The sequence below is a fragment of the Oncorhynchus nerka genome, linkage group LG26 (genome assembly GCF_034236695.1).
Source record: "Oncorhynchus nerka isolate Pitt River linkage group LG26, Oner_Uvic_2.0, whole genome shotgun sequence".
Taxonomy (NCBI): domain Eukaryota; kingdom Metazoa; phylum Chordata; class Actinopteri; order Salmoniformes; family Salmonidae; genus Oncorhynchus; species Oncorhynchus nerka.
The window spans coordinates 19619248-19690461 of NC_088421.1; the positions used below are offsets into that span (position 1 = coordinate 19619248).

General features: G+C 41.7%; 4 protein-coding genes and 2 long non-coding RNA genes across 14 annotated transcripts; 1 reads left to right on the plus strand and 5 right to left on the minus strand.

Moving 5' to 3' along the window:
• Window positions 1–1307: 1307 nt before the first annotated feature.
• Window positions 1308–7204, minus strand: LOC115110651 (uncharacterized). Of its 5 annotated transcripts, none has more exons than XR_010461195.1 (4): window positions 7116–7204; window positions 5375–5483; window positions 4783–4826; window positions 1308–2411 (listed from the first exon to the last, which is right to left on the minus strand). It is a non-coding gene; the product is annotated as an uncharacterized LOC115110651 (long non-coding RNA). The 5 variants fall into 5 exon arrangements; XR_010461198.1 differs by having other exon boundaries at window positions 1308–2467; XR_010461197.1 differs by having other exon boundaries at window positions 4928–5483.
• Window positions 7205–8196: 992 nt separating this feature from the next.
• Window positions 8197–15639, minus strand: LOC115110650 (cytoglobin-1-like). Of its 2 annotated transcripts, XM_029636474.2 has the most exons (3): window positions 15294–15627; window positions 9245–9476; window positions 8197–9157 (listed from the first exon to the last, which is right to left on the minus strand). In XM_029636474.2, the coding sequence occupies exons 1-3, from the start codon at window positions 15434–15436 to the stop codon at window positions 8999–9001; spliced, it is 534 nt and encodes a 177-aa protein (XP_029492334.1). In that variant the 5' UTR covers window positions 15437–15627; the 3' UTR covers window positions 8197–8998. The 2 variants fall into 2 exon arrangements, with proteins under 2 accessions (XP_029492334.1, XP_029492333.1); XM_029636473.2 differs by having other exon boundaries at window positions 8197–9476; window positions 15294–15639.
• Window positions 15640–18714: 3075 nt separating this feature from the next.
• Window positions 18715–29843, plus strand: LOC115110652 (phosphoribosyl pyrophosphate synthase-associated protein 1). Of its 2 annotated transcripts, XM_029636475.2 has the most exons (11): window positions 18715–19094; window positions 19662–19714; window positions 22035–22101; window positions 22510–22682; window positions 23185–23300; window positions 23415–23470; window positions 23576–23721; window positions 24727–24771; window positions 26731–26801; window positions 26998–27144; window positions 27809–29843. In XM_029636475.2, exons 1-11 carry the CDS (start codon window positions 19012–19014, stop codon window positions 27965–27967), a joined length of 1116 nt encoding a protein of 371 aa, XP_029492335.1. In that variant the 5' UTR covers window positions 18715–19011; the 3' UTR covers window positions 27968–29843. The 2 variants fall into 2 exon arrangements, with proteins under 2 accessions (XP_029492335.1, XP_029492336.1); XM_029636476.2 differs by lacking the exon at window positions 24727–24771.
• On the minus strand, window positions 26883–30761 carry LOC115110653 (uncharacterized). The gene is made up of 2 exons (XR_003860658.2): window positions 30608–30761; window positions 26883–27203 (listed from the first exon to the last, which is right to left on the minus strand). It is a non-coding gene; the product is annotated as an uncharacterized LOC115110653 (long non-coding RNA).
• A 1924-nt stretch (window positions 30762–32685) lies between these two features.
• LOC115109922 (ras-related protein Rap-2a-like) lies at window positions 32686–34423 on the minus strand. Its single transcript, XM_029635173.2, has one exon. It carries the CDS (start codon window positions 34173–34175, stop codon window positions 33549–33551), a length of 627 nt encoding a protein of 208 aa, XP_029491033.1. The 5' UTR covers window positions 34176–34423; the 3' UTR covers window positions 32686–33548.
• A 31473-nt stretch (window positions 34424–65896) lies between these two features.
• On the minus strand, window positions 65897–70148 carry LOC115110654 (uncharacterized). Of its 3 annotated transcripts, XR_010461200.1 has the most exons (5): window positions 69926–70148; window positions 69134–69212; window positions 67864–68331; window positions 66883–67650; window positions 65897–66675 (listed from the first exon to the last, which is right to left on the minus strand). XR_010461200.1 is itself a non-coding variant. In XM_029636477.2 (4 exons), exons 1-4 carry the CDS (start codon window positions 70004–70006, stop codon window positions 66323–66325), a joined length of 822 nt encoding a protein of 273 aa, XP_029492337.1. In that variant the 5' UTR covers window positions 70007–70138; the 3' UTR covers window positions 65897–66322. The 3 variants fall into 3 exon arrangements, 1 of the variants encoding a protein (XP_029492337.1); XR_010461199.1 differs by having other exon boundaries at window positions 66883–68331; XM_029636477.2 differs by lacking the exon at window positions 67864–68331 and having other exon boundaries at window positions 66883–67191; window positions 69926–70138.
• Between the last annotated feature and the right edge of the window lie 1066 nt (window positions 70149–71214).

A 71214-nucleotide genomic window follows, 5' to 3' on the forward strand; every position in this document is an offset into this window, starting at 1 on the left:
ATAGCCTGTAGAAATGTTGTTCAACATGGGCTTATATGAACACAATATATTCCGCTCAAACTCTGAATGGCAGGGCTCTCATGAAGTGTTTGATTTGATTTTCAATCGCATTTGAATTGATGCCAGAGTGATTAGCGGGACAACAGAGCGCTGAGTACCAGGCCATTAACGACTGGCCGTTAGCAGGTTTGGTAGGCTGCTAATGACCATCAGCAAGCAGTTTTGGAGAAGCCTATATACCTCAACAGTCACTCGTGACTGCTGGTGTGGCGGTTGGTCGTAATTTCATTGAAGTAACATGGAAACAATGTTGATTCAACTAGAGTGTGCCTAGTGGGGCAGTAACAGCCCTACTAACAACCCCCCGCCACCACTTCCCAAGCACTCAAAGGCACTTTCAGATGTCTCCACTCCAGGCCTTACTCGGAGGAGGCTTGTAAAAGATGGAAGGACCTCTAACCACCACTTTTGGGGTTGTTCATGGTTGTTGTAACAGTGACTGTTCCATTTATCTCTAGTGGGTATTGCCATCCCTTTGTAGTTTTGACAGAGGTGGGGAGATCAGAGGTAATGAAAGTCTTCTATACCTTATTCTATACCTTATTTTCAATGCCGTCATGCCGCAAACTATTTATTCAGGAACATCTTGCCATTGTCATGAAACTGGTGTTATTATCTTTGCTAATATTGTGTTGCCTGTAACACCATAGGTGTTTTCGTTTGGCTTCTTCTTGTTTTTGTTGTTGTTTTTTTAACCTATTTTTCTCTCCAATTTTGTGGTATCTAATTGGTAGTTAGTCTTTTCCCATCGCTGCAGCTCCCGTATGGACTCGGGAGAGGCGAAGGTCGAGAGCTGTGCGTCTTCCAAAACACTTCTTTATGGACCTTTTTCAATGTCCTTCAATCAATTTGTGGGGTCATTTGCCAGTCTAATGATTTGACAGTAACCACTGTCATGTTGACGGCTGGTGAGATTGGAAGTAAATAACACAAGGCTGTTGTGTCAGCAGCAAAGTTATATTTACCTGCTCACGTTTGTGGATTAATACTGTGGAGTGGAATGATCACTGTTTTATCCTTATGAGGTCAGGTGACATCTTGCTGAGGTATCTGCTTAATTCTTCTTGTTTGGAGTGGTTAAAAAAACAAGCATGAACAGATTTAATATCTCAGACTGTGTATGTTACATGTTGAAGGGTCTCTTATAAGTGGTAATACAGTAATGGTCATCATGCAGTACATACAATGCAACATTTGGGAGTACGTATTCTACAACAAGGGAAAATTAAAAGTACGTACAAACTAAATACATTTTTCCAATCTCTTTATTTGATCAGGTGGGGAGAGCAAAGAACATACATCATTTTTGCTTTAGAGAGAAGAAGCAGGTTGTAAGATGACATGTCAAAGGAAAGTCGATTCTGTAACAAACCGTCCTACCAGTAACCACCATCATCACCATGCTCTGACTCAAGGCAGACGTTTACTAAGGTGACACCTAGCTGCTTTTAAAAATGTAAAGTTGGAGCTGTGTTTTGAACACAGGCAGACTAGTAACACACCTCTTTCTGACTGTTGCTCCTTTAATGGGACCAACGGGATGCTAAAGGTGTAGGGGAAGAGGTGATTCATTGCATGCTTTCTTTCATCACATAGCAATGCATTGTGACTGGAGAGGGTTGACAGAGAGGTACAAAACTGATGCCTCTCTCCATTGCTCTTTAGATTGAGTAGCCATGGCACACACATCTTCACGACAAGACATTTATGTTCTCTGACATTTGGTCAAATATTTATGGGTTCAAGCGATTCATTTGAAATATATTGCTTATCCAAAGCTCCTTGTTTCAGTCAAAACAAGATTTAGGTCACTTTAGGAATGTGAAAGATTACCAAAAACATCCTACCATTTAAAGTGCATCATTTTAAAGTTCTGCCTCTTCTTTAAAAGCCATTATAATTTACTCAATGGACACAAATCTGTACAGCCCTATTTGCTCAAAGACAAAAAATGACAATTTAAAAAAAAAAACTGTTTGTTGAGGCACGGAACACTTTCCAACAGTTTTACATTGACCATTGGCCTACTTTAAGCCTTAAGAAAACGTCCAACTGTACAAAACAAGAATCCCACAATAAACCAAGATGTTGGACTGTAGATTCAGCTCCACCAAGATGTTATTGGTTGAGGTTTCATTCCCAGAAATGGAATTCTCCTGCCTCAAGAAGGAGGAGGGAGGCTTCCTGGGACTCCTCTAACATTAGAGGGATCTGCAGGACAGATGGGGGATTGAAGATGTGATAAATTCCAGATGCTTTTCACATGGCAATGCACAGTCTCTGAACACTGGAGAGGCAATGGCGCCAGCTGCATCAATTCCAGATGACTGAGATGGAGCTGCTGCTGTTGTCTGAAACATACCCATTTTGGGGTTTAGGTTATAGGATGTTTGCCTGTCAAACTAGACTGGAAAAATACCCAAAGCACAAGAGTTAACATGTTAGCAAGGAGCTTCAATCAGCAGTGGTATGTTCAGAGGTGGAAAACTATTCAATTATCATACTTGAGTAAAAGTAAAGATACCTTCATTGAAATTGACTCAAGTAAAAGTGAGACACTCAGTAAAATACTTCTTGAGAGTAAAAGTCTAAAAGTATCTGGGTTTAAATGTACTTAAGTACATTGATGCAAAAAGTATACTTGTCATACTTGAATAAAAGTAAAAATACATCAAATTCCTTACATTAAGCAAACCAGACGACACGATTTCCTTATTATCAGTATTCTTTTTTGACAGCCAGAGGCACACTCCGCCACTCAGACATCATTTACAAACTAAGCATTTGTGTTTAGTCAGTCTGCCAGATCAGAGGCAGTAGGAATGACCAGGTACGTTCTCTTGATAAGTCTGTGAATTGAACCATTTTCTTGTACCGCTAAGCATTCAAATTGTAACGAGACATTTTGGGTGTCAAGGAAAATGTATGGAGCAAAAAGTATATTATTTTCTTTAGGAATGTAGTGAAGTAAAAGTAAATGTTGTCAAAAATATAAATAGTAAAGTAAAGTACAGATACCCCAAAACTTTAAAGTATTTTTTACTTACTGTAAATACTTTACACCACTGGTTAAATTAGCCCTCATGAAAAAGTACTACTGAATTATTACACAAAACCTATTCGTGCAGTAGTGACTTGTAAGGATTGTGTAGATTATGCACGACTCAAGATACACAAGTAGAGTTTTGTAGTGTTCAGCATGAAAACAGTAGTTATTACAGTAATAATCAGGTAGAGCTTTTTACTACATGATTGCAGGTTGTAAATATGTAGTCAAAATTCTACAGCTTTTCCACACAGGGTTTTCAATAGTAATCAGGTATAGTTTTTACTATTTGATGTTGGTAGGAAATAAGTAATTTCAAAACTATTGCCAGATTACACAGGCTTTTCGCAACCGCAGATGAAGGCAAAACAGGAAGTAGTTGGATGTTGTTGGCTAGCTACTGTTTTTGACAATTCCCGAATGTAATCATCTTCCATCCTTCTCCATCCTGTCTTTCATAGCCTTTATGCTGGCACCATCTGTAAGTTTAACTCTTGTTTATGTTTTCTGAATAGTTTCATGTTGTTGTTTAGCAGTTTAAATAACTTTTTACCACATCAAAAAGAATGCTAGCCAAAACAGTGTTGTGTTTAGCCTAGTTGTTTGCTAGCCCCATTGGAATGTAGCTATGTAGCCTCTGTTTTCGTCATGCTAGCTAATAAGTATGTGTGTTTGTATGCAAATGTTTTTCTGTGTTGTCTTATGATCTCTGACAGCAAATTATTGATAATGGCTTATATTTTGTTGTCTCTGTTGCTTGTCTTTATTTTCTAAAAGATTACGTGGTGGAGAAACGTGGCTGCCACAAAAAAAGAGGATCTGAAAAATGTTCACCTTAAATGACATACCCAAATCTAACTGCCTGTAGTTCAGGCCCTGAAGCAAGGATATGCATATTCTTGAAAGGAAACACTTTGAAGTTTGTGGAAATGTGAAAGGAATATAGGAGAATGTAACACATTAGATCTGGTACCATCATCTTTGAAATGCAAGAGAAAGGCAATAATGTATTATTCCATCCCAGGTGCAATTTCAATTTTGGCCACTAGGTGGCAGCAGTGTATGCTCAAAGTTTTAGACGAATCCAATGAACCATTGTATTTATGTAAAGTTTTGGGATCAAGACTGCCCAAATGTGCCTAAATTGTTTATTAATAAATAATAAAACTGTGCACTCTCCTCAAACAATAGTGTGGCACTATTTCACTGTAATAGCTACTGTAAATTGGACAGTGCAGTTAGATTAACAAGAATTTAAGATTTCTGACAATATCAGATATGTCTATGTCCTGGGAAATGTTCTTGATACTTACAACCTCATGCTAATTGCATTAGCCTATGTTAGCTCAACTGTCCTGTGGACACCGATCCCGAAGAAGTTTAAGTAGCAGATACCCAAAAGCTCAGTAGTCATCAAGGAAGAATTATATATTGACTTGAATAGGAAATATGTAGTGTTCTCCAGTAGTGAAATGTCTCAATGGATCACTCATTACTACTTAAATTACTACATAAATCACTACTGGTTTACTACACATCTCAATAGCAATCAGGTAGTAAAACCAGTAGGTTTTGTGTAGATCTCAGGTAGTAGTAATGAGTAGTAATTCAGTAGTACTTTTCCATTTCTGGTGTTTAAGTTTGAGACATAGAATGCAGCCATTGAGAGAACTCACCAGATGTGTAGCCATCAAGGTGAAGACCTTTCTTCAGTTCGTGTCTGGAAGAAAAGAGAGAAAAGAGGGTGCATAAAAGCGTACATGCGGGGGGACATTAATCATTTAGGGAGATATCATGCTATGAATAAATGAATAAACTCACGTCTCTTCATTTGAAAAGACCCGCCTCAGATCTGAGAGCTTCTACGCACAGGTAGGGTGAAAGTTCACACTAAAACAATAAAGCCTATTTCATTCATCCTGAGTCTTTTGTGTGTGTCCCTTTATTGACCCATATTTATGAGGCCCTGCACGACTCTATTGAACTGGTAGGCTTGGGGAGGTAATGCATTTATAATAACCTTCCACAGAGCTGATGGATTGTTGTTCTGCCACTAAATCATTTAGTGGGAGCAGCATAGTGGGGAGTACTTGAAAGCTAAATGTGGAACGGGCATACATCTTCTCACTTCATGCATCTCTACTTCTGCCACATGTTCCATTTTCCCTCCCTCTCTCTTCCCCTCCTCCTCTTGCATTCCTTTCCACATCTTGAAATATCAGACAGCATTCACTTCTGTAGGCTACTTGTTATTTTACTTTTATGTACCATGTAGACTGTAGACTAGAGCTACATCTGCTGTGAGGGTTGTTATTTCTTAGGGTCGACTCCATTGCTCTTCATGTAGGGCACCTCATTGGCATCATCAACATTGTGCCTGAAATGGGAGATGATGTTAGCACATATTGAAGCTTCATTATAATTCTTGACTTGCCAGTAAGACTGATAAAATGTGTTAATATATAGTCACTCTGTCTGAGACATTCAAATTAGTATAATACTGTATGTTATGTTTGGTATGGTTACATAATACAGCAGGTTACTGAAGGCAAAAAAATTAAAGGAGGGCTGTATAATGCGAACGTCTAGCAACTCAAAGGTTGCCTGTTTGAATCTCATCATGGACAATTTTAGCATTTTAGCTAACTACTTACTACTTTTTAGCTACTTTGCAACTACTTAGCATATTAGCTAACCTCAACCATAATCCTTTAACCCAACTCCTAACCCTAAGATTAACCCTAACAGTAACCAAAACCTGATCCCTAACCTTAACCCCTAGCCTAGCTAACATTAGGTTAGCCACCTAGCTAACATTAGGTTAGCCACCTAGCTAACATTCACCACAACAAATTGGAATTCGTAACAAATCCAGTGTTGTTGAAGTTAGCATATATTGCAGCTTCATTACAATCCTTGACTTGTCAGTAAGACTGATAAAACTCTGAATCCTAATTTGATGTAATCAGATAATGAATATGTGTCCATACTTTTGAGCTTGATATGTTGCTGCAGCCACATGACATTATTTGCCGTTGCCGTGTGAGTGGTCATGCAGAGCCAAGGGGGCTGAGAGTCAACTAGCAGCCCTCTGCTCAAGAGCTCAGATGCATTTTTCTTTATTCATCCTTACATTAGATGCTATTTTGTTAAAATATAGTCACTCTGTCCGGGACACTCAAATTAGTATGATATGTTGCGTTTTGTGTGGTTACATAAGACAGAAGATTATTTAAGGAGGGAGGTATAACATGAACGTCTACCAACCCAAAGGTTGCGTGTTCGAATTTCATCATGGACAACTTTAGCATTTTAGGTAATCAACTTTGCAACTACTTAGCACCACAAATTAATACATACCATACCAAACGTGCATATCATTCTAATGTGAGTGTCAAAGATTTTTGTTTACTATCTTACGCCTACCCCTGAGTCCAGGTTGCAGCCGCAGCGCTAACCTGGAAACTTTCCACTTGATGTTAGATCAAGATTGTGTATTATTTGAGGAAGACAAGCTATGACTTTCAGGATAGTTTCAGTGATATAGCATAATTTATTTAGCATTTAGATGATTGCCCCTTAGAGTAATCACATTTTGATCAATGTTTGATTTCATGTTTGATTGGTAATTAGATATCTGTTCAAATAATTAACATTCAGTGCTATTGAGACATTTGCTGTAATGTTCTATGAAGGGCATGAGAACACTTACAAACAGTACACAAATCCCATGAGAGAATTCCATGGCAGTATCAAAATACACTACCGTTAACAGTTCTGATGCACTGTGTGACATAACACCGTGACATAAGAGGTAAGCAACCAAAAACTATAAAAAATCAAATATCGAACCAACCAAGATACATTTCACAAAATCTGTCAACCTTACCTTTACATGTGACCAGATACATGTGGCTCTGTGTATTATCAACTAGGTTTTCCCTCAAGAAGTGAACGTGACCAGAGCAAGAGGCAGAGGATGAGAAAGAGTAAAAACAAGAGTACTTACGGTTCGACTCGGTTTGAGAACTTTCTGTATAGGATGACAGCAATAGTGGTGAGGACCATCGTAGTGGTGCACATGGTCCTATCACATGTATCCCGTTTTGGGACTGCAGCTGGGTTAGAACACTGGGACTATTCCTCCCATTGAGGGAGAGTAGAATGATTCCTGTGGCTCTCAAGCTAGTGGCAAGATTAGCCTGTTGGATTAGCTCAGATCAGGGGAAGGCCCTGTTGCAGGGGCAGGAGGTGAACAGAAAGTAGTGTTTGTGGTCTGAGCTCAACCTTTTAATCCTCCATCGCCACTAGTGTAGCTTTACAGGGGCACTATGTGCTGTGGCCATTCATGTGGTGTGGGTTGAACTAGCGCTGCAAACGCTGTCATGGACCCTGATTTTGCTGTAGTAGCATACTCTCATGCTTAAAGTCATAATGAGTGTTTTGCTTTATTGTGTAATGTCTCACGGCTTTGACAGAGTAGAGTGTGTAGCTTATATTAAACAAAGAATGCATACACTTGTAGGCTACTAGAATTATTGAGTTTACTTGAACTTGATCTTGTGTAAAATAATTTATGTAATGAAAACCTAGCTGTCTTAATGTTTGTGTGTGTTCATGTTCATGTCATTGCTTTCAGTATCAGATTCGGCATTTATGTAAATAACATATCACTTGTAGTTCTATTGCACCTTCATAGAAGCCACGGAGTAATCCAGACTCATTATACTAATGTATTGTTACTGCACCTTCTATTGTGTAATGATATCTATATACAGTAGGTTGGTATGGGGGAGCACATACGGTACAGAAGTCTTTATTGATGCTGGCGTGGAAGGCCACATGTGCACTTGTGTTCCCACAACAATCAATGATGTGCAGGGAGAGGTGGTTGGATTCAGAACCGAGCAACACTCTCTCTGAGTGTCTTGTGACATGGGAGGTATAAATACCTTTAGGCCTCCTGCTAATCCACCTATCGCTAGGACTGCTGACTCACAGGGAGTAGGCCACAACAGGAGGAAAGGGAGTGCTAATACCTCACAGTGAAAAACAAGGGATTAAGAATAATATGCTTGTCATGATTTCCGTTATAGATATCATTGTTTTGGTTTATTATGTTATTATGCAGATACAGGGATTGATAAAAAAAAACATTTACATTGCTTAAATGTGGACACCACACCTCACAAGTTATTTCTCATTTTGTGAGACAGTGAAGTGGATCTGTTTCTGAAGGGTGACGGATTCTGAAATACAATATACTGTGCAGGAAACACCAACAAAGCATCACATGAAATGAACAAAGATCTTGATGTCAGTGTCAGAAATAAAGAAAGGCACAAAGCAGGTTAACAACTGAGTGATTAGCAGAAGACATTCTCTCCCCTGTATATCTGTTTTTGGTGTAAAGATAAAAATGTGTATGAGAGTGTACGTTTAGACTGTCTCTATGGCATAATACAGTTCTTATGTCTGCCAATCCTCAATCTTCAACATAATCTCATGGCAATGTAGCTGAAGAGACATCCAAGATTCTATCAGTCTGTGTAGGGCTCATTCTCTACCTCAAACATAAATGCATACACACATATGTCCATTCACACACATTCCAACCAAAGTCAGCACAAACCACCACCCCATCGTTCATAAGAGAGTCCATCAGAAGAACACACCCCACAGTGGGGGCATGGGACAGATACAGGGAGGGAGCCATGATGATACATAGGAAGATTCTATGAGCAGATTCTATGAGCTCTGGAAAGATACATTTCTTCCCTTGAATGGTCAGACATAGATCGTCCTGCTCCTAAGCCAAGGCCCAGTAGTAGTCAGTCTCCGGGAGTCCACAGTAGTCACTGATGGTTACTTTGACACAGACAGACAGATGGTTCACACGGCAGAGCTGGAGGCCCAGCCCACCTCCTCATACACACCTTTCACGTGCCAGTAGATGGCATCCAGCAGCTTGGTCCACGCCACTGCCACCTCTGGAGTGATGTAATCAGGAAAGTCTTCAACCAGCACCTCCAGAATCACCCCACACAGGATCTGAGAAAGAGAGAGAGGGAATACATTTGCTTTGGTGTGCCTGTGGGTAATGGTTATGTGTAAACATGTTGCCTGGTTCTTCCTCACCTGGAAGTAGACAGGCTCCACCTTGTGTCTGAGTGCATGGGCCTTGCCCACCAGCTTCAGAACAGATACCATCTTGTCCCCGTCATGGAGGTTCTCCACCAGGGTGTTGATGGCGTTCATCACCCTGCGGGAGTGCTTCCTGAGCTGGGCACTCCTCTCCAGTTCCTCAGGGTCCTCCACCTGTTGGAACTGTTTAAAGTACTGCTTGGAGGAGGGGAAGTTCACAAAGAGCCTGTAGAAGAAAGGAGGTGCATTACTTGGCCCAGTGAGATATTATAAGTAAACATAGTTAGAGCGTGTTGACACAGCTGCAGGGCATGTTTTCCCTTTTAATGTTTAACCACTGTCCAGGTTCTGTACAGGTTATGCTTCATTTACTCAACCATGGCCTGAGCATAAGCATGTGTTATACAAATACATGATAACAGTGTTTGTAAAAGCACACATTTCTTCTAGCTGATAAGGCAGAAGAAATGTTTGTCAGTTAACAAAAAACCTGAGTTAGAGGGCCTTCCTCTGACTCCGCCTGGTGTAGAGGTCCTGGATTGCAGGCAGCTTAGTCCCAGTGATGTCGTGGGCCGTACGCACTACCCTATATAGTGCCTCGTGGTCAGAGGCCACTGAGCTCTTGAGCAGAGGGCTGCTAGTTGACTCTCAGCCCCCTTGGCTCTGCATGACCACTCACACGGCAACGGCAAATAATGTCATTCTAGTTTGTTGTTGATGTGGACACCAAGGAACTTGAAGCTCTCAACCTGCTCCACTACTACAGCCCCGTCGATGAGAATGGGGGCGTGCTCGGTCCTCCTTTTCCTGTAGTCCACAATCATCTCCTTAGTCTTGGTTACGTTGAGGGATAGGTTGTTATTCTGGCACCACCCGGCCAGGTCTCTGACCTCCTCCCTATAGGCTGTCTCGTCATTGTCGGTGATCAAGCCTACCACTGTTGTGTCGTCTGCAAACTTAATGATGGTGTTGGAGTCGTGCCTGGCCATGCAGTTGTGGGTGAACAGGGTGTAGAGGAGGGGACTGAGCACGCACCCCTGTGGAGCTCCAGTGTTGCGGATCAGCGTGGCCGATGTGTTGCTACCTACCCTCACCACCTGGGGGCGGCCCTTCAGGAAGTCCAGGATCCAGTTGCAGAGGGAGATGTTTAGTCCCAGGATCCTTAGCTTAGTGATGAGCTTTGAGGGTACTATGGTGTTGAACGCTGAGCTGTAGTCAATGAATAGCATTCTCACATAAGTGTTCTTTTGTCCAGGTGGGAAAGGGCAGTGTGGAGTGCATCATCTGTGGATCTGTTTAGGCGGTATGCAAATTGAGTGGGTCTAGGGTTTCTGGGATAATGGTGTTGATGTGAGCCATTACCAACCTTTCAAAGTACTCCATGGCTACGGACGTGAGTGCTATGGGTCTGTAGTCATTTAGGCAGGTTGCCTTTGTGTTCTTGGGCACAGGGTCTGTGGTGGTCTGCTTGAAACATGTTGTTATTACAGACTCAATCAGGGACATGTTGAAAATGTCAGTGAAGACACCTGCCAGTTGGTCAGCACATGCCCGGAGCACACGTCCTGGTAATCCGTCTGGCCCCGCAGCCTTGTGTATGTTGACCTGTTTAAAGGTCTTACTCACATCGGCTACGGAGAGCGTGATCACACAATCGTCCAGTACAGCTGCATGCCTCAGTGTAGCTTGCCTCGAAGCGAGCATATAAATGATTTAGCTCATCTTGTAGGCTCGTGTCACTGTGCAGCTCGCGGCTGTGCTTCCCTTTGTAGTCTGTAATAGTTTGCAAGCCCTGCCACATAAGACGAGCGTCGGAGCCGGTGTAGAATGATTCAATCTTAGCCCTGTTGTCACGACTCCTACCGAAGGTGGCTCCCCTTCCTGTTCGGGTGGCGCTCGGCGGTCGTTGTCACCGGCCTACTAGCTGCCACTGATCCCTTTTCCCCCTTTCTGTTTATTGGTTTCACCTGTGTTCATTTTAGGCTGATTGGTCGGGCTTTATTTACCAGCAGGCGGGATTGATGTGCGGGATTGTTTGGTGTACGGGTGTACACGTCTGTGTGTCTCGGTTTGCCCATGTTCTTGGGTTTTGCTGGACGGTTTAAGTCCCCCGTGTTTGGGGCATTTGTTTTTCGTGTCCGCCCTGTGTTCCGTGGGGTTGGTGTATGTTCACCGGTTTTTGTGCATTAAACGATATAGCACTACCCTGTACTCTCTGCTTCCTGTGCCTGACTTCTCACCCACTACACCCCGGGCGTTACACCTGTGTTGACACTTTGCCTGTTTGATGGCTCGTCGCAGGGCATAGCAGGATTTCTTGTAAGCTTCCGGGTTAGAGTCCCGCACCTTGAAAGCGGCAGCTCTACCCTTTAGCTCAGTGCGAATGTTGCCTGTTATCCATGGCTTCTGGTTGGGGTAGGTACGTACAGTCACTGTGGGGATGACATCCGAGATGCACTTATTGATGAAGCCAGTGACTGATGTGGTGTACTCCTCAATGCCATCGGAAGAATGTTCCAGTCTGTGATAGCAAAACAGTCCTGTAGTTTAGCATCTGCTTCACCTGACCACTTTTTTATAGACCTAGTCACTGGTGCTTCCTGCTTTAATTTTTGCTTTTAAGCAGGAATCAGGAGGATAGAATTGTGGTCTATGTACATCCTGGCATTTCGGTGGCTACTGCTATGTTCTCCTGAGTCTAGGAGACATGTTGGTCCAGGTGATTTATTTATTTGGAAAAAGATGCACTGGGTACAACCCAGGCGATAACACGGTATAACGATTCCACTTGTTTCCAATGTGGTCCCTGATGTCTGGTCTCAGTGGCTGACAGTGACTGTATACAAACTGCACAGCTCTCCCCTAAAACTCACAAAGCTAGTGTTTCATCATCTCCATGTCTGGCCATAGGATTAGCAGACCAACAGTGAAGTGCGCTAATGAAATTGAGATGGTTAGTTGGTTGCTTGTGTAATTACACACTGAAATAAACGGTCAGAATGGCTGTGTGTACTCAGGCAGCAGTGAGTTCATCTGCTGCTTCCCTCTCACTGTGTTACTGTCGGGGTTGGAGACAATTAGCTCTACATCATAGGGATATACCATATGGTTGGTTTGGCCGGATGCACCTACACCCACACTCATGTTCAACATTGTTGTGCTACAGTATTTGTGTATTCATGTCAGCTCTTGTAAACACCCAAACAATGTATTAGGATAAGACATATATATATATATATATATACCTTACGTACCACACATCAAATTCTCTACCATATAAAAACAGAATAACTCCAATGATGAAATAGGTTATCTTTGTGGAATAAGCTGGTTTGAACACTGGAGAACACATTGTGAAAGAGAATAGTATTGAGCAATAAACTACAGCCTACAGTGACCAGGACAGATACAATACAGCTGTCTGTGTGTATCTTTTCCAGATGTCCCATACCTCTATCCTTTTGAAACCCATAACAGAAAATGGAAGCTTTATGGGGAAGCCATTGTGTTTCGATGAAAGCACATGGCTTTCACTACCTTCACCTGTGAAATCAAGTGTTGGGAGAAAGCAGACAAGGAAGACAGAGGAGGGGGTGTCTCATTTTCTTCTGCTTAAAATGGAGGGTCTATGCAATGACTTTCAATTGTAAAGCCAGATCCTCTGTTTCACTCATAAGTAGTGAAGACAGTGGTGTTTAATCTCTCCCTTGATCTATGGTGGCTGCATATAAATAGCCTCATTAGTGTTTTATAATCATCAGCCTGTTAATCCTACTCTGGGATAGGGCTCATTTCTGAGATAGTTGTACGGCTGTTCTAAATGTGACATACTTGCCCTGAGTGGAAATTGTATAGATATTTGATAAATGCAAACGCAACTACATATGGATACCCTGGAATGTGTTACAATGAGATGCATCCCTGATGCAACACTTTCAAAGAGCTATGGGTATTCCACATGGGATATTTTAGTTATTTAGATAGATAAATTAACCACGCATAGCTTTTAGTATTAAACTGACAGAGAGAGAGAGAGCAGTTGAGGTTTGAGGTTTAACATTATACTTGAACATGCCTTCAAATCTCCAAAGATGCCAAAGATTCAAATACCCCTTGACAGCTAAAGTGTGCTCCTTGTAAGTGTTCCATGTCACCATGTAATACTACAGGCATTTGGAATGCCTCAGAGCAATTTGAGGCTTAAGATATTTAAGTACCGGTATTAAAGTATTGCATCAAATGAAAGCATTGCAATTTATGACCAAGATGATGTCCTTTTAACTATTTAACTAACTATTTAGCAGATTTATGGCTTGGGGTGGAAGCTGTTCAGCGTCCTGCTGTGATTCCAGAATATGTGCATTGGTACCGCTTGTCGTGCGGTAGCAGAGAGAACAGTCTATGACTTCGGTGGCTAGAGTCTTAGACAATTTTTATGGACTTCCTTTGACACAGCCTAGTATAGAGGTACTTGATGGCTGGGAGCTCGGCACCAGTGATGTACTTGGCTGTCCGCACTACCCTCTGTAGTGCCTTATGGTCGGATGCCAAGTAGTTGCCATACCAAGTGGTGTGCAGCCAGTCAAGATGCTCTCAATGGTGTGACGTCGGCAAACTTAATGATGGTGTTGGAGTCATGCACGGCCACGCAGTCATGGGTGAACAAGGAGTACAGGAGGGGACTAAGCACGCAACCCTGAGGGTCCCTGTGTTGAGAGTCAGTGTGGCGGATGTGTTGTTGCCTGCCCTCACCACCTGGGGATGTCCCGGCAGGAAGTCAAGGATCCAGTTGCAAAGGTAGGTGTTCAGTCCCAGGGTCCTTAGCTTAGTGATGAGCTTGGAGGGCACTATGGTATTGAACGCTGAGCTATAGTAAATGAACAGCATTCTAACATAAGTGTTCCTTTTGTCCAAGTGGGAAAGGGCAATAGAGGTTGCGTCATCTGTGGATCTGTTGGGGAGGTATGCGGATTTGAGTCGGTCCAGGGTGTCTGGGATGATGGTGTGGATGTGAGCCATGACCAGCCTTTCAATGCATTTCAGGGCTACCGATGTGAGTGCTAGTCATTTACACAGGTTACCTTGGCATTCTTGTGCACAGGGACTATGGTGGTCTGCTTGAAACATGTAGGTATTGCAGACTGTTTCAGGGAGAGGTTCAATCGATCACTGATCTTCACGGGGCTCAATGAGGGATTAGACAGAGACGTCCCTGTGAGGGTTCAGTGAGTCAGGTCAGAAATCCCTGGTCTGCAGATATGTGAAACATGATCTGCCCTCAGAGGGAGCACCTGCAGAGCAAAATATGTCAGATTGGAATAAGCAGCAAGATGGATTGAGCTGCACGCTTTCCCCTCTGATTCTGCCAACTGATAGGAAGGGAGCCAATTTGAGATGCAATAGCTCAGATATGAGTGATGGCGCTCTCTCTAACAGATTGAGAGCATGCAAGTCAAGTCAATCGTCATGTTATAATCTTCACACGTTGTTAAAATTACTTTCAGTTCCCTTCATTTATAGTGGGGATCATGCAAGGGTCACGGAGAGATTGTAATCTAGGTTGCAAGAACATTGTTATTTATTACACTCAACTATTGCAACACAATTTGGTAAAACAACCAGTGAGCAAGATAAGGAGCCATGTGCAATTTCCATGTTGGCAATGTAATAATTAAGGAGAAGCAAACTTTAGCCTGGTTCTACAATCAGCCTTGGTTGAGGCCCTGAACATCCCTATGATAACAAGATGCTGCTGAGAGTTTTGCTCCCTGTGGTGGCAGAAGCTGTTGCCACTGGTCAGGGGACTGCAATCACCAGCTCTGTGTGTGTGTGTGTGTGTGTGTGTGTTGTTATATTGTTCAGCAATGTGTGCTGTGTGTAAACAGTCAGCATTCAGTAAGTTACAGCTCTTCTGTCATCAGCCCTCCATAACTCCCCAAATGGAAATGGGTGCACCTAGGCAAGTTTTTCAGTGTCTCTAGACTGACAATTTCAAGATGTTATAGGCAAGAAACAAGGAAAAGAGAGTATAGGTAAAGTTTACCTGATGAGAATGGCCACCCCGACATCATCACAGTTCTGGTAGACTTTGGCCCAGGTGTCCTTGATCATCTCTCTCTCTGAGTCACAGAGTGGATCTAGGCGCTCCAGGCGATCTGCCATTACCTCTCCCTGCTGCCTCTCCATCCAGGAGTCCTATAATGCTGCAGGAGTGGTGTGTTGTAGACAGGTGATAAGAGTCCCCAAGAACACAACCCAGTTCCCTTTGTTTACACAGTCTCTCTGTTCAAACAATCCCCTTTTTATTACCCTTCTCTTGCTGAGAGACCCTCTCTCAACCTTTTCTGAGTGAGTGAATGAGGAACACACTAAAAAGCGAGAGGAAGAGAGCGCACACAGAGTGAGGAGGAGCCACACACCTCTCCCCCCTCTCTCTCTTTCTGTCCCCGCTCCCTCCCCACCCAAATTGGTACTTGCCTATTTTCTATTTTTGTGTGTTCATGTTATTGTGGGTGTAGTGAAATGCTTCATGTTTGTGTGTGAGTGTGTGTGTGTGTGTATGGGAGGGGATATTGAGAGGAAAAGCATTCAGATTTTTAGGGCATTGTGAAAATGATCTGCATTAAACAAAATGTTATGTTTGCTCTCATATGAGCACAGATAAAGGGCATTGCTCAAAATATGAAGGTATGCTAGAAATGGAGCAGTCTTTTGTTGGTTTAGTTTTCCTCCATATAAAGGAAAGATCATATCAGTAACTAGAATTTCTGTTGTCCACAGGTACACTCCCTGAAGTATCAAGTTGCACATTTACAAACCTTGACAATTCATGGCTTGGTTACTGTTGGCAGTGTTATTTCCAGACATGTCTTGTTATGAATTAAGTTTGATCCTCCTTTTTCTTTTGAGATTGTGCTTTGACATTGGCGTAGAAGTTACCTTATTATCTCACAATCTCCTTCTTTCCATCCTTGTGGTTTGGTAATAATAGATACAGTAACAACAGAGCTGGTTGGGGACCTAATCAACAAGAGACTTGTGGATTGGATCTGTAAGCAGAAAGTAGGTTACATGGGAATCAAAAAATCAGCTTGAGCTGATACACCTTGCTTTGTGAGGTCCAATTCCTGTAAGAGTTCTTCTAAACTTCTCCATCAAGGAAATCTATGTAAAACATGAAAGATGTCCATAGAGAGGACAGTTTTTCATTTGTACTTTCTCATATAAGAGGGATCGATGTTTTGTCAAATATAAACTTAAAGGAATTTGTCATCTCAATAAAGTAGTGTGAACTTGAACACATACCCAAGGATTAAGGGAGGGTTTACTGGGTGTGGACGTTGTCTTGTCAATTAAAAATATATGGGGAATAGGTTAGTCAAACGGTGAGCAGTGCAAGCTGAAGCACTGTGACTCTGTAATTGATATTGTGAATTTGGTACACTGGACTGCATTCCACATTATGTTAATGATCTTCCAGGATCTTCAGTAGGCGTTACACTCACAAGACACGGCTTGAAAAGTGTTTCACATAAAAAATATCTTTGCTACAGCACTTATCTTTCTTCTTATGTCCTGGCATATTAGTGTGTAGCCCAAACTGTTTGGACGCTACAGACAGAAGTTGGCAAATCGCCCAAAATGCTTGAGAACACCATCGTGTTCATGAGAGTCTCATCTTCTCATAGAGGGGTTACAATTGTTTTCTAGGCCAAACCGTTTGGACTCTACAGACGATTTTGTGAGAATAGTCTGACAAACACCGTTCTAGCTTGGTCACCTTTCACTGCAGATGCGGAAGTGCGACATAGGCAAATGCGGTGGATTGAGACACATCCAATGAAAAATAAACAGATCTCTAGCTGACATCAACCTTAGGAGGTGACGGATTTTGATGGGCATTTTTTTATTGTGTTACTTAGATTGACTTACGGGTCTGATTACAACTTGACAGTTGTTGACCTCTTGAGGTTATTTTGAGCAATTACAAGAAGAAACCAAATGAATAGGAACCACACACACACACAGACATCACAGGTGCTAAAATGTTTCCATGCTTATTTTATACATAGCCTAAAGGAAAACATGAATGTATTGTTTTTGGGTATCCTTTGTAGGATAGATAGATCAGAGATGTCCTGTCAACACAGCAGTAGTGCATCACATCAGCACTCTCCGCATGATGATTGTTGCAAGAAGCAAATCAGATGTTCAACTAAACTCTTTGACTTCAAGCCCAAAGTTCGGCAGATGGCGATATTAAATCATTTCATTTTACCGTCCAAATGCATTGTATGCAGCCGGCAATAAATTCGTATCCGTAGTGGACATTTTTGTACCTGAAACATTCTCCATTAAGGCTGCATAGGCTTCACCTTCCTCATTAGCTTTATTTACTGGAGAGAAGGTGGAAAAAAATGGGAAAATATGCGTACTTTTCTTATAAAAAAAACTTTTTCCACCGCCCTGTTAGAGTGGCTAAATGTTAATCCCGGATGTTGTGCATCGCGTTCAGCCAATCAGGTTGCAGCAGTCTGTTTTTTCACCCCTAACCTAATAGAGCCCCCCAGTGGAGTTGTCATGATACATATAGAACGTAGTGATCAAACAGGAAAATGGTTCCAATCATTTTGACACTATTTATTTTTTCCCATAGGGGATTTTAGAAACACTTAAAATAAGGGCTGTGTTTCGTGTAGGCTTACATTGGCATGATGATTTGATAACCATGTAAATCTCTCTCTGAGTTTTATCAACATATTCAGCTATCTTTATTCTCAAATAATCAAAAAAGCTAATTAGCACCAAAGTAGACATCATACAAGACTACAAATCCCTGCAAGCTCCTGATCTTTTCAACTCATTCAGTCAAAATAACACATCTTTTGACTAATTTCATTCATTTGAGTAAGTAATGCCCAGAGCAGGCAGGACCAGCAAATGATGAACTGAATTCTCCAAAGAGTCATGCTTCTTACAAGCCTCTCATTCACGTCTAATAAATTCAGCCCAGTGGCGCAGTGGTCTAAGTGCAAGAGGTGTCACTACATTCCCTGGTTCAAATCCAGGCTGTATCACAGGCACTCACATCTGGCTGTGATTGGGAGTCCCATAGGGTGGTGGTACACAATTGGCCCAGTGTCGTCCGGGTTTGGCTGGGGTGGGCCATTATTCTAGATAAGAATTTGTTCTTAACTGACTTGCCTGGTTAAATAAAATACAACATTAGAATAAGATGGACGGTGAAATGAAACGACTTAATATCGCTGTCTGCCAGCCTTTGGTCTATTTGACTCCCAGTGCAGGAATCTATATAATTTATTGATTAAAAAACACTCCGGTTTCCAACAAAAAATACATACATTGCTAACTCAACTAAAATAAATAAAAAATACCACCCGATTGGTATTATGATTCGGTTCAGGATTCTTTTTTTGGTGTTGTTCATGTCTTGCACAGCCAGCCAACCAACCAACCACACACAGTCAGACAGACAGCAAAGCTAAAGAGGAGCTAGCCGCAAGCAATTTATTTCATTCAACGAGCATAACTATCTTGGGAGATTATATTTATACTGGATTTAATAAGGTCTAATAATAACAAAGTGCATTTTAACATCTACGTTGCACGTTTTTGTATCTTTCTTCGTATGACTACCTAACAGTTAGCTTAGCTTGCTAGCAAGCTGCAAGTGTGGTAACGTTAGTTTGAGAAGAAGCTAGTTAGCGGGTTACACAGGTGCTAGCTAACCAGCTGCCAGAATGAATGTCGCAAAAAGTGGTTATCGGGTCTTTTCTGCCAATTCTACTGCAGCATGTACAGAACTAGCCAAGAAGATAACTGAGTATGTATATTTTATTGTTCCGGCTAAATATACGTGTTATGATAGATACCTAACCAGATAATGTTGCTAGCTAGCTCGCTAAAATGTGTATGCTGGTGTTTGCAGGTGCATGGCCACAGATAAAGTCATTTGATTTTAGCCATGGGTCTTGCTTACTGTCATTAATCGATTGAGTTTATGAGTTGGTCATTTGCTAGATGTTGACAATGACATTCAGAGGCTTAAGGGAATTGATTTAATGTGAGACAATATTGGGTGTCTCCGCTGTGTGAAACTGGGAACTGTCAGTTATTAACGTTAGTGACATTGAAACAGGGAGCGAGTGCCTGTGATCTAGCTGAACTCTTCCCATGTCTACTAGATATGCAAGGTAGTGGGCCCACTGTCTCTGAATTACAATGTGACACATTACACCATGTTGCTTGTTTGCTTGGGTTTCAAATGGTAGCGGCACAGCAGGCTTAGTCAGAGTGGGATCAGTTTCCATGCAGGGCCTCTGTCCTGTCTGAATAAGACACATCACAGTGTCATACCTCTTGTACTGATTTGTCAGGTGTTTTTTCACAGACGACTAGGAGTTGAATTGGGCAAATCGGTGGTCTATCAAGAGTCCAATAGAGGTGAGTTGAAACCAATGATGTATATAACAGGGGAGGCTGCTGAGGGGAGGACAGCTCATAATAATTGGAATAATAACATGGAAACCATGTGTTTGATACCTTTTCATTGACTCAATTCCAGACATTATTAAGAGCCGTCCTCCTCTCAGCAGCCTCCACTGGTATACAGTGCATTCGGAAAGTATTCATACCCCTTCACTTTGTTAGTTACAGCCAATATTCTAAAATTTATTTTTTTAAATAAAAAAACTCCTCAATCTACACACACTATCCCATAATGACAAAGTGAAAACAGGTTTTTAGAAATGTTTGTAACTGTACTACAATTTTGAAACTGAAATCACTTATTTACAAAAGTATTCAGACCCTTTGCTATGAGACTCAAATGTATCTATAACTTGATTGGAGTCCACCTGTGGTAAGTTCAGTTGATTAGACATGCAATGGCACACACCTGTCTATATAAGGTTCCACAGTTGACAGTGCATGTCAGAGCAATAACCAAGCCATGTGGTCAAAGGAATTGTCCGTATAGCTCCGAGACAGGATTGTGTCGAGGTACAGATCTGGGGAAGGGTACCAAAACATTTCTGCAGCATTGAAGGTCCCCAAGAACACAGTGGCCTCTATCATTCTTAATTGGAAGAAGTTTGGAACCACCAAGACTTTACATAGAGCTGGCCACCCAGCCAAACTGAGCAATCAGGTTGAAGGGCCTTGGTCAAGGAGGTGACCAAGAACCCGATGGTCACTCTGACAGAGCACCAGAGTTCCTCTGTGAAGATGGAAGAACCTTCCAGAAGGACAGCCATCTCTGCAGCACTCCACCAATCAGGCCTTTATGGTAGAGTGGCCAGACGGAAGCCACTCCTCAGTAAAAGGCACATGACAGCTCGTTTGGAGTTTGCCGAAAGGCACCTAAAGACTCTCAGACCATGAGAAACAAGATTCTCTGGTCTGATGAAACCAAGATTGAACTCTTTGGCCTGAATGCCAAACGTCACGTCTGGAGGAAACCTGGAACCACAGGGGTGATGGTTCACCTTCCAACAGGACAACAACCCATAGCATAAAGCCAATACAATGCAGGAGTGGCTTCGGGACAAGTGTCCTTGAGTGGCCCAGCCAGAGCCTGGACTTGAACCTGATCGAACATCTCTGGAGAGACCTGAAAGTAGCTGTGCAGAGACGTTCCACGTCCAACCTGACAGAGCTTGAGAGGATCTGCAGAGAAGAATTGGAGAAACTGCCCAAATACAGGTGTGCCAAGCTTATAGCATCATACCCAAGAAGACTCAGGGCTGTAATTGCTGCCAAAGATGCTTCAATAAATTACTGAGTAAAGGGTCTGAATACTTATGTAAATGTGATATATCTGTTTTTTATTTGTAATATATTTGCACTAATTTGTTAACTTTTTTCCTTTGTCATTATGGGTTATTGTGTGTAGATGGGGGGGGGGGGACATGTAATCAATTTTAGATGAAGGTTGTATAACAAATGTGGAAAAAGTGAAGGGGTCTGAATACTTTCCGAATGCACTGTATAAATCATTGGTTGGAACCAAAATTATTTTCCAATCATTTCATTCTGAACAGAACCATCAATTTTATTTTTCGTTCTTTTGTGAACCGTTTCTAACCCAAAAAACAGTTTATATCATTCATTTCTGTTCCTTTTTAAACCTCCTGAAATTGAAGATTTTTTAAAACATTTAGTTCGACATTAAATCACCACCAATCACCACCACCACCAATTAGTGCAGATAGAATAGCTTGCTATGGAGCAGGCAAGCTATTTACATGGATTGGACAGACAAGTGTAGCGTGCGAGATGGGACTGAAATTGAGAGCGAGAGAGGGAGGGCTTTGCATAGGCACTTTGTTGCATTTTTTTTGTGGGACTGGAAAAGAATGCCTGGAACATAAAATAATGTTATTAACCGGTTGCCATACTTTTAAAATAACTGTTCTGTTCTGGAACAGTATAGATCACGTTTGTTCCCGATTCTGTTCCTCAAAAAAAAACATTGGTTCTGTTCCCTGAACCAGTTCCAACTCCTAGTTGAAACAGTCACTCTGCCTACTCTGCTAATACAAAGGACAGCCTATTTGTTTGGCCTGATACAAAGCATTTTTCTCTTTTGGTAAACATGACATGTTACAGATGAGTATTTACAATGACTTGATAATTATGCCTGAACTGAGTGTTATGCCCTAGTTGACATAAACAAGTCTAGGCACATTTGGGGAGCTGTAAGTGTAAAGTTAGCATTTTACCCACACTTGCTGTTGATTCAACTTTATGTGACCCTTGATAGAGACCAGAGTAGAAGTGAAGGAATCTGTTCGCGGCCAAACTATCTTCATCATCCAGACCATACCCAGGTGAGTAGACTGAAATATGTCATCTCCTCCACACTTCTGTTCTAGGACACACACACAAACCTATACTGTGTGTGTAATGTGGTGCAGCCTTTAGGACTATGCATATCAATCTATGTTGTAGGAGGGGTATTCACACAGTCATATCACGTGTTAGGTTGCATTACCCATATTCCTACCTGTTTGATTGACACACTATAAATCAGGCACAAGCTCATCTACCATAATATGAATAGCTACCAGTGTTATTAATAGCCATCCTCTTATCTGTCATCTGACTTGGCGTGCACAAGCTGTACTGAGCATATACTGTTGCCCTCTGCTGGAGAGTTGCTCAGCATGAGTTTGCACTGACCGCACCATAAATGTGACCATTATTTGTTATTGACACTTTTCCCTTGTTTTAACCAGAGATGTCAACACGGCCATCATGGAGCTGCTGGTCATGGCCTACGCCCTTAAGACCTCCTGTGCAAAGAACATAATTGGGGTCATTCCCTATTTCCCCTACAGCAAGCAGTGCAAGATGAGAAAAAGGGGTTCCATAGTGTGCAAGCTGCTGGCTTCCATGCTAGCCAAAGCAGGTAATTACAGCCTGTATGCAAGTGTTAACAGTTTACTGTTTACATTGCCCTTCACCATCTGTGTTAAAGGAAAATGTCTACATATTTCAACTTCATATTTGTAAGCAGCCCCACCCCAACATCAATATATGTGAAAATGGCGCCCTTATTTTGTTTTGTGGAAAAAATTATAGAGGAAGACAAGTGTTTCCAAAGTCGTCAGCGGTGTGCATCATGTGATTCTAACCAATAATGAGTAGGCATTGACTTCTAATGGTCTACTAATTGGTTGATGATGTCATTGGAAGCACGTATCCACCTATTTATTTTACTACAAAACAGAAACGTGCCATTTTCACGTGTTGATGTTGGGGTTGTGCTGGAGAGGAATTCAAAGTGGAAAATGTTTTACATTTCCCTTTAAACTTGCCTCTGTGGCTGATTTCTCATTCTGCACCCTCTGTTAAAAGCAGTCTGCTTTTTCTTCAGTCTCTTTTCTCATCCTCTCTCTTTCTCTTTCCAGGTTTAACTCACATCATCACCATGGACTTACATCAGAAGGAGATTCAGGGCTTCTTCAGTTTTCCAGTGGACAACCTGCGTGCCTCCCCCTTCCTGCTTCAGTACATCCAGGAGGAGGTAACCATCTCACTGTAGCTCATGTGCCATGCCTGGTAGTAAAGTTGTAAGATAGTAAACTACACTCAGCAGCCTATTCAATGTCAAATGTGGGCTCCTCTCACTTCCCTTCAGGTCCCAGATTACAGAAACGCCATTATTGTTGCAAAGTCACCGTCTGCTGCTAAGAGGTAACATATTATTTAGTTATGGAGGCCTGGAGTGTGATCATCTAATGTACATAATGTAAAAGGGTGTCTGCATTTCTCCGGTGTTTTCTTGCTGTTGTCTTTCAGAGCTCAGTCCTATGCAGAGCGACTGCGTTTGGGCCTGGCAGTGATGCATGGCGAGGCTCAGTGTTCAGAGTCTGACATGGCGGACGGACGACACTCTCCCCCCTGTGTCCGTAACACCTCAGGACACCCTGGGCTGGAGTTGCCTTGTAAGACCTCTCTAGAAGCCCTATATAGCTTATAGCTTGGTAACTAGCCAGGTGTAGTTGTCGTTAGTCTGCCATCAGATCAAATTGAAACTGTATCTTTGTCTGTAGCTTCCCCAATTCTTTAGTGTTGGTCAGGCTGTGTCTGTAAGATATAGATGGATGCATAGATGCCTGTACTCGTCAATGGTTGCATCCAAAAATATGGTAAGTGTAGTGTGAAATGTTCAAGTCTCTGAATTATTTGAATAATTATTTCAAACCCCCAAAATATCCATGGCAAAACCCTCATCATATGGATTTAATGTCAGCACTAACAGCTTCATAAGTGATGATTCTGCTATAACCATTTCAACACCTGACATTATTTTGAAAGGATCTTGAATTGTGTAGCCTATTTACTGCACGTTCTAATTCCACACATACACTGCCTCTACTAATGTTGCGACCTTAGCCTCCCTAAAATATGAAGGCATTCATACCAAATCGTTTTAGAATGATTTGCATGTTTAAAAATGACATTTTGAATAAGAGAACATACATTTTGTTTTTCATTTTGAGAGAATGACAGTAACTTGATATTGGAGATGTCTCATTTTCTCAGTACATTTGCGGTAAGGCTGTTAAAACAGTCGGGTCTGACAACATGGTCAGACTTTCTGTCTGGGCTTTGTGTCATTGGCAAATGACTCCAGAGTATTTATTATGCCAACTGGCTGTGTCCCCCTTCAGCTTTAGTGTTTGTAATAATATTTGTATTATTTACTTAATTAATTATCCTTGACTTAAAAAATCCTCTTATTGTAAGCTTGGGTCAGTTGCAAACTGTCCTACACATTTCTTGAATGAATAAGCTTAGAGGAATGGTTTTGGATTCTTCACGGGTTAGCTTTAAAGATTTTGCTTCATGTAAGAGGATTTTCCCAGTCCTGGCTTCATGTCTTCGTAGTCTGTTATGTCCAGTCTCTGTGGATGTGTGTTAACGTGGTGTTTATTTGTTGATAATAGCTGGCAGCAAACAACAAGCTCCGTTCCCAGGCATAGAGCTCCCAAGTACGACCGTAAACTTAATTCCCTTTTGACCACCAAATGGTTCCTCTCCAAATGGTTCCTAAATGCGTGCATGTAGTGATCAAGGGTTTTCGAATCATCTTGCCAACAAACAGTCTTAAGTGCAAGGTCCTCAGTTGTGATTGAGGAAAGCATAACAAAGACAATCAATGGACCAATTACAAATGATCTGGATCAGTTAGTTGATGTGGTCCAGCGCTACAGATCCATAGTGGGTGTACTGACGCCTATGTACCCTCACTGCATACTGTAGATGAGATCCTCATCAGGAATGGATCAATGTCTTCCTTGATCCAAAGTCAGGTCTCCAGCAGTGTGCTGGTGTCAGAGGCAGAGACTTCAGATTGTTCTGCAAGATGGCCTGAAAGCCCTCCGTTAGTTGCTTTGTGAGACTCTTCAATCATCTGACAAATGGAACCATTTATCCCAGATACATGTTTATATTTTCATCCGGACTCATCTTGCCAATCAACACATCATGCTTCCCTATTGAAGCCTCGCCCGAAGGAGTCTGATTAACACCTGGCCTTCAGAAATGCATGTTTTGAATACTAATTAAGCATGCCGTTGATATATAGGCCTAATACATCATGATAGGAAGAGGAAACAGGATAATCCTTTTTTTCAGAATCTAAAGCAAAGATCCAGATTTTTGGGTGGGTGGCAACATGTTGTTCTTGTGTGTGCTGCTGAACACACAGTACAGTACACCACAGTAGGTCAGGTCAGGGTTATGTTGTATTCACCCTCTTCCCTGCTGCCCATACAAACCAGTGGGCTGCTGTGTCACACACCTTGGGCCTTCCCACATTTAAATAACTGTAAATCCTAAACGTGGACCCTACATGTCAATAACAACACATCTACTGGTTTGGGTGTGAATATGCAAATCTGATTATATACCTCAAACCATGACTATCACATATTAGTTGTATTATAGCATATGTTTTCCTTAGCCCAGCAATGCTGGCTTCTAGCATCATTGAGAGGATTGCTGAGATCTTCAGGCTTTTCAACTCTTGCCTCATATATCCAAGACAAGTTTATCTCTAACATATGTGTAGGCCTAACTATAGTTTTTACTAGATCATTTTGATTAATTTCTATATTCTACCTGAATAAATTCTAGGTAGTACCTCTTTAAGACTACAGAAGGTTTTAAGACCTAGTGGTGATGTTGATGCATTTTGAAAAGCTGAAATGTTCCAGTGCTTATTATTGCTTGTGTGTGGTCCCCTGTAAGGAAGGCATGTGTTCCAGGAAGGAATGTGTTCCTGGCATGAACCTGTGTTCCCTGCTCATCTCTAGCTTCCACTCCCACAATCAGCTTCCCCACTCTGGCTGGCTGATTGTCCATCCGCTGATTGTGCGCTTCCCCCATTGACTGACAACAGTGGTGTTCAATAAGACAAACCTGGAACATTAGTAAGCGTGTGATTACCTCATCAGTGCTTGTCTGCCTCTATCGTTTTTGATGGATTAACGACAAGATTAGGTTGTGCATATTGCTATATGCAAACTGTTGCCAAATGTCTGCACTGAGCTCTGAGCAGACAGTGTGTAGTGGAGGCAATTTAATATCAGCGTCTGATTGGGTATGCTGGGCAAAAAGCCTGTCATGTTGATTATTATTATGTTGATTAAATCTATAAGGTTATAATTTGGACAATTGACAGAATTGATCTAATTTCCCAATTACATCTCATTTTGAAAAGAGAATTTTAGTCAGTTACCCAGAAGGGTATGGAACATTAACTATTAATTGAAGAATACATAATCATAACAGTGATTGAAATTGGACTTTGTAATTGTGGAAAGCTCATACTTTTGAACCCATTTTACCCAATCTACTCTGAGATGTATCCTCATTAGTTTGACTGTTTATGCCTATGGATACTGTATGTGATGACTAGCAGTGACCAGTTCGTTCTTCCTTTTCAGTAATGATGGCCAAGGAGAAGCCCCCGATCACTGTTGTAGGAGATGTGGGAGGAAGAATCGCCATCATTGTTGTAAGAAATGTGCCCATTTGTTTGGGCCATTTGTGCTTTTGTCCTGCAAGGCCTGTGCTAAAATGAGCCAATTGAAATGAATTTGCAACATTTTGCCACATTGTATTTAATAACAGAATATGACAGCCTTAGATTATGGATGAAGGAACTACAGGCGTACATCATTTCCAATCCCGTGGTTGCCGTTCTTTCCCAGGATGACATCATCGACGACGTGGAGGACTTTGTGGCAGCAGCTGAGATTCTGAAGGAGAGAGGAGCTTATAAGATCTACATCATGGCTACACATGGGCTGCTGTCTGCCGATGCCCCCCGTCTTATTGAGGAGTCCGCCATCGACGAGGTGAGATACAGATGTAGGATCTTCATTTCAGACAGTCTGCTTACAGCAGGAAAATAATCCTGCAGAACAGGAAATTTGAATTATTATGTGGATTATAATTAATAGACGTTTTTTGAGGGGTTGATACATTTTTCATGAGGGGAAAATCAAGTGGAAATGACAAACTTCAGAAGCCTTTTTAAACTTCAATTACACTACAAGTTTTAGATTTCTTGCATTACATTTCCTGCAACAGGGTGATCAAATTAAGATCCTACATCTGTAACAGCAGCCCTGTGTTCTGAATTTATCACTACATCTTGAATGGGGAAGTGCTCAGTTCCTCATCGTAAAAGCTTTTCAGTCACTTTACAAAAGAAAGGCACTGGCAACACTTCCTATGTACCACCTGTGTGCAAGATATTGCAACTTGATCCGTAGGATGTTTCATCGCCTGTATAAAGGCTGTTATAAGATATGGTAGTCAGGCACAGTTCAGTCTGGGTATGAGACTAAATAGACCACGCCGACGAACGGTTGAAAGCAGCGGGTGGCCCGGCCGTCCTATCGCCAAGCGATTCTACATGTAACATCAACACTGTTCGCGGACACCCAGCAGGTGATCTACTGCACACGGCCTTCATTATGGTGTTTCCTCCTCTGTTCCCTGTCTGTCTGCCCCCAGGTGGTGGTGACTAACACCGTCCCTCACGAGGTACAGAAGCTCCAGTGTCCCAAGATCAAGACAGTGGACGTCAGTATGATCCTGGCCGAGGCCATCCGCCGCATCCACAACGGGGAGTCCATGGCCTACCTGTTCCGCAACATCACGGTAGATGACTAAGGCCAGAGACAGGGTTGAGTTTGTGCTAGAAATGCATACTGTCCCTGTTGTCTGCACCTTCACACACAGCCTAGTTCCGATGACTAGGACGAGGGGGAGTACCGTCATCATATCCCCTCTTACAAACTAATAAAATGCATTTTCATCAGCTTTTAGTGCCCGAAACATAACATGGAGTTGCTCAATAAAAGCGATAAAAGAAACAAAAAGTTGAGCAATACTAAAAGGTTGATTTAACGTGCATATTTGTTGTCAGGTCATTTTTTTTTTTTTGCCTTACTATGCTAAGGTCTGGCAAAACCAGCAATGCATGAATTACTGTACCTCACCTCCATGGTAGTTTTGATGTATTTTTTAATTCCTCCATGCTTCAAGATATGAAGGGATTTGTTATTTTGTTGGTTCACTGTTCACTGTTTTTCCCACCTGAGTAAAAGGTGTAGGGTGAGTGTTATGATGAAAACTAGCTTTCCTTGTCTAGCCCAGGGGTGGGAAAAATATATATTATTTTGGGTCAAAAACTCCAGGCCACTCTTGAACGTCTGATGCTAGATAAAAAGTATGTAGATATTATAATAGACTGATATTATTGTTTTCAAACAGACCTTTTTCTGGCCCACAAATTGCTTTTGAAAAAAATCTGTGCGGCCTTCTGATAAATGTTGAAATCCCGATGTGGCCCTCGAGCCAAAATGATTGCTCACCCCTGGTCTAGCCACTGTCAACATATCTAATGATGGCTTTTTCTTCAGTTCTCCGTTATGAAGGAGGTTGACCCTATTTCACTCTTTAAGTATCTTCCCAATAACATCACTTATTGGTTGAATCATTTCCCCCCACACCCCTGGCCCTCCAGGCCTACCGAGCACTGTGACTGCTTTGCATTTAGATGCAGGTGTGTTAATGCAAAACCTACTGAGAACAAAGCTAAAGGAACCCTAGTACAGCAGCTCCCAACCAGTTCTGTGTGACACCTAAGCCTTGTGTATTCAGGCTGACTCACCAAATACATCTAATAAGACCACATGTATTGTCTACCACCACACATTAGGCCACAGATTAGGACATTTTGACCCACCATGTTTGAATCCCAAACACTGTCCTAGTCATTGTTTACTGTATTGGTCTAGTCAGTCAACTGTTCTCTGTGTAACTAACAAATGTCATGATGATCTGAATGGATTTAACCTTTTATATTAAAGGGGGATATGACATCCTGACTCTGAAGTAGACTTTCCTATATAGTCTTGTTGCTTCTCATTGGCATTCAGAAAGACTGACAATATATGCATTATGTGTCCATGCTGAGGTCATGGTTTTGAATATAGAAATTGTAATCGTGACCCTTTACCATTTAGTGTCCCCTATGAAAAGATGTGGACTAATAGTCAAACTGATGTTCAAGGGAAGTCGTGTCTGAACCCTCTGTTGGAGCTTTAAGCTCAGGGAGATATGTTTCTGAGGCAAATGCATAATGTATGTGAAGAAAACCCGCTCTTAATGCTTGTGCCTATGTCTCTGGTACAGCAAAGTCTGCAAATGTAAATGTGTTGCATTCCGTTCGGCAGAACTTTCTCTTTACCTTTCTTTGTTACTTTTGTTGTTGACATTCGTTCCTTTGTTATCCTGTAGGATGTGCTAATTGTAAACCGCTAACTATACCTGTGTGTGGTACAGACATGAGGAAAGGTCCTTCTTGGAGAGAAATAGCTGTTGCTATGCCAACTCATATCCATGTCTTCCGAAAGCACATTGATTTGTTACTTCACTCTCATTGTCTGATCTTGATGTAGCCTATTTTATGAGTTTATGATTTAATCAAATAATTGGTGTCTGCATCCAATTTTTTGTAAGTTAAAATAAACATTTGGCTTCATTTGTTTTTGCCAGACTTTTTATTGGTGAACAAAATTGTTATGTGTTCAATAATGTAACCAGTTACATTTTATTCTGGAGAATTGTAGTATCTCTAGTCTTAACAATCAATTTACTCTTCTGTTAAAATGAACCCTTCACATTATTCAGGTCAAACTTCATCAGATCCCAGAACTATTGATTTGTAGTTACACAATTATTTGACCATTGTACAATCTCAATATTGTCAGTTGTTATACTTGATCAGGGGAAAATACCATTGAGTTTTATCTACGCTTTGATCAGAGAACATTAACTTCTGGTTTGTGTTGTTGTAGTATAGCTACCTAATGCAGTGAGTGGACCGTACAGTGAGACAACTTCTTCAGATGAAGTCAGGGACCCTTTACTTGTTCCAAACTTCTCAGGTTTCTACTCATCACTGAGGAGCTTTGACCAAGTCGAGGGGCAGAGACGGACTAGAAAACTCTTATCCCTTGCAGTGGAGGCATTGGTAAGGATGCACATGCTAAAATTCTTCACCACCACTCCTAAGAACTGTAAAAAGGTATGATAAAGACATTATAGACTAGTAATAGAATCTCTTAACTAGAAGTGCTGACTTCTGATGTTGGCCCTTTGAAGTCTTGGATCACAGAAAATAATTAGCATGCATAATATTTAGGAGCTGTAAGTTGGCCCATCACCTATAAAATAAATTGTACATTTAAGTTGTGATAGATGGTAAACAGAAGCCCTTCCAACCCCGGAGAGAGTGGTACGCACCTGAGTGTGGGTCTCTGTCGGTGAGTGTTGTTGGTGTGAACTAGCTGGTGCATCGACAGCTGTGTGTTTAAACAGGACCCAAAGAGGAACTAGAGTGGCACAGATCATAGGTCACTTCCTCGTCTGGGCAGAGGGAAACAATGCACCATGTCTCTGTGTGTGGCTGGAAAGGGGAAACATATTTACGTGTGTGCACAGTACTATATATTAGAATGATCACTAGAGCACAGTTGTTACAGTCTTAACTTTCATTAAGTACACTTATACTGGATTCTGATTGTTACTATGGAAACATTATCTGCTGGTAATTGTTGATACAGATAGTTACAGGAAGTTCACATAGATAGCGAATGTCCATGCAACCATATTATATAACTGACATTATTTGTGGCAGTGTCAGGTTAATAATGCATTGATCAGGAAAGTAGATCCTTATGTGAGAATTTCACACTCTTTTCATATGGAACCTAGACATGATTCCCTGCAGAATGGTTTCTGTTACTAGCCATGTCAATGATCTGGGCATTGGAGGAACAAGTTGACATCTTGCCGAGCAGCACAAACAATGGTCTTTTGTCTGGCACAGTGAGAGGTTCCCTAGTATTTTATTTCTGCTCTGGCCAGGTTTTGTATTAACAGGTTTCCCCATAGATTTCAAGGTGCGTTGTGTGACAGACTAGCAATGTCAAAAACATATAGGCCTACCACTAGAGGGTAATGTGAGACAACTTACTGTAACTGGTGACATTTTAACATTTTAATTTAATATTTTATTTAGCTAGGCAAGTCAGTTAAGGACACATTCTTATTTACAATGATGGCCTACCAAAAGGCAGGGACGGGGGCTGGGATAAAAAATATAATATAGGACCAAACACACATCACGGCAAGAGACACCACAACACTACATAAAGAGAAACCTAAGACAACATAGCAAGGCAGCGACACATGACAACACAGCATGGTAGCAACACAACATGACAACAACAACATGGTAGCAGCACAACATGGCATCAACACAAAACATGGTACAAACATTATTGGGCACAGATAACAGCACAAAGGGCAAGAAGGTAGAGACAACAATACATCACGCAAAGCAGCCACAACTGTCAGTAAGAGTGTCCATGATTGAGCCTTTGAATGAAGAGATGGAGATAAAACTGTCCAGTTTGAGTGTTTTTTGCAGCTTGTTCCAGTCACTAGCTGCAGCGAACTGAAAAGAGGAACGACCCAGGGATGTGTGTGCTTTGGGGACCTTTAACAGAATGTGACTGGCAGAACGGGTGCTGTATGTGGAGGATGAGGGCTGCAGTAGATATCCCAGATAGGGGGGAGTGAGGTCTAAGAGGGTTTTATAAATAAGCCTCAACCAGTGGGTCTTGCGACATGTATACAGAGATGACCAGTTTACAGAGGAGCATAGAGTGCACTGATGTGTCCTTTAAGGAGCATTGGTGGCAAATCTGATAGCCGAATGGTAAAGAACATCTAGCCGCTCGAGAACACCTTTACCTGCCGATCTACAAATTGCGTCTCCGTAATCTAGCATGGGTAGGATGGTGAAGATGCTTGAAGAGGTAGGATACCTGTTGACGGTTTTGGGAAGGAAGTGGATTTGTGATACTGGTATGTTTTGGAATGATTCTACAGCCCTGGTACTGAAGCTGATTTTATTGTCAGCATAACCACATTTGTGTCTTGTTGATTGTATGCTTGTTTATGTTCTTTTTATTTATTCCAGAGCTTGGCCAGGTCTCTGCTGCAATCATACTGGAAATGGACAGATTTTTGGGGGGTATTACTTTGTTTGTTCTAAATATCATCTCTGGCTAGTCTGTTATACAGTCTCTGGCTTGTTGAGTTTTGACTTGGGTAAAGAGATTTGATGTTTGCATGATAAATAAGTCCTTGTCACACCTCATACCAGATGTGTTATTACTTGGCCATTAGTTTATTGCACTTTCGTTTCCAATAAGCACCTGCCAAAATGAGTCCATCGAAAATGACCATGACTAATACTTTGATATATAATAATATTTTATTTATCATGAATAGACAATATATATATATACAACAAGTAATAAAGCCATAACGTATTTGTTATACTGTTTTGGTGAATAAACATGATTTAATCATCAACATGTACTTCAAATATTAATAGAAAAACAATACACTCTATATAATTTATATTTTAACACATTTTGTACGTTTTTTAATAAATAATGATATCTGCAAAATAACTCCAAGTGCATATGAATATTGCCAAACAACAAATTGGTATTATAGAATGAGGAACGCAACCAGAGTTGACTCAGAACCTACTATGCTTTGTTGCCATGACAAGGAAAATAAAGATTTGTCACAAAGAAACTTCACTTGATGAATAAAAAAGCTCTCATGACACAATGTCCAAATGCAGCTTTTGCCCAATTAGTCACAACTGTCTATCATCACAGTTATTGCAAGTGAACACCGTCGACACTTACAAAAGGCAAACACAACAGTAACATAGTAGGACATAGATTGAAAACTTGACAAAGTAAGCTCATTGCCACTTTTGCACTGTCACAGTATATTTTTAACAATGACACCACCACATTCAGGTGCACTTTTTTCATTTAGTTTCAGCTTTATCAATGTCCCGCACCTGTGTGACGTCATTAGTTCCGCTTCCCCTTTAACAGTCAGTGTTCCTTTCCTCTACTTCAGTGGAAATGCTGTGGAGGAGATACTTAGGATGGTTAGATGAGGAGGCTTACAGGGAATTGAAGCCGTCAGACTCCAACTCAGCAGCACGGTCTATAGCAGCAGCAGTAGTAGCACATTCAACACCACTGTGTTTGTCTGTAACAATGACCCAGCTTCGGGTCCCCATCCTCAGCCTCTCTGGCCCCTGTCTGTCTTTGTCTGTCTGTCAGATCCCTCCAGCCCCCCTGCCTTAGGAAATGAGGCAGCTGTTGGTCTTGTTCATGGGGGGCCGTTGGTTGCCGTCTTTGGGGAAGGTCTCCCTGCGTCGTCTCAGTGCGGGGCTCAGCCGGCTGGGCAGGTTGGCTTGTTGCAGCAGCTCCCTGAACACCTCCAGTACGTTGTTGTTCTCCTTGGCAGACGTCTCCAAGAAGCTGTTGTTCCAGTCCAGCTCCACAGTGGACAGCACGTCTTCGCTGGACACCGTCCGCTCGCCCTGCCGGTCCGTCTTGTTGCCGACCACCACGATGGGTGTGAACTTGTCCTCTTTGACCGCCAGGATCTCATCTCGCAGGCTCTTGACAGCCTCCAGGGAGTCCGGGTCATTGATGGCGTACACAAGGGCAAACGCGTCGCTGTTCTGAATGCAGAGCTTCCTCATGGCTGGGAAGGAGTAGCTGCCGCTGGTGTCCATGATGTGGATGGTGACCTTGGCCCCTCCGATGTCAAACTCCTTGCTGTGCAGTTCCTCCACGGTACGCCGGTGCTTGGGTTCGAATGTGTCCAGGAGGAAGCGGCTGATCAGGGCCGTCTTTCCCACGCCAGCCGCACCCAGGAACACCAGACGCACCTCAGTCTTCTCCTTCACTTCTAGAGACATGATGGCTTCCTCTGACACACTTCCTCTAACACTGGCTCTCTCTCTTCCTCTGTCTTCTTTTTGAAGACTTAAAATTCTGACTTTGTTTCAAAATAACTCTCCTTGATCCTTTTGAGAGGATGGAGAAGTTGGACTCTGCTTTAGAAGCTGCTGGAGTTAGTCAGTGAACAGGGACAGTGTGGTAGGTTGTAGTAGTAAATCACTGAGAGTAGCTGGCAGTTGCATCTGTGCATGTCTGGTTGCCTGTGCATGCTATTTATGGTGTATCTCAATCAGAGATTCCAAGCCCCCTCCTGCTCTCGTCCAATCAGGAGAGTGGAGTGTCTCTTTGAGTGAATTCAAAGCAGCCAATCAGAAAGACTCATGCAAATGACAGAATCCCATTGCGAAGGAGGGAGGTGATGGATAGGAGTGAGCCCAAACCAGCAGGTGTATGTAGGATGCATTGTTTGCTCCGTTTTTTTTAGAAAGCAGCTCTACTCATTCTCCAGTAAGACCCTAGCTTTTTCTGTAAACCTTTCCAGCAGTCTGTGTGGTCAGTCGAGCTCAGCCCTCCACCTCCTACAGGATCCCGGTTAGTTATTTGATGCTCATCGTTCTGTGACCCGCCAGACCCAAACAGTCAGCACGTTTCGAAAGGTTGTGGTCTCAAATGAACCACACCACTCGAGGAAATGCCGGTACTGTGTCACTGTCTCAGAGAAAATGGCATAGAGATCTGTGAAAGAAAATTTTGTTAAATATGCATGATTTCCTCTCCATTACAGAATTGTCAATGCATCCGTATTTCTAATAGCCAATCCAAATGAACAGCTGATTGAACAGGTAAAGTGGAGGTTGTTATAACAGCGCTGTAAAAGGGATTCTGTCCTGGAAATGGCTGTGTTAATAACTATTACTGTTTATAGGAATTTGTTGAAGGATCCAGACTTTGACTCAAATCCCAATGCATTTTTATGCAATTCGTCTTGCATGCAATTTATCTCTATGTCTCTGTCATCCTGCTGTGTCCCAGTTAAGCCAGAGTCACAGTGGGAGTTCCCCTTACATTGAGAGGGTATTGCATCACTCAGTGGGATTGCTCATCATAGGGGTCATTCCATAGATTGGTGTATCCCAGTGCCCAGCTCACATGTCTGGCACTGAGGACCAAGTCGAGTGGCTCTTTCATCTCTCCCTTTGGTCCTGTGTGAGGCGGCCTGGACCTGGGAGTCCCACTACGTACGCCCTCAACTGGCCGTGGCGTAGGAGGCTTTCTCTCAAATCATCCTCATGGCCACTTAGGCTCTCGTTAAGCCACATAGACATTGAGTGAGAATTTGCATGGAATGACAATGAGTGTGTTGTGCAGAGAGGGCTTTATTTTCCCATTGCCCTCCCTCGTTCACCGGCTGGCTTTGTAGTCTCTTTCCTCTCCACTAAAGTTCTCTTCTGGAGGACTTCTATCTTCAAAGCTCAGCTAAGGAGTCTGTCTGTGTGTCTTCATGGGTGGACCCTCCTGCTATATTACATGCAATGGCACACTAGTCACTTTAATAATGTTTACATATTTTGCATTAATCATCTCATTACTCATGTACATATGGTATTCTATCCTATTCTACTGTCTCTTAGTCTATGCCGCTCTGACATTACCCGTTGAAATATTTATATATTCTTAATTCCATTCCTTTACTTTAGATTTGTGTGTATTGTGTGCATTGTTGTGAAAATGTTAGATATTACTTGTTAGATATTACTGCACTGTTGGCGCTAGAGAAACAAGCATTTTGCTACACCCGCAATAACATCTTCTAAACACGCGTATGTGACATAACATTTGATTTGATTTGCACTCAGCTGTCATACTCAATTATTCACTCATTACAATGTTTTATTTATTTTTTTTAACGTTGCAGTCACTGCTTTTGGTTTTGCATACATTTGAAAGTGAAAAGTCTTTGTTACCGTGGAATTGCCCATCTACTTTAGCTGACTTCGCTTGCTCACTCACTCACTGTGCTGTGATTATAAAATGTTGCTATGATACAACAGATACAATTATTTAATGAGCAGTGATTTGTGCCTTATTAACCTCATCATTATTCACAGCGTTGATTACTGATGTGCTGTTCTCTGAATTATTGTAATTTTCAGTAGCATTATGGCAGCATTGTGATATGAGGGGGTTATAGAGTGATTGCCATCTCATTTGAGTACTATTGTGCAAAATGGGATTGAGACTGTCTGTAGTAGTCTTATCACAGTTTCTCACGTTTCATGACTAGGGTGAAAACTAGGGTGAAAACCTTCCCTTTTTGAAGATCTTATGAAGAAGTTGAGGAACTGGTATCTAGACAAAACATCCAGGCTGCTTCTCAAGGCAGATTTGATGCCTATTACTAATGGTGAGTGGAGTTGGCTAGAAAGTGTATGCCTTTAGCTTAATCTAGCAGCCTTGCTTCGCACTGTTGTCTCAAGTCATCTTCTCTGTCATCCAAAGGCATGTTTTATATATTTTCTGGTGCAGAGTTGTCACATATAGGAAGTTGTCAAATAAAATAAGTCCTCCCTGGGCTCCACATTCAACCTGAAGGTCAAATCTAGTTGAATTAATCTCCTGTTTAGTTGAATGTTCTACGTTTCCTCGCTTAGTCTGGCCTCATTTCTGTTACTTTTTGGCCCTTTCAAAAGTCCTGTCCTTTCCAGACCGAAACTTGTGTTTACTGATGGCTCGGTGTCCCCCAGCAATTCAGCTCCCTCTCAACTCTGTCAGTTATTAAAGAGTCCAGAAAGTAATATTAGAGTCCTGTCACTGTATGTGTTTACTTAGAATTTCCCCCTAAATTCCCCTGTATGTCTAACACTACTAGGAGAACGACAGCAAAAGAGAATATATAGTCCCCCAGCTGCTGTGATACTGAGCTGGTGTGTTGCTCTCACAGCCCCAGAGGTGTAAGTGATGATGCATGGGTGTGAATGGGTGATGTTAGGAACAGCCTGTTCTAAGAACACACTGTTGAAGGGGGATGGGCTCTCAAAGCGTTCAGCAAGCAATCATTTTTATTTGTTTATTTTATTTGTATTTAACCTTTATTTAACTTGGCAAGTCAGTTAAGAACAAATTCTAATGAACAATAACGGCCTATGAACAGTGGGTTAACTGCCTTGTTCAGGGGCAGAACTACAGATGTTTACCTTGTCAGCTCTAGCAACCTTTTGGTTACTGGCCCAACGCTCTAACCACTAGGCTACCTGCGTGTGTGTGTGTGTGTGTGTGTGTGTGTGTGTAGCTCACGATGCTCGCATGCACAGAAAATTGGCATTGAAAAACAGGGGGTGCACATGTATGGCAGGGAAATGGAATAAATGATGTAGGCTAGAGGATCAGTTGCCAGTAGCAAGCAGCTGTTCCTTTGCTGAAGATGTAGTGCAAAAACGATCTAGTAACCTGATCTAGTAAGCCAAAATACCATTATACACAGGTGGTGAAGTAATGTTTAGCTGGTAGGATTATAGGCCTTTGTTATAGGATGTTATTTTGAGTGCTAACAGGATGTATGTATGTTGATGTGAATACACCACATCAGTCGCACGCTCTATCGGCTCTTATTGTTCCATTGTGTTTGGGTACTTGGTCAAACACAATGGTGACCAGGCTTTAAAGTAGGGATGGGGGAAAATCTATACAGTAGAGTATGCCAATTTAATATCGATCCTGTGACTATCAATTGGTGAAAAATAAATAAAATAATCAGCTCTATCTGCTCTATAGCTTGTTCTCCATCTTCTTTTTAAATGGTGTGCCAACATCTTTTGAGCAGTTCTAAGGCTCTCTCTTGTTCCTCTGCAGCAGATGTACACTAAACTGTGCATTCAGAAAGTATTCACACCTTCAGTTTTTCCACATTTTGTTACGTTACAGCATTATTCTAAAATGGATTAAATAGGTTTTTCCCCTCAATCTACACACAATACGCCATAATGACAAAGCAAAGAATAGGTTTTTATAAATTGTTGCAAATGTATTAAGAATGAAAAACTTAAATATGACATTTACATAAGTATTTACAGAGTACTTTGTTAAAGCACCTTTGGCAGCGATTATAGCCTCGTGTCTTGGGTATGGCGCTATAAATTTGGCACACCTGTATTTGTAGAGTTTCTCCCGTTCTTCTTTGCAGATCCTCTCAAGCTCTGTCAGGTTAGATGGGGAGCATTGCTGCACAGCTATTTTAAAGTCTCTCCAGAGATGTTCAAACAGGTTCAAGTCCGGGCTCTGGCTGGGCCACTCAAGGACATTCAGATCCTTGTCCCGAAGCCACTCCTGCATTGTCTTGGCTGTGTGCTTAGGGTCGTTGTCCTGTTGGAAGGTGAAACTTCACCCCAGTCTGAGGTCCTGAGTGCTCTGGAGCAGGTTTTCATCAAGGATCTCTCTGTACTTTGCTCCATTCGTCTTTCCCTCGATCCGGACTAGTCTCCCAGTCCCTGCTGCTGAAAAACATCCCTACAGCATGATGCTGTCACCACCATGCTTCACTGTAGGGATGGTGCCAGGTTTTCTCCAGATGTGACACTTGGCATTCAGGCCAAAGAGTTCAGTCTTGGTTTCATCAGACTAGAGAATCTTGTTTCTCATGGTCTGAGAGTCTTTAGGTGCCTTCTGGCATACTCCAAGCAGGCTGTCATGTGCCTTTAACTGAGGAGAGACTTCTGTCTGGCCACTCTACCAAATCAAATCCAATTTTATTAGTCACATTTAAAAATATATATTTTACCTTTATTTAACTAGGCAAGTCAGTTAAGAACAAATTCTTATTTTCAATGACGGCCTAGGAACAGTGGGTTAACTGCCTTGTTCAGGGGCAGAACAACATATTTTTATCTTGTCAGCTTGGGGATTCGATATTGCAGCCTTTCAGTTACTAGTCCGACGCTCTAACCACTATGCTACCTGCCGCCCCACATGTGCCGAATACAACAGCCTTACAGTGAAATGCTTACTTACAAGTCCCTAACCAACAATGCAGTTTAAAAAATACGAATAAGAATGAGAAATAAAAGGAACAAGTAATTGAAGGGCAGCAGTAAAATAACAATAGCGAGACTATATACAGGTGGTAACGGTAGAGAGTCAATGTGCGGGGGCACCGATTAGTCTGTAGTTGCACCGGTTAGTCTGTAGTGCCTTGCGGTCGGAGGCCAAGCAGTTGCCATACCAGGCAGTGATGCAACCAGTCATGCTCTCGATGGTGCAGCTGTAAAACCTTTCGAGGATCTGAGGACCCATGACCAATCTTTTCAGTCTCCTGAGGGGGAAAAGGTTTTGTCGTGCCCTCTTCACGACTGTCTTGGTGTGCTTGGACATGTTAGTTTGTTGGTGATGTGGAAACCAAGGAACTTGAAGCTCTCAACCTGCTCCACTACAGCCACCGTCGATGAAAATGGGGGTGTGCTCGGTCCTCCTTTTCCTGTAGTCCACAATCAGCTCCTTTGTCTTGATCACATTGAGGGAGAGGTTGTTGTCCTGGCACCATGGCCAGGTCTCTGACCTCCTCCCTATAGGCTGTATCGTCGTTGTTGGTGATCAGGCCTACCACTGTTGTGTCAACGGCAAACTTAATGATGGTGTTGGATTTGTGCCTGGCCCTGCAGTCATGAGTGAACAGGGAGTACAGGATGGGACTGAGCACACACCCATGAGGTGCCCCTGTGTTGAGGATCAGTATAACGGATGTGTTGTTACCTACCCTTGCACCTGGGGCTGGCCTGTCAGGATGTCCAGGATCCAGTTTAGGCAGGTTTCCTTAGTGTTTTTGGGCACAGGGACTATGGTGGTCTGCTTGTAACATGTTAGTATTAGAGACTCGAACAGGGAGAGGTTGAAAATGTCAGTGAAGACATTTGCCAGTTGGTAAGCGCATGCTCGTTGTACACGTCTTCGTATTCTGTCTGGCCTTGTGAATGTTGACCTGTTTAAAGGTCTTGCTCACATCGGCTGCGGAGAGCGGGATCACAGTCGTCTGGAGCAGCTGGTGCTCTCATGCATGTTTCAGCGTTATTTGCCTCGAAGCGTGCATAGAAGTAGTTTAGCTCATCTGGGAGGCTCGTGTCACTGGGAAACTCTCGGCTGTGCTTCCCTTTGTAGTCTGTAATGGTTTGCAAGCCCTGCGACATCCGAGGAGCGCCGGAGCCGGTGTAGTATGATTCGATCTTTGTCCTGTATTGATGCTTTGCCTGTTTGATGGTTCGTCGGTGGGCATAGCAGGATTTCTTATAAGCTTCCGGGTTAGAGTCCCGCTCCTTGAAAGCGGCAGCTCTAGCCTTTTCCTCAGTGCGGATGTTACCTGTAATCCATGGCTTCTGGTTGGGGTATGTACGTACAGTCACTGTGGGAACGACATCATCAATGCACTTATTGATGAAGCTAGTGACAGATGTGGCATACTTCTCAATGCCATCAGAAGAATCCAGTCTGTGCTAGCAAAACATTCCTGTAGCTTAGCATATGCTTCATCTGACCACTTTTTTTTATAGATCGAGTCACTGGTGCTTCCTGCTTTAATTTTTTTTGTAAGCAGGAATCAGGAGGATAGAATTATGTTCAGATTTGCTCAAATGGAGGGTGAGTGAGAGCTTTGTACGTATCTCTGTGTGTGGTCTATAGTTTTTTCCATCTGTTTGCACATTTAACATGCTGATAGAAATTTGGTTCAACAGATTTAAGTTTCCCTGCATTAAAGTTCCCGGCCACTAGGACCCCCTCCTCTGGATGAGCATTTTCCTGTTTGCTTATGGCTGAACACAGCTCACTGAGTGCCAGCATCGGTCTGTGGTGGTATGTAGACAGCTACGAAAAATACAGATTAAAACTCTCTCGGTAGATACTGTGGTTTGCGGCTTATCATGAGATACTCTACCTCTGGCAATCAGAACCTAGATACTTCCTTAGATATTGTGCACTCAGAACTCATCCGAGTAGCAATGCAGGTTGCTACTCAGACACCTCCACCCCTCCTTTCCAGGGAGAACACTCAGAAAAGAGTGGAATGAGACATGTCGTTTTGGGACAAACTAACATTGTTTCTCAGATTTTTAGTGTTTATTGGAATAGACTATTTTTTTAAATTGGGACGATCACTTACATATGTCGGATCTTAACTTGGTACATCGGGAATTTCAAATGAGCCCCGTGAGTGCCTGAAAAAGAGAATTCTCTTGCTATCCAAATAATTTTCTCTCTCGCTCGCTCAAACGCTAGGCCTAGGTCCTATTACCGCAACATTGAAATGTACAAAAATTAAATGCAGCCATACACATCAACAACCGTTGTTTTATAATAATTTAATAGCATTTTGATTTGCCGTGGTAAACAATTAAATATGTTTGCTCTGTTGTACAAAATGCTTGTCAAATAGATAAATCACCCTTAGATTGTTCAAAAAGGAGTAAGTTCCGATTACAATACCATGTCACGAATCCCGTTTCCTGAGTCTTTTTTTTGCCTGTGTTCTGTCCTGGAGTGTTTTTTCCGGCATCCTGGAACGCACCCTGTCTGGTTGCCGGGCAATGTAGCCAGTTGGGAGTTCTGATTACCCGCACCTGTATCCCATCAGCTATCTGCACACCTGGTCCTGATCATCATCTCTCCTCTTCGTAAGTCCGGACCTGACATCCATTCCCTGCCGGATCGTTAGCCATGAACAGTATGTTGTGCCAGAGTATGAGCCTCAAGTTGGATAGAATTTGTTTTGTTGTTTGTTACGTATTGCTTGCCTTAAACTTACCTCCGTTTGTTCTGTCTTCAGTTATTCACCCGGATCATTTACCCCATTCCCCCTGGTCATCGGAGGATTTCGCTACCCCATTGGATCCACCTATTTACTCCCATCAACTCACCACCGCTGCCCGCTACGCCACCTGGATATATCTACCCATTCATATTCACTTGTAAATAAATACTCACCTTCTTCCTACTCTCCTTGTTCTGGTCTGCTTCTGGGTTCGATTTTGAAAGAACGTGACATACCAACCAGAGGGCAAACATATCTTAAGAATTTGGTTGCAAGCAGGACTAAGGGTTACACCGACATCATCTTTTAACGAGCGGTAATGAGGTGACCCATAATGCTATTGATGGTATAACGAGACATCAGCTGATGATAATTTAGTGCCATCGATGATTGCAATAGGCCCCTTGTTATTTGATTATATGCCAACAGGCTACATTCTGTAGGCTACCCGTTAGTTAGCCTATCCATGGTCACATAATGAAAGGTGTGAAAACCCATAATAGAATTGAGCTGTCTGTGTAAACACAGCCTATATCGCCCAGCACTGGCTGCAAACTCATGAGGCTCGGAGCTGGAGCGCACTGCTTAGACCACTGTGCTACAATGCTCCTGCAAGCACTAAGAATACCTAACTCAGCATAAAAAGAAACGTCCCTTTTCAGGACCCTGTCTTTCAAAGATAATTTGTAAAAATTAAAATAACTTCACAGATCTTCATTGTAAAGGGTTTAAACACTGTTTCCCATGTTCATTAAACAATTAATGAACATGCACCTGTGGAACGGTCGTTAAGACACGAACAGCTTACAGACGGTAGGCAATTAAGGTCACAGTTATGAAAACTTAGGACACTAAAGAGGCCTTTCTACTGACTCTGAAAAACACCAAATGAAAGATGCTCAGGGTCCCTGCTCATCTGCATGAACATTTCTTAGGCATACTGCAAAGAGGTATGAGGACTGTAGATGTGGCCAAGGCAATAAATTGCAATGTCCGTACTGTGAGACGCCTAAGACAGCAGTACAGGGTGACATTACGGACAGCTGATCATCCTCACAGTGGCAGACCACATGTAACAACACCTGCACAGAATCGGTACATCCGAACATCACACCTGCGGGACAGGTACAGGATGGCAACAACAACAAGTTACACCAGGAACACACAATCCCTCCATCAGTCCTCAGACTGTCTGTAATAGACTGAGAGAGGCTGGACTGAGGGGTTGTAAGTCCTGTTGTAAGGCAGGTCCTCACCAGACATCACCGGCAACAATGTTGCCTATGGGCACAAACCCACCATCGCTGGACCAGACAAGACTTCACTGACGAGTCGCAGTTTTGTCTCACCAGGGGTGATGGTCGGATTTGCGTTTATCGTCGAAGGAATGAGCGTTACACCGAGGCCTGTACTCTGGAGCAGGATCGATTTGGAGGTGGAGGGTCCGTCATGGTCTGGGGCGGTGTGTCACAGCATCATCGGACTGAGCTTGTTGTTATTGCAGGCAATCTCAATGCTGTGCGTTACAGGGAAGACATCCTCTTCCCTCATGTGGTATCCTTCCTGCAGGCTCATCCTGACATGACCCTCCAGCATGACAATGCCACCAGGCATACTGCACATCCTGTGCGTGATTTCCTACAAGACAGGAATGTCAGTGTTCTGTCATGGCCAGTGAAGAACCCGGATCTCAATCCCATTGAGCACGTCTGGGACCTGTTGGATCGGAGGGTGAGGGCTAGGGCCATTCCCCCCAGAAATGTCAGGGAACTTGTAGGTGCCTTGGTGGAAGAGTAGGGTAACATCTCACAGCAAGAAATGGCAAATCTGGTGCAGTCCATGAGGAGGAGATGCACTGCAGTAATTAATGCAGCTAGTGGCCACACCAAATACTGACTGTTACTTTTTCAAATCTTCCTGCTGCGGGATTATTCTCCTCCTGCGATTGAAGGGGTCAAATTAACATTTGACATCTGTAGGTCACACACAGGAATCCAAGATGAGGAGAGCAGGAGAGTCTGCTATAGAATATGTACAATAATGAGGTCATTCATCATTAGTCACAGACTTGAGAAGCTCCACGATTCTGAGTAGTTATCTCCTTTTTGGTGCATCGGATGATATAAAGCACACTCTGGAATCTTCTCTATTCCGCTGGCAGAGAATTGACCCCGTATGAATCATCCAGAATGTAACGGCAGAACCATCACGTGAAGCTGCACCTCTCTTTAGGACTGACCCACTTTGGGATCGTTTGAAGACTTCTAGCTTTAATTGGATTTGTATGATATAAGTGTTGCAGTCTGGAGTCCCGATAGCACGACAGCGTTATTAGATTAGATTAGGGCCTAATTTATTTAAATTGATTGATTTCCTTATATGAACTGTAAATCAGTAAAATTGTTGCATGTTGCATTTATATTTTTGTTCAGTGTTGAATACAGAGTGCAAGGGCTATTCAACATTCATCTGCAAAATCTGTAAAGTCTAGCGGGACTCCTTGAACTATATCAATATTCACAGAATGTCATATCGGGTGGAACTTGGGTTAAAATATTGATATTGAAAAAGTCTGTTTTCTAACAGCCCAAAGTTTACACTGAAATGTCTGTGGTTTGATCAGCAGCAGTTTCATACTGTGTTGTTTTGCTACTCTATTTCAATATAGAAATTATTCAGAAAAGTCTGAAAACAGGAAGTCAGAGCTGATGTTTTTCCATTGTATTTTATTAAACAAATTGTGACCAAGTTTTTCTGTGGAACATGTTGAGAGAGGTTACTACAACACACCAGACAAATGTTTAGTTTCCCCCTCAAACATTTGAATGAATATCTATCAAAACTTTGGGATCATTACATAAAAATAAAGCTGCAGATGACTTCTGATTAAATGGAAGATGGACAAATTCACAGTCACCTCACTACCACTTAATCAAAAGTTTTCATTCAGCCTAGTTCTCTTTAAGACCCTGTGGCCACTGAGCCAGTATAATTAGGTCATTATAATGTTTAGAATAGTATTATTCTTCTGAATGTGAGAGAATCTAGTGCTCTGTCTATTATGACTGATCTCAGCCTGTGCCGTTAAATTAGCCTTTTCTGACTAGGAGCCATTAAATGATCTGACATCGTAAGATAAAGCTCCCCGTGACCTCTGCTTCTCCCACTTTCATTTAGATAGTGATCTGAACTGATGTGGTGTCCATGGCGCCCAGCAGTTTGTCATAGCATCACCATTTTCATTTGAATTACTTTGTATTGTTCATTTCAAAACATGTATTCAATCCACAGAAATACATACAGTGGTAAAACTGTGTGGGTGGACTTCCAAACCCATTTGCCCCCGCCCTCCTAGTCCTCATACAAACCTTCCCCAATCACCATAGTAGTAATACAGTACAGTAGCTCAGAGACAGTTCTCACAGACAACATACACGTCTTTACAGTGCCAATCAGCAGTTGAAACAATAACAAACCATTCTCCTGCCACTGTTTCGGTAAAAGGCTGAGGGATGGGGCTGGAGAAATGTAAACATTCAAATTCATAGATATTAGCTATGGATGCAAGGACTGGCCTTCTATGATGTCAAAATTATACTTTAAAATTATTTTTTTTTTTACTTAAAAGACGTGGAAAAAAACAGCAAATCATCTACAAGTGATTTTAATTTTGGAAATCTGTTCCAAAGTATTCCCACGCATATTTAAAAAAAAAACATTTATTTAACTAGGCAAGCCAGTTAAGAACAAATTCTTAATTTCAATGACGGCCTAGGGACAGTGGGTTAACTGCCTTGTTCAGGGGTAGAACGACAGATTTGTATCTTGTCAGCTCGGGGGTTCAAACTTGCAACCTTTCGGTTACTGGCCCAACACTCTAACCACTAGGAACCCCTGCCGCCCCAATAATATAATAGAGATATATTCAGACTGTATGTGGTCGTATACAAATGTACATGTTTAGTCATTTAGCAGACACTATTATTCAGAGTGACTTACAGTTAGTACACTCATTTTAAGATAGCTAGGTGGGACAACCACATATCACAGTCATATTAAGTACATTTTTCCTCAATAAAGTAGCTATCAGTAAAGTCAAGTTCGAGCCCTCTGACATTCCTCTCAAGAAAAATTCATCCCGTGGCTGAAACTAGTCGATGTTCCCTGCTAATAGTGTTTGTTTACATTTACTTTGTTTACAAACATTGAAGTAAAACAAACTTTTATTTTTTGTTCTGATGGGGTACGACAGTTGAATTAAGTTATATTCTTCAATAATCAATGGGTACATATTATTAATTTATTAGTCCAAAAATGGAGGCAGTAACTGCAGATTGCCCCTTTAACACTCCAGTGAGGGTTAAATACATCACACCAGCTCAGTAGGAAATGTAATGGGCCCCAGGTTACTATGTCAGTTTGGGTTGATGGTGTACTGTACTGAATATAACCCCTTTTGATTAGAGATTAGCTGACAGTGACTCCTCTTTGATTTGACTCCTCGTGAGGGTCAGTTCTGTTCTTAACATAACATTTGGCATGAGCAATAATTTTTACAAACTGCCTACGAGGGAATAGAGACCTCATAAATGTCAATGGTATGTTGTTGTCTGTTTGTGTCTGTGTCTGATAGGGCACTACCGAAGCTCTGAGACATGAATGACCTTCCTTTGTCCCTCTTACTCTGTGGAACCTCAGGCCCTCACCACGCTGGCTCACATGTGGATACTACTTAGGGGCTGTGTGTGTATATATATATATATATATATAAATATATATATATATATCAAGTGCTGAGATGTGTTAATCGGTATTGAGTGCCTGCTGGGTGATTTCATTGTCAAGCCCAGACCCTGAGGACTGTGTTGCCATGGTACCTGAACAACAGCAGCAGCATCTGAACATCTGTTTATCTGTTTGCCACAGGGATCAACATTTCATCTTTATTTTCTTTTACAATTTCTTGCTATAGATGTGAATATTTTAAAATATTTTTTACCCCGTTTTCTCCCCAATTTCATGGTATCCAATTGTTTAGTAGCTACTATCTTGTCTCATCGCTACAACTCCCGTACGAGCTCGGGAGAGACGAAGGTTGAAAGGTTGAAAGCCTCCGATACACAAGCCGCACTGCTTCTTAACACAGCTCGCATCCAACCCGGAAGCCAGCCACATCAATGTGTCGGAGGAAACACCGTGCACCTGGCAACCTTGGTTAGCGCGCACTGCGCCCGGCCCGCCACATGAGTCGAAATAACAGCACCACTTGTCTGATTCCCTATAGGCTCTAAGTTTCAACAGCTGCTCTGCTTAGAAAACACAGGGAGAGGAAATGTATCAAGAGCAGGCTAGGCAGTTGAACAGAATGGACACACCGTAACCGTAGTCCTTGGGTCTTGAACGAACAACAGACAGGTAAGATCAACCATACTCTTCAATGGGAAAATGAGAAAGCCATATGGATCATCCTTGCATACACTCTTAGAAAAAAACGGGCTATCTAGAACCAAAAAGGGTTCTTTGGCTGTCTCCATATGAGAACCTTTGAAGAACACCTTTTGGTTCCAGGTAGAACCCTTTCCACAGAAGGTAATACATGGAACCCCTAATAGTTGCCAGATTTCAGATGCGTCACCTCTACAGTTATACTCCAGAACAGATGACAAAGGAAAGTTTGATCAAACGGTTTCCCTTATCCACCTTACTCCCTGAAGTTCAGAAGTACTTCCACATTCTTTTTAAAGACCGGAGGGATTTTCCTCAATGTTTTATATCTCCTCACGTTTAAACCTGCCTGCATACAGTGGGGCAAAAAAGTATTTAGTCAGCCACCAATTGTGCAAGTTCTCCCACTTAAAAAGATGAGAGGCCTGTAATTTTCATCATAGGTACACTTCAACTATGACAGACAAAAGAAAAAAAATCCAGAACATCACATTGTAGGATTTTTAATTAATTTATTTGCAAATTATGGTGGAAAATAAGTATTTGGTCAATAACAAAAGTTTATCTCAATACTTTGTTATATACCCTTTGTTGGCAATGACAGAGGTCAAACATTTTCTGTAAGTCTTCACAAGGTTTTCACACACTGTTGCTGGTATTTTGGCCCATTCCTCCATGCAGATCTCCTCTAGAGCAATGATGTTTTGGGTATGTCTACATGTCAAAGGTAAACAGACTAAAGCTCACACAGGAGATACATTTTCCTGCAGGCCCAGTGCAATTTATTGCATTTGGTGTTGGGACTACATTTTGCCCTGCTTCAGCATGCCCTTATTCTATTAGAGTCTTAAGACATGGACTGACCATCAGCACTAGGGATATAGTGGATCAGAATGTGTTTTAGGTAGATGTGTGGACGAGACCTGACTTTGATCAGTTATTTTTTTGAGAAATGAAAATCAGCCAAAGGAATTACTCCCTAAGCAAATAAAAGGTGTTGGCTCTGCATGGATGGGAAACAGGCACTGCTATGATGACTAACTAAAGGATGTGGTTAGGTTCACCTTTCAAGGTCAGAGTGCTGACACTTCAGCAGAATGTCACTGTTTGCATGGTGGCATTTCGATCAATCTGTCACACTTTCTTTTTTCTTCTGTTTGTACTTTAAAACATGGTCCATGTTTTCTCTGTCTGTTAAAAGGTTAGCCTGTAAGGTACACAAACATGACCTTACATTCTTGCTTTATTGTTAGCATAGGCACTATAGCATGGCAGGGGCGTTTTATCTGCTGATCTAGGTTTACCACTTTATTAAGCAGATAGACGTGCTGCTGCAGCTCATCTCAGAGTGCCGTTCTCTCTGAAGTATGACGTTCCGTCAGTGACTACAAGGGTATGATGAGGCTGTTCTCATATGAGGAGCATCATCACAACACTAGAGCCAACCAAGGCACATATTATCTATTATATTTACCAGATACTCAAGTGGCCGCTCTAACAATGAAAATAAATGACTTCAAAAAATGGAAGGCATTCGGGAGCAGGCAAAGATCAGGTGGGACTATTCTGGCCAATGAGAGGGCAGAAATGCACATAAACAACAGGTACAACTCCGATATAACGTTTTTTTTCTAAAAGTTGCCGGGATGTCACGTGTCCTACTTATATCAGTACACTCGTAACAACCTAGGCATTACGAAATGTCTATTCGATCAAATAAGCCACACGTAGGAAATAAGCCATTACATTTTTTGTTAACCAAATTCAATACTTTCAAAACGCAACCTACTTGAGAAGACAGATTTTGGGCCCAGTTATCCCTCTCGCTTTACCTCTTCCTCTCTGACCAAGGTAAGGAGGATACTTCACCACCAGACTGTCTGTGTCCCATCAGATTACTTCCTCATATCATACATAGTTCATTGAGTATGCTGTTTTAATTAAATTAAAGACATGCACTGGTACTTTGGCGACTAAGTAAGTATTTTTTAAACCTCCTGTTTTGGGATAGATGTATCAATGTGTTGTTCATACATTCGTACATGCATATTCTGTGAGCGGAATTACTGTCTTAACCTCAATTAGCCACGAAATCCCTAGTTTGAAGGTGACTGTTTTCTGGAAGCTGTGCCCGCCATTTAGAGTACTGCGAGCTTGGACCACATGTGCCAGCCCTTTAGCAATTTGAGTTCCAGTCAATGAGGTTCAGCCCCTTGCCATTTGAGTGACAGCTAGCAAGAGGCCTGCCCAGCATTATCCAATGAAGTTGCAGGGTGGCCCAATGGCTCAGTGGACACAGCAGAGAGAGCAAGAGATAGGTGCACCACGTCATCGCTCTCTCTATCTGCACATATGTGAGGTAGTATGCAATTTTCGGGGACCATTTTTGGCTTGTGAGTGCTACTTTCAGAGCTACTAGCTAAAAAGTATACAAAAGTTCATTTGTATTTTAAAGAGCTTCTATTACAAGATTATAGACAGTCCTTTTATCGCTCATCAAGTTTTCAATGACCTAGGTTTCAAAGCCGCTAATGCTCACGTTGATCTAGAACAAAGATTTATTCCATTTGACAAGCATCGAGTGGAGCAAGACCTTATAGGATGATGTAATGTATGTGGAATTGAATTTTGAGGCTCAGAGACTGAACAAGATTTGATTGGGTGAAGCCTGATTCTGAATGAGGCTCAACAGTAGGCCCCGGGTCTTTCATAAAAGCATGGTTACCTCACAACTGCTGTTGGTCACCATGGAGACCCTAGACAGCACATTTATGATCAAATTTATTTACAAAGAAAACACGGCCCTCTGACTAGCCCTAGATGGATGCTTCCCTATAGGCCTACATTTATATTTCTTGGAAAAACAAATAAACATGGAGATGACCCTAGGATACAGTAAACAACACCTACCTACGTCTGTCTTTCAGTTTGAAGTGGGGATAATGATCCACCCCAGAGCCCTGAAGAGGCTCAGTCTACAACATGTTTTGTATCCACATTGGATAATGTTGATTGCAGGGACTCCCAAGAATCACAGCAGGGCAGGCAAAGCTGGGCATTAGAGAGTGTTTTTCTCCTCCAGGCCTCATGACCAGTTTCTACATAATGTCCACTGCTTATATCCCTTGATGCTCTGTTATGAAATACCTGGTTCTACTAGGTCACGGTGGACTTACTCCATGTTCCTTCCCTACTAGATATAACCTCAGGGAAAGAGCTTGGCAGGATATATGAAGGCATATGCCAAACTGCTATGGCACATTTAATGTGGAGAGCTATTGGAGGTCAGATCATTAGCATGTTAGTTTGACCCAAACAACTTTAGGGAGTAAGGTCCAAACAGTACCATCCGAGAATCAAAATAATACATATGTCTATATACACTGAGTTTACAAAACATTAAGAACATCTGCTCTTTCCATGACATAAACTAACCAGGGGAATCCAGGGAAAGCTATGATCCCTTATTAAGGTCCCTGATTAAATTCACTTCAATCAGTGTAGATGAAGGGGAGAGACGGGTTGAAGAAGGATTTTTAAGCTTTGAGATAGTTGAGACATGGATTGTGTATGTGTGCCATTCAGAGGTTGAATGGGAAGTGCTTTGAACGAGGGTATGGTAGTAGGTTCCAGGCACGGTTTGTGTCAAGAACTGCAATGCTGCTGGGTTTTTCACAGTTTCTTAATATTTTGTTTTGATGGACTAGGCTTGAGTACACAAACATGGTTATCATATTTTATATTCCACATAAGCACTCATGGCTATGTATCTGTTAGTAATATTTATGGATTTATTCATAGCTTTATAATGCCTTGTATAAAATGTAATAAGTGGCAGGGAATATAGTTTCACTGTAAAACACATTCTAATCAAAGCTCTATCTGGTCAACTAGAAGAGGATGGACTAGATTCCCCTGCAAATGGCTGCTTCCTCTCATGGTTTTTTCCTACATAAAGAGGTTTCTTTGCCACCTTCCTTGCCTTTGCTTGCACTTGGAAAATATCAATTGGAAACATGGGACAACCATGTTTTGTAATCAAGGGTTAGTTCTGTCCTACTACTTTCTACTCTTGTCACTTTCTCGCCCTCTGGTGTTGCACCATTGGGTTTGAGGGCAATGTTACCAGGATATTGTATTCATACTTTAAATACTTTGATCTAGGTATATATAAATGATAAGCTTAACAAATAATCACTTGAGGGTTTAGTTGTGTAACAATGCAATGCACAGGCTAAAGTAAAAATGACTCCAGCATCTGTCATTTAGCTGTAGGGTACTGATTTTGCCAGCACTCTACAATCTCCACTGGGTCACAGCATGGCCTAAGAGGGACCCACTTAGTGTTTGTTGACCCTGGTCATGTGATAGGGAATCTGTGATGATTCATGTCTGACTCTGCTCAGCAGTCAATGAGTTCAGCCTTACTTAATAAGTTTTCACCTGCAGCCCCTTGTGTGACTGACTGCCTTCTGCCTACTGTGCACACACACACACACACACGGTCCGCATGACCTGGTTGAGGCCTAGACTGGAAGCACTGAACTAAATTGCTAATACACTGAAGTGCATTAAGGTTCCAGTGCATTGTCCGCACATCTCCTGATACTGTTTGACTGTCTAATGTGGCAAAATAATGAACCATGTTGTAGTGATGTCTGTAACGATTGTCCTCTTCTGACGAAGAGGAGTAGTAGGAAGGATCGGAGGATCAATGCGCAGCGTGGTAAGTGTCCATTTTAAAATAGAAAACTGAACACTACAAAAATACAAAATAACAAGGTGAATGAACAAACGAAAATCAAAACAGTCCCGTGTGGTACAGACACAGGAAACAATCACCCACCACTCAAAAGTGAAACCAGGCTACCTAAGTACGGTTCTCAATCAGGGACAACGAATGACAGCTGCCTCTGATTGAGAACCATACCAGGCCAAACACAGAAATACCAAATCATAGAAAAAGGAACATAGACAACCCACCCAACTCACGCTCTGACCATACTAAAACAAAGACATAACAAAAGAACTAAGGTCAGTGACAATGTCAGCCACTTGCATGTGTCAATGGGTTGCTGTTGCCACACAGTGTGTTATCAGCAGTAGCCCGTTGGCTTGGTTGGGACATTATGACCACAAAGATTGTAAATGTATTGTCGTACACTCATGTAGCCTTTCCCTGAATGGATCTAAAGTAGGGACAGAACTGAAAAAAAGACTTTCCTCCGTGTGAATAAGGCACTGTAGTTACTTGAACTTATCCTCTGAATGCGGTTTACTGATTTAGATTGAATAAGAGGAAATGTGATTTATTTCTTTGCCATACTGCAGGAATGTCATCCTTTTGTGAATAACCTTGGTAGACTTAATCAAGAGTTTTAGGGATTATCCCCTCTGGTGTCATACGTCTCTAAAGTCACTTCCGTTTCATGAAGTCAGTCGGTAGAGTATGGCGCTGGCAACGCCAAGTCGTGGGTTCAATTCCGGGCCACCCATGCTGTATGTAAAATGTATACACACATGTCTGTAAGTGGCTTTGGGATAAAAGCGTCTGCTAAATGGCATAATATTAGTTGTAGTTTTCTGTCTATTGTGTCTCTTAACCCCACTTATACAGCTCAAGTATATAAATAATTTTACTGCATCCGTTTGATAGTGGCCCATCTGCGCTCTTCACAACCACTCAGCCAGATGGCTCAGCTAGGCGCCATCAGCAAAAAAAAACAATTAGGACAGAAGAGCTGGATTTGGCCATGAGAGCATCACGTGTGTCACTTAACCATCATAACACAAGGGGAATTAGATGTTGTGTCATTTCAAAGTGGTCACTAATACTGTAACATGCTTATAAAAGCTTCCCACCACAAGCACATTGGCCAGACATATTGTGTGATTGAGAGGGTGGAGGATGTCCATGAATCTGAAGTGGTTTAACCTGTAGATGTAGAAGCTCATGTAATACCGACATGTTTAAGATTTTCAACACAGAGGAACAAAGCACGTGGTTTGACCCTTAGCTCTCTGCAATATAGACTTAGCTGTATGACCTGTGTGGGTTATGAGGCTTTGTGATGATCAGTATGTTGACAGAGGTCAGGGCCTCTGACCTACATATTCAGCTCTGTTATGGAAAAGAGGGGTGCATGTATGTTGCTTAATCAGGGCCTTTAACAGGTATATGTCGCTTATCCGTCACCTTATGTTCCTGTCTTTGACATCCAGTATCCTCAAGGATCAGTATCCACTGTGTGGTGTATGTATTTATGACCTGCTTTTAGGCAATGCAACTCATCTCAACCAAGAGCTTAATACAGGGGAGATGGATGCTGTTCATCCATGATGCATAATGTAGCCAGGGCACAGCTAAGAGAGATTGATGATTATCACAGAAACAATTATGATAGATTTAGTGCTGTTGTTGTGAGCAATACAGTCTATTATGCATTGTGAGGGCTGTTTTTGCAGCTAGAGGATGTCGCCCTCTGATGTGAGATGACGTTAAGCTGCAGCTAAGTATTCTCGGCAAGATTTTCTGTTTTTTAACCTCTGCCCTTAGATTTGAAGCTTACATTGTGCACATGGGGCGGCAGGGTAGCCTAGTGGTTAGAGTGTTGGACTAGTAACCGGAAGGTTGCGTGTTCAAACCCCCGAGCTGACAAGGTACAAATCTGTCGTTCTGCCCCTGAACAGGCAGTTAACCCACTGTTCCTTAACTGACTTGCCTAGTTAAATAAAGGTTCAATAAAAAAACATAACCATGCAGGACTCTTATCCTTCAAAACCCTCATGCTGAAAGCCTAGTGTTGTGTACATCAACATGCTGCTATTTGGAACTTAATTATGTTTCTCTGCCCATTTAAATAAGGTCTTCGTTGCCATTTATTGTTGGGCACCTAGCCAGGATCCTGAGGAGCCATTCACAATGCCCTCCATCCCACAATGAAAGACACGGCTGGCTCTGAGTGATAAGAATGTGCTAAAGACATTGGAGACATAGAGAGGGGAGAATGCTTATATACCGGGGTGGAAGGGATACATTTGTTAGCTTCTTCAGACAGATTAGTCTTCTCTTTTCAGCAGTAGGCTTTCCAAATGGTATGTTTTTCTCCTGATTGTATTTAGAAATTTGCTAAAGGGCAAATGACAGCTACAGCCAACAAAAGAAACATAATCCATAGATTGTAGATCCCATTCAAGTCAGGACTGGCAGCCATTGCTAGTGAACCCATGAGTTTAACAGTCACATTGCCAGGGTTAGAGGTTCCAAAACCCTTCTATGGATTATATGTCTATGGCCACAACAAGGGGCGTCATGCACCCATTATTTTAGAGGGGACACAAAGTCTGTGTGGATGGATGGGGGTGGTCCGTAGGTGTGCTGATCCACCCCCTTCAGAAGATAGATAATTTGGCATTTTTCAAAGAACTGTAACAGCTTTTTCCTGTAATCTAGAACCATAATCATTATGCCCAATTCTATGTAAAAAACATGTATATTCTTCTGCGTAGGTTATCGAAGCATACCTTTTAACCTGTTCAATTGTCATTTTAATTGATGAACATTGATTATTTGAGAACTTATTTTCCTTAGTTGTTTAGTACAACTGCAACACTATTGTAGAGTATCATAACCCTAAATATGCTTCTATGCATTTTTGCTCAAATCTGGGTAAAAGATTGAAAGGAGTCTTATTAATTAATTGCTTGCTTTTCTATAGTCTAGCAACATTGCCAGAAGGAATGCCAGCTAAGATAGGCAAGCTACTCTTAACTTGATTGATAGCCTGAAATGGTTTGGTAGCTAGTTATGAGGCTGGGAGATCAGGAACAGATCTAGCTGGCTAGCTAAAGCCATCTTCATAAAATTGCTAGGAGGCTATTATTACAGAGAAACAACACAACCTTTTTGTTTTATCTTTCATCAAGAAGGAATCAATAGGCTACATAGCTTGATCAAATTCAGGTTGGAGTGAAAAGCTACAGGACAGAAGCTCTCCAGGAACAGGATTGGAGAGCCCTGCTCTACACTCTCTCCTCCTCCACTGATGATACTGCTGCATAAACTATGCAGTTGACAGCACAGGAGGTTGGTGGCACCTTAATTGGGGAGGACAGGCTCTTAGTAATGGCTGGAATGGTATCAAACTTATGAACTCATGGAAACCATTTGTTTAATTCCATTCCATTCACTCCCTTCCAGCCATTATTATGAGCTGTCCTCTGCTCAGCAGCCTCCTGTGGCTTTTTATAAATAATTATGATAAAATATGGGCTTAAAAATGAAGTTTAGTTAAGAATGAATAAAATATTAATAATGGGCATGATGCCTCTGGCCACAACACAAGCTGTTCTATATTTGGCGCGTGTGCAGCTCATATGACGGCCTTCCCAACTGTAAGTGCTTGTGATAAATCTTTAATCCACAGCAATTTGTTGTTTTAGAAGCTAATGATCCTCTGTGGCTAAATGATGCTTTCTGGTGTAGTATTTTGAATGCTTTTATTTATGTCTGTTCAGGGGAAAATATATTTATCAGGGGGTGCTGCAGCACTTCCAGCACCCCTACTACCCCATAATGTCATATAATTATGTTTTTTAATTTTTTAAAAACAACATATTATTTAAAAATGAAACGCTGAAATGTCTTGAGTCAATAAGTATTCAACCCCTTTGTTATGGCAAGCCTAAATAAGTTCAGGAGTAAAAATGTGCTTTTCCCATAAGAGTCTAAGCCCTGTCTAAGGGGGGTTCTACTAAGCTATATGGGATTGTTTAAGATATTTTACCTATTTGATTTTGAATTTTAAGACCCCTTGAAGTATAAAAAAAAGTATATATTATTATTGATGAAAAATGATTTTTGGCCTTACTGCTATTAGCCCATTCAAATGCATTGAATAACAGATTCACTACATGGAACAACAGAGTCCCCCCAAAAAACAAGTCACATAATAAGTTGCATTGACTCACTCTGTGTGCAGTAGTGTTTAACATGGTTTTTGAATGACTACCTCATCTCTGAAATGGAATAGAGCTAAGCACAGGCAAAATCGTAGAAGAAAACCTGGTTCAGTCTGCTTCCACCAGACACTGGGAGATAATAATGCACCTTTCAGCAGGACAATAACCTAAACACAAGGCTAAATCTACACTGGAGTTGCTTACCATGAAGACAGTGAATGTTCCTGAGTGGCTGAGTTAGTTTTGACTTAAATCTGCTTGAAAATCTATGGCAAGACCTGGAAATGGTTGTCTAGCGATGATCAACAGCCAATTTGACAGAGCTTGAAGAATTTTTAGAAGAATAATGGGCAAATTTTGCACAACCCAGGTGTGAAAAGCTCTTAGAGACTTACCCAGAAACATTCACAGCTGTAATCACTGCTAAAGGTGATTCTAACATGTATTGACTCAGGGGGTTGAGTACTTATTGAATCAAGATTTAACTGTACATGTATTCCCACTTCAGAATCCTTTGTCAAATTATTGACAGTGTGATGAAGTGAGTGAGGATTTATTGAGCTCTCAGCAGGATTTAGCGTTGAATGCCTGGAAGACTGATACGAGGCACTTAGCAGGATCCATGGGGAGCTCAGCTTAGTGCCGACACTGACGCCTTTTCAGCACCAGCTAGCCTCCATGGAAGAGAGAACTAAGAGCTACAGGTAGTAACGAGTCTCCATGGAAGAGAGAACTAAGAGCTACAGGTAGTAACGAGTCTCCATGGAAGAGAGAACTAAGAGCTACAGGTAGTAACGAGTCTCCATGGAAGAGAGAACTAAGAGCTACAGGTAGTAACGAGTCTCCATGGAAGAGAGAACTAAGAGCTACATGTAGTAACGAGTCTCCATGGAAGAGAGAACTAAGAGCTACAGGTAGTAACGAGTCTCCATGGAAGAGAGAACTAAGAGCCACAGGTAGTAACGAGTCTCCATGGAAGAGAGAACTAAGAGCCACAGGTAGTAACGAGTCTCCATGGAAGAGAGAACTAAGAGCTACCGGTAGTAACGAGTCTCCATGGAAGAGAGAACTAAGAGCTACAGGTAGTAACGAGTCTCCATGGAAGAGAGAAGTAAGAGCTACAGGTAGTAACGAGTCTCCATGGAAGAGAGAACTAAGAGCTACAGGTAGTAACGAGTCAACACACACCATCTCAAAACTAAAGGATTAGGAGTCCCATGTAGATGATTCAGCGATAAAATCAAGCCAGTATAAAATAAAAGGTCCAGAGCAGGTGAATGGCAGAAATACACAGGAGAACTAGAGGGAACAGATTGTAGACTTAATTACCACAATCACTTCGACTCCCACTAAGCGTTGTTGAACTCTATATTTAAATCAACAAGCAAAACCATGGCAGCTACAGTAAGTGATTGAAAGTTTTAGTTTTCCTCCCTTTTCTAGCAAACATAATTGGACACTGGCATTTTAAGATCTGCCCAATGTATCTCAGGTGCCAAGACAACAAGCTATTGTCTGCTTTTCAATCTCATACAGCATGGCTAACTGAGTCTGTTAATGGTTAGCCATAGGTTGGGGTTGTGCACTCATAGATCGGAGTGATGTATTTTTGTGCAGGAGTGTATGGCTACTGGGAGAAATATAATTGTGATGCGTGTATGGTGATGCGCTCTGCCAATAGTACGACAGGCGTGTTTCTCAGAATTGCCTTGGCGGATGGATGGAAAGAGAAATGTGTCTTTTTGAGAAGTCATCTCCTTGGCATGTGAGACAGATGAGTGGGAGGGTAGTGGGCTCCCGAGTGGCGCAGCGGTCTAAGGCACTACATCTCAGTGCTAGAGGCGTCACTACAGACCCTGGTTAGATTCCAGGCTGTATCACAACCGGCCGTGATTGAGAGTCCCATAGGATGGCGCACAATTGGCTCAGCGTCATCCGGGTTAGGCCGTCATTGTAAATGAGAATTTGTTCTTAACTGACTTGCCAAGTTAAATAAAGGTTCAATAAAATGAATAAATGGGGGCTGAAGATGGTTGAGCCTGTGTGTTTGGGTTAATGTTTTCTTGTGTGCCCTGTCAGGATGGTCAGAAGCACACTGTAGGTCATCCCCACCTCCAACCATGAGGCTTGCCAACAAGGAAATTGAATTTAAAGCCAATTTGAAGATGTGGGCTGAAGCTCTCAGACAAATAACTGTAGAAACTCTTTGTAAGGGGTTTTACAGTGCAGGGTCCTAAATTGTGTAGTTGATTGTTTTTCAAAAATAATACAATGGTTTGGTTTGCTTTTGTGCGTGACTTGTAATATCTAAGTGGTGCTCTCTACTTGAATCTGTGTGCCTCCACCCATGACACAATCTATAATTAGACTAGTTACATTAACATAATATCAGATGGATAAAGGCATGACACAATCTATATTAGACTAGTTACATTAACATAATATCAGATGGATAAAGACAAGACACAATCTATAATTAGACTAGTTACATTAACATAATATCAGATGGATAAAGACATGACACAACCTATAATTAGACTAGTTACATTAACATAATTTCAGATGGATAAAGACAAGACACAATCTATAATTAGACTAGTTACATTAACAGTAAACTAAATATCAGATGGATAAAGACAAGACAAAATCTATAATTAGACTAGTTACATTAACATAATATCAGATGGATAAAGACAAGACACAATCTATATTAGACTAGTTACATTAACATAATATCAGATGGATAAAGACATGACACAATCTATAATTAGACTAGTTACATTAACATAATATCAGATGGATAAAGGCATGACACAATCTATAATTAGACTAGTTACATTAAAATATCAGATGGATAAAGGCATGACACAATCTATAATTAGACTAGTTACATTAACATAATATCAGATGGATAAAGACAAGACACAATCTATAATTAGACTAGTTACATTAACATAATATCAGATGGATAAAGACAAGACACAATCTATAATTAGACTAGTTACATTAACATAATATCAGATGGATAAAGGCATGACACAATCTATAATTAGACTAGTTACATTAACATAATATCAGATGGATAAAGGCATGACACAATCTATAATTAGACTAGTTACATTAACATAATATCAGATGGATAAAGACACAATCTATAATTAGACTACTTACATTAACAGTAAACTAAATATCAGATGGATAAAGACAAGACAAAATCTATAATTAGACTAGTTACATTAACATAATATCAGATGGATAAAAACATGACACAATCTATAATTAGACTAGTAACATTAACATAATATCAGATGGATAAAGACATGACACAATCTATAATTAGACTAGTTACATTAACATAATATCAGATGGATAAAGACAAGACACAATCTATAATTAGACTAGTTACATTAACATAATATCAGATGGATAAAGGCATGACACAATCTATATTAGACTAAATCAACCATTTATTGGATCATCAAGAACATCAAGGAGAGCGGTTCAATTGTTGTGAAGAAGGCTTCAGGGCGCCCAAGAAAGTCCAGCAAGCGCCAGAACCGTCTCCTAAAGTTGATTCAGCTGCGGGATCGGGGCACCACTAGTAAAGAGCTTGCTCAGGAATGGCAGCAGGCAGGTATGAGTGCATCTGCACGCACAGTGAGGCAAATACTTTTGGAGGATGGCCTGGTGTCAACAAGGGCAGCAAAGAAGCCACTTCTCTCCAGGAAAAACATCAGGGACAGACTGATATTCTTCTAAAGGTACAGGGATTGGACTGCTGAGGACTGGGGTAAAATAATTTTCTCTGATGAATCCCCTTTCCGATTGTTTGGGGCATCCGGAAAAAAGCTTGTCCAGAAAAGACAAGGTGAGCTCTACCATCAGTCCTGTGTTATGCCAACAGTAAAGCATCCTGAGACCATTCATGTGTGGGGTTGCTTCTCAGCCAAGGGAGTGGGCTCACTCACAATTTTGCCTAAGAACACAGCCATGAATAAAGAATGGTACCAAAACATCCTCAGAGAGCAACTTCTCCCTGTCAAGTGTCAATGTGCAGCGGTTAGGACGGAGTCAGGCGCAGGACACAGAACTGAGTAAAATACGTACTTTACTTGAAAAGAAACAAATATTTCCAAGCTGGGAAAACACACCAGCTCACAGAATTCTTAAACACTAAACAAAGAACAAACACGCACAAAACAATGTGGGAACTAGAGGGTTAAATAGTGAATCAATTATAACGTAATGGGAACCAGGTGTGTACAATCAAGACAAAACAAATGGAAAAGGAAACGTAGATCGGTGGCAGCTAGAAAGCCGGTGACGACGACCGGGGAATGCCGCCCGAACAAGGAGGCACCAACTTCTGCGGAAGTCGTGACACTCCCAACCATCCAGGAACAGTTTGGTGACGAACAATGCCTTTTCCAGCATGATGGAGCATCTTGCCATAAGGCAAAAGTGATAACTAAGTGGCTCAGGGAACAAAACATTGATATTTTGGGTCCATGGCCAGGAAACTCCCCAGACCTTAATCCCATTGAGAACTTGTGGTAAATCCACAAGAGGCGGGTGGACAAACAAACAAAAAACAAATTCTGACAAACTCCAAGCATTGATTATGCAAGAATAGGCTGCCATCAACTTCTGGGCCATGTGGCCCAGAAGTTAATTGACAGCATGCCAGGGCAGATTGCAGAGGTCTTAAAAAAGAAGGGTCAACACTGCTAATATTGACTCTTTGCCTCAACTTCATGTAATTGTCAATAAAAGCCTTTGACACTTATGAAATGCTTGTAATTATAATTCAGTATTCCATAGTAACATCTGACAAAAAAATATCTAAAGACACTGAAGCAGCAAACTTTGAGGAAATTAATATTTGTGTCATTCTCAAAACGTTTGGCCACGACTGTACAGCGACATGTTGTGATATGGCACAATACACTTTTGTGGATCAAATTCGACCCAGGTAATCAATTAAGCAATGCCAGCCTACCACAAACACTTTTCCAATACGTACAGTTTCATTTACAACCATGAAAACCATAATAGAATGTAGTTCTATGATGAAACATACCGACATATAGCTATACCCATGGGAGTCATTTGGGTTCTTGCATTGGAATTATATTCAATTCTGCAGTAATTGAGTATTACAAACACTCTTTCTATGAACCAGTTGCTATTAAATTAAAGTTTTTTAGACATACATTTTATGGCTAGGGTAGGATTCTAGGCTAGTCTGGGCTGTCTCCTCTGTTCCAAGATCATCAGGAACAGTTGGAGGTGGAGGGGTTGTGGAGGCACTATCCTGGAGGCGCTTGTGGAAGGGTGGGTAAGACTCTGCATGCGGAGCTATTTGAAGCTCGGAAGCATCATCTCTGCTGGGCTTGGTGGCGGCCTCGGTGGTTTGATGCTGCTGCTCATCGCTCTCCTTCTCCTTTTGGCTTTGTTTGGAAACTTTGGCGAAACCCATTTCTGATATACATCGTGGCAGATTATCTGGTTTGAGCTAGCTAAATAAACTAAGCCTAATGACACTAACGCATTTTACAGCTAGCTAAGTAGCTAAACTCTGTAGTGGTGGGGCATGAGGCAGAATTGAGTGAAGCTGCTTCAACGGTAAATGTGGCCCCACGCTTATAAATCACGCGCAGGCGCATAACGTTATTCACATAGCCTACCCAGAGATGAGAAGCGTTTTTTTCACGCTTTTTATGGAAACCCAAAGGAGTCATACCTAACCACCCCAGTGGATTTCCATAGCCCCCTACACACACTGCGGCGTGCTCTGTTCATTGGGCTGATACAGATTTGGCGCCAACATGACACTCAGTCATTTGAACTTTTTTGCTATTTTTATATAGAGACATGAGGTGACACAATTTTCAACTGAGGGGGCTAAGCCCCCTTTTGCCCCCTCGTGGAACCGGGCCGCTCTGTGTGTGCACAGGCCTGTGATTGTGTTTTCCCCCAATGTTATGTACACACCACCAAAAACATGATATATTGTGTAATGACAAGGACAGTGTGCTGAGTTTTGCGGTGGACCATAGCTCTAAACAACAGTACTAATATCCACTGGAGATTTGTTGACTACTTGTAGAAATTAACTTTTTCATAAACCCCAGTTTTCATTGTGGGGTTCTGATTGTGGCTGCCGCCGCCCCCAATACAGTACCGCCGAGGAAGTTAATGTGTGGCTGTTAAGTACGTTGCAATCAATCAGTTGACGTTTGTCTGTGCCTGTTCAATTACAGAATAATAATGTAAATCAGTGTGCGCTGGGGAAAGACTGAATAGAGCATTATACAACAAAGGCAGACTTGATGAGGCCTCTCCAGTCACGGAGTAATAAGGGATCATTTCAGCAGGACAATAAATCAATAGGGCACATCTCCTGCTTTTCTACCCCACTTCTCATTTAGCTCTGCAACAAACCACAAGTCTTCTTGTACTGTATATCTCTCTACCCAGGTAGTGTCTCTGTTAGAGATTGCAGGATGGAGAAACATCAGCACACACGTGACTGATCCTGAGGAACATCATGTCTTTTTTTCCTCCATCGGCTAATTAGTGAGAAAGAGAATTTAGAGAGAAAGAAACTCTCCTGCTAGTCACCTGTAAAAAAAGAAAAACAGAGAGAGAGAGAGAGAGAGTCCAGCCTGCTGCCTCTTTGCAGTGTAAGGCATCGGCAGCTTCACTTCACCATGGCAACAGGCTTCCCATCCAACAGCTGCCTGTATCCAGGAGGGAAGAAAGCATCGCCCCAGCCCAGCTCTTATCTTAGGCCAGGATATCAGTGATCCAGACCTCACAGATAGACCATCCTCAGAGAAACCCACAAAACCCCAAGGTCCTCCATTCTAACCCACAAGAATTCCCACTATTTACCTTATGTCAAGAGGTGGGGAACTTACAGTCAAGAGTCGTGAGTGGGTCAAAAATGCACCCATATGTCAGATACCTTGCCTTCGTGTTACAGAGATGCTGCCCAAGAGGTTGTGTATGATAGGTTAGTTTATTCTCTCATAGTACAATACGTTTTAAGGGCTTGGACTGGAACATTGTCTCCATATAGAAGACACATTCAATACATAACTTACAGTGATGCTCTGTGCATGACTCTTTGTGTATGAAGTGTTGTGTAGCACTATGGATGCTATGGAGTACTATCATCAAACACAGACTTGTCTTTTAATGCTTTGGCTTTATTCAATTAATGTAGAAGAGAAAACTCTTCCCCACATTCATTTACCATAACTAAGAGAGCTATCTGATGAGAATCAGCAAATCCAAATAAACTTTCCCAAGCCCAGCTAGACTTATATCATCCCTTATAAACCAGTCCTATCAAAGCCTCTCTTTTTCCAGCCTTCAGCGGGACTGGTTTATAAGGGATGATACAAGTCTAGCTGGGCTTGGGAAAGTTCATTTGGATTTGCTGATTCTCATCAGATAGCTCTCTTAGTTATGGTAAATGAATGCGGGGAAGAGTTTTCTCTTCTACATTAATTGAATAAAGCCAAAGCATTAAAAGACAAGTCTGTGTAGCAAACAGATGTTGTTGTTGAAATGATGAGAGCTGAAGAACACAATAGTTTCCGTTAAATAGCAGAACACTGCAAGTAATTGAACTAATAAAACAAACACAACAGGAACTTTCCCCTATTAGCTAATTGAAAAGAAAAGAGTAAGGGCACAATGAAATGATCTACCATATATTCATTCTAAGCTTTTATTTTCACATAAACACTTATAAACTACATATAAAATACATTTGTAAACATACAGAGAAGCTTTGGTGTGTGCAGTGAATATTCTACATTATGTAGTGTGTGTTCTGCATTCTGTGTTCCTATACCATGTGACAAATATGTACAAGGAAGCATATCATGTATCCCTCAACCACACACCAATTATCCCTCAACCACACACCAATTACTTGCAATTACTTCCTTATTCCCAGCATTGGTTTGTAGCTAGCCATTGTCAATCATGCCAGCCCCAGCCGTTGGGAGCTGACTACTGACCCATACGCCAGGCCAGAAATAGACTCTTATCTTCCTTAGACTTGCAGTCTAACACCCCACTTCACCACCCCTCAACACACACATATGTCCTTACACTCATGCTTAGTGAACCAGGGTCTTCGCTCCTCTCTCTCTTATTGATTCAGTGTCTGATTGGGTGGTGGCTCTGCTGGAGCGTGTTGTTTTTGGCCTATTGAGCCGACTCACCCTCTACTCTGTCCACAGTGGCTGACCTGTCCTCCTGCCTCTCTACTCTCTCTAGGGAGCCTTTGGACCAGCATCGCTGAGTCTCAGCCCTTAACCGCCTGTCCCACCACCGTGCTCTAGGGATAGCCATGTCAGGTCTCCCTAATGCTATGTGGAAGCAGGTGTTATCTTTTTTTAGTCTGTTCACTCACCATGCACCCATCTGTCTGTGTGTATATTACAGTGAAACTCTATGAACTACATCACAAACAGGAATTTGTCTTCCAGTCAAGTTAAACAGAGATGTGGTTCTCTTAACCGCTGTGTTGCGTTAAATCTATACAAACTAGGCTACAACTAAAACCCCTTGTGGACCTTTGTACACCTTGGAGCAGGTTTGCCAAAAGGAGGCCAATGACCATCATCTCCTTTCTAGGTAATGTTTGATTTTACTGAAACAAACTGTCAATCGATTTAAAACACTTCAACTATATTTCTGATCATGCCCTGTTTGGGACAACAGGACTCATCATACTGATGAGTGTTTGATAATGACATCCCACTTTGCAGGAATCCTCACAATTGTCAGGGAAATGTATCTATTTATCAGAAGAATGCAGAATGTGTTGTTATATTGTGTACTCAACAGGTATCTCTCACAGCAGCCCACACATGTGCAACAAGGTCAGTCCATCTAAAACAGCTTACATATCCTCGCACCTGATAATGCATTAGAGAGGTGAGTTTGACACCACAGAAGTCATGTGGATTGATTTGAGTGTTTTATAATGAGATATTTGACCCTCCACTCCTTCACTTTGCAGGAGACCCCACATTGGGTAGCGGAAATTGATAGGAAATGTGTCACATCAAAGTGTTGATTTATACAGAACAGTTGGATTGGAATTCACACAGCATGAGTGTGTGTTTGTATGCAGAGGGAGAAGAGTTGTGTATGATTGGTTTGACAGTCCTCTCTGGTGGGATGACTCTGCCTCCTTGTGGTACACTGAGAAGGAACTAGAAATGCAATTTGAATGACCATGAGTCTTCATTCATTAACTATCAATGTCATGAGTTCCCTCAGTGGTCTGGTTTGTTTTTAAATGGAGAACTAGTACAGAAAACAACACAGCTGACTATATTTGCTATGGTATAATACAACTTACATTTTAGAATCCAGAACACACAGTAACATGTCCTTCTAGCCATGTTTTGACATTGCATTGATTATTATATAAATCAGTCTAATCAGTTCTGACTGTAAAACACAGCAACAAGTTATGACAGGCTTAATAAGCAAGATCAGTCAATTCAACAATACAATTTAGAATGTCTTTATTACGCATCTAACAGCAATACTATTTCCATCAGTAAACACTTTCACCACCAGGAAGCAGTATTCTACTACTGTAATAAGCAATGCAATTTAAACAAGTGTATAACGTTGAAGACAAACAATGAACACTTCTTACAGTATTCTCAAATCCCAATGTAGACTGATTTTCAGTTTAAAATTCAATTGTATTCATTGTAATTACTTTGATATTTTGCTTCCCAGTATAAAAAGTGAAAACATATATCCACTTTGGCCATGGCAGTCCAGGTTTGCTTTCTCTTCACTCAGTAAGAGAAAGGCCCTGATCCATCCTGTGTAGATGTGCCCTGACCAGGAAAGCCCTTTTCCCTACTGTAGTTCGAAGTCCCATGTTCAGTAAAAAACCTCCTGACATTTCCATGAGTAGTCCTATGTTATGATTATGAGTCCAACCAGGATGAAGACCAACAGCAGTCTGCTCCTAGTCTTTGTCCCTGAAGAGATCATTCTGGAGTAGTGCAGCTGTTTGTGAGAGCTGTAGGTTCCACTACTAGGTATCCACAAGGAGCAGTTGTAAGGCTCAGTCCCAGCCTGGGTAGGCAGGGTACTCCTTATATCAAACAGCCCCTCTTCATCCAGCTGGCTCTTGGTGCTGGCGGACTCTGTTATATTCTCAGAGCCCAGTAACCAGTGTACTGTGCCTTCTGGGTAAACTCCAAAAAACTGGCACTCAACCTGAGACTCATTCTGGAACACTTTGTGCTCAGATGTCCTTAGGCACTCTGCAATGTTGTGAGAAAAATAGGATGAGTATTGAGTAGTTCTCAAGTAACATTCACAAAGCTGGAGTGTGTCTAACAAGTTCATTGCCATATTTGTGTAATATTTGGTCTGACTTGCCTACATGTGTCATTGTTGCAATTGCTCTCATCCTACAACAGCATCATCATTAGTTATATAGGAGCATTATTCCTATACAGTATACAGACCTTGCATTGTCACAGTGGTGTTGGCAGCTGTGATCGTTAGGTTGGAGCGCAGTTTGCAGGTGTAGTTACCCTGACTGGACGGCATCACCCGAGTCAGATTGAGTGTGAGGGTGTTGTTTGTGATGTCACACCGGACGCCAGGAAAGGAGAATACACCAGTGGCATTGACCACACACAGCTGTTTCATTTTCCATACCCAGGAAAAGAGAATGATCTTGAGTGGGTTCGATGACATGATGTCACACTGCAGGGACACATTCTGATCACACTGAGCCTTTACCTCAGTACTGGTTCTCAGCTCCACTTTACCTGTGAATGAATGGATAAAGAGGAAACTGTTATATCGCCAGGTATAGGAAGCTTTCCATGCTTACACACACTATTTACACTGACCAAAAATAAATCAAATGCAACACTTTAAAGGATTTTGCTGATTTACAGTTCATATAAGGAAATCAGTCAATTTAAATAAAAGCATTATACCCTAATCTATGGATTTCACATGACTGGCAATACAGATATGTATCTGTCGGTCACAGATAAAAAATCAAATAAAAAGTAGGGGCGTAGATCAAAAAAACATTCAGTATCTGGTGTGACCACCATTTGGCTCATGCATAGAGTTGATCAGACTGTTGATTGTGGCCTGTGGAATGTTGCCCCACTCCTCTTCAATGGCTGTGCGAAGTTGCTGGATATTGGCGGGAACACGCTGTCGTACACCTCCATCCAGAGCAGTGGTCACCAACCTTTTCTGAGTCAAGATCACTTTGGCAGTCAAAAAGAAAGCAGAGATGTATTGCCGTAGGACTAAGGTTTGGGCCGTAGGACTAATACATTATCACAGCATATTGGCTATATGATTGGCCTGCCAAAGACCATATTATATTTCGAACTCGAGCTTTGATAACAAAATAGATCAATTGGTTTAGCACTTGTGAGGCAAATAATTTGTTTTTTATTTTACTGGACTGGTGGTACCTGCATCACGACGTCAGTGATCTCCAGGTCGAAAAGTCGGAGCTCTAGAAAGATGCCCGAGTTTTCCGACTTGGAATTCCAAGCTGGATGACCGCTCAAAAGACTTGTCCCAACCACCTCTCACGGTCCCAGCTCTCTCCTTCCTTTCCTCTGGTGAGACTGACCAGAGAGAGTGGACACCGTGTTCGAAGGTGAGCATTTGCCCACTGAAGTTGGTTACGACGCCAAACTGCAGTCAGGTCAAGACCCTGGTGAGGACGACAAGCACGCAGATGAGCTTCCCTGACATGGTTTCTGACAGTTTGTGCAGAAATTCTTTGGTTGTTCAAACCCGCAGTTTCATCAGCTGTTCACGTGGCTGGTCTCAGACGATCCCGCAGGTGAAGAAGCCAGATGTGAAGGTCCTGGTCTGGCGTGTTTACACATGGTCTGCGGTTGTGAGGCCAGTTGGACGTACTGCCAAATTCTCTAAAACAACATTGCACTCGATTTAATAGAGACATTAACATTAAATGATCTGGCAACAGCTATGGTGGACATTCCTGCAGTCAGCATGCCAATTGCACGCTCCCTCAAAACTCGAGACATCTGTGGCATTGTGGTGTGGGACAAAACTGCACATTTTAGAATGCCATTTTATTGTCCCCAGCACAAGGTGCACCTGTGTAATGATCATGCTGTTTAATCAGCTTCTTGATATGACACACCTGTCAGGTGGATGGATTATCTTGGCGAAGGAGAAATGCTCACTAACGGGGATGTAAGCTAATTTGTGCACAGATTTTGAGAGAAATAAGCTTTTTGTGCGTCTGGAACATTTCTGGGATCTTTAATTTCGGCTCATGAAACATGGGATCAACACACATGTTGTGTTTATATTTTTGTTAAGTGCATATTGTGCCCATAGCCAGTTCAGCTAGGAAAGAAGGAGTTGTGAGAACTTGAAGAAAGTTTGTTTCTGTAGAAAGCAGATCATCTTTACTCAGGTCTTCTCAAGTTAATACTACAGATTCCATCTTTCACTTTATCAAGGTCCTAGCCAGACAGCATGGATCTTTTGAACCAAAAAATGTTTTTTACTTTATAGTTCTTTTATAGTAGAATCGTACCCAAAATTATTTGAAATATGACTGTACTTTCTGTATTTGCTGGATGTGACACATCCTTACTAAAAGACAAAAGATTGCTCCCTCAAGCAGCTTTTTTGCCTGGTAAAAAACAGCCAAAATATGTTTTTGTGCACACTCTCACAATGTTAAAAATCACTTACTTTCACTGTTGACAACTGAAGAGAGCCAGATGGCTAAGACCCAGACAAAAATGACCTCTGTTTTTCTCTGTTGTTTCATCTGCATTTAAATTGACATTAGTTACTTTAGACGGCACAGTTCACAGCTCAAACACATGTCTCTAAAGAGAGAGAGAGAGGATCCAATCCAAAGCACAGGGTTACTTTAGACGGCACAGTTCACAGCTCAAACACATGTCTCTAAAGAGAGAGAGATGATCCAATCCAAAGCACAGGGTTACTTTAGACGGCACAGTTCACAGCTCAAACACATGTCTCTAAAGAGAGAGAGAGGATCCAATCCAAAGCACAGGGTTACTTTAGACGGCACAGTTCACAGCTCAAACACATGTCTCTAAAGAGAGAGAGAGATGATCCAATCCAAAGCACAGGGTTACTTTAGACGACACAGTTCACAGCTCAAACACATGTCTCTAAAGAGAGAGAGAGATGATCCAATCCAAAGCACAGGGTTACTTTAGACGGCACAGATCACAGCTCAAACACATGTCTCTAAAGAGAGAGAGATGATGCACAGGGTTACTTTAGACAATCAAACAATGTCTCTAAAAGCACAGGGTTACTTTAGACGGCACAGTTCACAGCTCAAACACATGTCTCTAAAGAGAGAGAGAGATGATCCAATCCAAAGCACAGGGTTACTTTAGACGGCACAGTTCACAGCTCAAACACATGTCTCTAAAGAGAGAGAGAGATGATCCAATCCAAAGCACAGGGTTACTTTCTGATATGTATTATAGCAGTACTACTCACCATCTTGTTAAAGCTTTTAAAATCACAGTCTTCTCTGTTTATGACTTCCTGCCTCTCTTTTCCTGTGAGTGGTTTACTCATACAGATTTAATGCACTTGATCTAACCTCAAGCTGTGTTTAGGTCTTGCACATTTCTGAGCCAGAGAGTGTCTCATCTCAATTATACGATAACATGGATCATTCCTCTGGGTTTGTTTTCTTGCCTAATGTCATGTAGTGTCAGGTTTGCCCTATAACATGTCCAGGCTGGCCTTTTTGCTCTGGTTTGAGTGAGGAACTATGCTGATTGTTCAGGCAATTGCAAGCAGCTTCAGATTACTTTTCAGTTTCATTTTGTCAGTCATCTGGAAAGGCCTCTAGTTATTTTTTATAAACTCCATGTTTGATTTATTCCCTTATATGGAAATGTTCTGTTCTTGTTTATTTCAGTTAACAGGGACAATAATTAGTACTGCGTTCCCACCTTCTTATCAAACTAATCATGACATAAAGGGAATCTTATTGTAAAATATTGCCCTTGAATTCCATACATTTCATACTTTTGTGTTTTTATAACCTTGCTTATAATCTTCCATCTCTTGTATATTTCTTGAGACTTTAATTTTGTCCAAAAATAACATCTGGAGTGATACTAGAACACCCACGTACCCAATCCTCAAACTTGCCTTTTATTTCCCCGTAAACATTTTCCTCAGATTCCCCTAGTATCCTCACATGGAATTATAGGATACAGAGTTTGGACCAGACAAAAACAATGTTAGTTGAAGTCTTGAAGGTCAAAGTTGCTTAACTCTCAGTTATCCATAATTTCTTCTTGCCTCTGGCTTCTCTGTCACCATGCAATTACACCCCCTCTCAGAGAAATAGACTCTATAGAATCTGTCCATCCACTTGTATTGAAAATAGATTGAAATGTAGTTCCTCCGACACATCTTGACAATTGTCCTTTTAATTGTCCTTGACTCACTGAAAGACATGCTGTTGTCTGAGGGAAGAGCGATTGAGCAACAATCTATTCCTACAGTTGAATTACATACTGTATCCCTCTCAGATTGAGAGTTTTACTGCTTCTGAAATCTCAAGTTTACCTTCACATTGAATTCTTTCACAGCTATTATTCAACTAACACACTTCCTTTTGTTTCATGAACCTAAAAACATAAATCTGAAAGAAAACCCAAACACTTTTATTGCCATGTTTATTTGATTTTTAAGCACTTTGCTGTTTAATGACACAGATATAATCAAATGTCTCCTGGGTCTTGCCAGAGAATGCATCGACCTCCAAC

What these genes read in the sequence shown, in the direction of transcription:
- LOC115110650 (XM_029636473.2), bottom strand. Translation starts at nt 15,436, where the DNA reads ATGGAGAGGCAGCAGGGAGAGGTAATGGCAGATCGCCTGGAGCGCCTA. An exon ending in GGGGTGGCCATTCTCATCAG is followed by an intron (nt 9,477 to 15,293) that starts GTAAACTTTACC and finishes TTTCTTCTACAG; the next exon opens with GCTCTTTGTGAACTTCCCCT.
- LOC115110652 (XM_029636475.2), top strand. Translation starts at nt 19,012, where the DNA reads ATGAATGTCGCAAAAAGTGGTTATCGGGTCTTTTCTGCCAATTCTACT. An exon ending in CTATCAAGAGTCCAATAGAG is followed by an intron (nt 19,715 to 22,034) that starts GTGAGTTGAAAC and finishes GACCCTTGATAG; the next exon opens with AGACCAGAGTAGAAGTGAAG. An exon ending in TCACCGTCTGCTGCTAAGAG is followed by an intron (nt 23,471 to 23,575) that starts GTAACATATTAT and finishes GTTGTCTTTCAG; the next exon opens with AGCTCAGTCCTATGCAGAGC.
- LOC115109922 (XM_029635173.2), bottom strand. Translation starts at nt 34,175, where the DNA reads ATGTCTCTAGAAGTGAAGGAGAAGACTGAGGTGCGTCTGGTGTTCCTG.
- LOC115110654 (XM_029636477.2), bottom strand. Translation starts at nt 70,006, where the DNA reads ATGAGTAAACCACTCACAGGAAAAGAGAGGCAGGAAGTCATAAACAGA. An exon ending in TTAAAAGCTTTAACAAGATG is followed by an intron (nt 69,213 to 69,925) that starts GTGAGTAGTACT and finishes ATTTAAATGCAG; the next exon opens with ATGAAACAACAGAGAAAAAC. An exon ending in CACCACTGTGACAATGCAAG is followed by an intron (nt 66,676 to 66,882) that starts GTCTGTATACTG and finishes ACAACATTGCAG; the next exon opens with AGTGCCTAAGGACATCTGAG.